Source organism: Theropithecus gelada, chromosome 3 (genome assembly GCF_003255815.1).
Source record: "Theropithecus gelada isolate Dixy chromosome 3, Tgel_1.0, whole genome shotgun sequence".
Lineage (NCBI taxonomy): Eukaryota > Metazoa > Chordata > Mammalia > Primates > Cercopithecidae > Theropithecus > Theropithecus gelada.
Window position 1 is genome coordinate 91,985,060 of NC_037670.1, and position 72,089 is coordinate 92,057,148.

The 72,089-nt window shown below is 41.0% G+C and overlaps 2 protein-coding genes across 4 annotated transcripts in view; one reads left to right on the plus strand and one right to left on the minus strand.

The window, feature by feature from the left end:
* Nucleotides 1-14,741: 14,741 nt before the first annotated feature.
* SP8 (Sp8 transcription factor) lies at nt 14,742-20,169 on the plus strand. 3 transcript variants are annotated; one of them, XM_025380250.1, is made up of 3 exons: nt 14,742-14,853; nt 15,577-15,673; nt 15,823-20,169. In XM_025380250.1, exon 3 carries the CDS (start codon nt 15,856-15,858, stop codon nt 17,323-17,325), a length of 1,470 nt encoding a protein of 489 aa, XP_025236035.1. In that variant the 5' UTR covers nt 14,742-14,853; nt 15,577-15,673; nt 15,823-15,855; the 3' UTR covers nt 17,326-20,169. The 3 variants fall into 3 exon arrangements, with proteins under 3 accessions (XP_025236035.1, XP_025236033.1, XP_025236036.1); XM_025380251.1 differs by lacking the exon at nt 15,577-15,673 and having other exon boundaries at nt 14,751-14,853; nt 15,823-16,218; nt 16,315-17,513; XM_025380248.1 differs by lacking the exon at nt 15,577-15,673 and having other exon boundaries at nt 14,748-14,853.
* Nucleotides 20,170-45,571: 25,402 nt separating this feature from the next.
* The window catches only part of ABCB5 (ATP binding cassette subfamily B member 5), a 126,510-nt gene continuing 99,992 nt past the window's right edge, over nt 45,572-72,089 (minus strand). Inside the window, exons 21-27 of the mRNA XM_025379557.1 lie at nt 71,967-72,067; nt 70,646-70,786; nt 59,696-59,852; nt 55,908-56,105; nt 53,741-53,947; nt 48,069-48,215; nt 45,572-45,818 (exon numbers count right to left, since the gene is read on the minus strand). Coding sequence (XP_025235342.1) covers nt 45,621-45,818; nt 48,069-48,215; nt 53,741-53,947; nt 55,908-56,105; nt 59,696-59,852; nt 70,646-70,786; nt 71,967-72,067 — 1,149 coding nt within the window. The 3' untranslated portion in view covers nt 45,572-45,620. The remainder of the gene's footprint in view (nt 45,819-48,068; nt 48,216-53,740; nt 53,948-55,907; nt 56,106-59,695; nt 59,853-70,645; nt 70,787-71,966; nt 72,068-72,089) is intronic.

The following is a 72,089-nucleotide window of genomic DNA, read 5'->3' on the forward strand; positions in this document are numbered from 1 at the left end:
GGAATTTCATGAGGTTAGAAGTTGGCTTTCTATAGAAGATAGAAAAATGCTAATGAGTGAATATTAAGTATAAGACACTAACACTGCAGAGGTAAATATATAATTATATACATTTCCAAAAGTGGGACAAATCACACATTAAGTTATGTAATAATTCAAGGACTTGTAAGAGACTAGTAGATGTACTTCATAGTCTTTGGCTAATTACTTTCAATTAATATGTCTATATTATTGAAACATATGAGAATATTTTAAAATTAAGCATGCAAAAATATTCAATCGAGGAAAAATATGGATCATTAAAGCTAGTAGAAAGCTACCATTGGAAAGACGAGAGGTTTTACTTTTTTAACCTACCCATAAAAGCTAAGTCTAGACATTCATAATTATACCAATTAATTGGCCATTTTGGCGAAATTATATAAATCGTCAACACACACTTCTCAGAGTACATAACTGCCAATGCTATTTTCACTTTGGTCAAATCTACACTAGCTAGCAAAATGAAGTGGATAATTAAGACCGTTATTCTGATAACTTAGACCAAATATTAAGGTAAAAATAGAATTTTTTGTTTGCTTGGATTGAAATGTAAATATTCTGTTTGTGTTCTGTAAGCATGTGCAAATGGTTTTGTTTCTTCAATTGTTTTTGAAATCAGGTTATACAGCAATTTCTTAATTAGAATCTCAGGTTCTAAAATTCCCAAGATGCCTAGGTAACACAACAGTATTTTAGAATTTTGTATACCAGTACTGGCTTAAATCTCATTTCCTAAGTTTGTAGACAACATTAATAAAACTTATGGATATTCTGAATACAAAAATAAAATAAAACCATTGGAATGCATTTAAAAACTCAACAACAAGAATGTATTCTTTACGGTTATGTAGAATACCCTTTTATCAGGAGAAGCATGCTTTAGTACTTAGGAATAAAGTTCAGTGATGTTTATAACTTACTTGAAATAGATAAAAGAGGTAAGTTTATACATGTGTATGAACAATCACATCCTACATCTACCTATCTATTCAGACATAGTAGATCCGTATATGTCTGTCTGTCTAGCTACCTATCTACTTAGAGAGAAAACCTAAGCAATTGTCACAAAATGTTAAAAGCTGATGAACCTAAGTGAAGGGAATATGGGTGTTCTTTGAAATTAAATGTTTCATTGTACCATTATTTCAACTTTTCTGTAGGTTTAAATTTTTTGAAAATAAAAAGTTGGAGAAAATGTACATTTTAACCTTCACATAAAATAACTAATAAATGTTCAGTAACCACCAAATCCCCATGAATACGATACCCCCGAGACTGAAAATTCTGCAATACCTCATTTCTTAAAATCATACTGTGAAATCTATACTAAAAGATTCCTTCCAATAGGCCTTAAGTGAGCACTTTAAAATATTCCCAAGGTTTCCCATGCAGGGTATAGTTAAAGAGCATTCCACTTGAGATCCTTGCCTGAAAGGCCCTATAGAATTGCAAAGTATCATTATTAAGCAAATGTTCCTGGGCCCTTGGGTGGTTCACTTAAAACACATTTCCCTGTATTGAATATTCAATGCCAAAAGCACACTGTTCAGTGTTAAGATTTGCAATTTAAACCCAGTTGGGAGAAGTAAAATGTTCTTGTAATTTGCCTATACTGTATTGCATTGATGTGGTAGCTTTCATTGATAATTAAGTTCCAAAAATATGAGTTAGATTGTGTGAACAATGGAGGAAAGCTAACCTTTCTATTATAGCTTTAGCTCTTGACTTCTCGTATTTAAGATTACAGATGCTCCATTAAATCGATTTTGTGTTTAATCTCCTCTTGAAAAACAGTGAATGCAAGTCCCCAACGTTCTTCCCTTTGAGAGAACCCAAGTATTCAACAATGAAAACTACAAGGCTCAAACTAGATGATTAACACCGCCCACTGGGGATAAGAAAAGTTTAGTGTGCCTCTTTTTGGGTAGTTTTCCCTCAACTAATTCACTGGATTGGAATGTCAAAATATATTTCACATTAGATTTTCAAAAAATTTTTGAAAAAAACAGATTTGAAAGAACAAGTGCATTTTCAGTGATTCAATTCCTTATATTCCCTTTAAATACACAGATATGCTTTTTTAAAACAATTGTAAATTTGTGGCTTTTTAAAGTTTTATTTAAATCTCCTCTCTGCCTATCACTTAGCTATTTTGCTCTGCTTTAAAATAGTTTAGGTCCTTCAGTAAAATATAAAACAACGGAAATATGTAGAACATAGGATAGAATATTTCGATCGAAATATCAAAAAATTTATAAAGAGAAGGTGGGAAGTTGTCATTATGTCGGAATGAAATTGTTTGGTTCTCTTTTGAATTTGTGCTGGGGTGGTGAGACCCATCATCGCCCTGGTTCCCGCTCTTTAGGGGAAATGGAAACTGGACTGTGGCTTTCTCTGCCTGGCATCTATCTAAACAGACTTGCTTTCTCCAGCACCAGCAGCATGAGGGTTCCACTCTAGCATCTGGTCAAACTTCTATCGAGAAGATCCAGTCCGTATTCAATGCAGAGCATACCTTCAAAAGAGATAAAACTACTTTGGCAACGAGAGCACTAGCAGTGTCTTTGGGATCCCTACGGGAGATCCTCTCCCCACTTCTACAATTATCGGGCAGTGGGGAATGAATGACATAGCAGTGATTCTCCCAGTATGGTACCCGGTTCAGCAGCAGCAGCATCACCTGAGAATTTAGAAATACAAATGACTGGGCCCCACCCCTGGCCTATTGAAGCAGAAACTGCGGACGAGTCCAGCCATCTGCGTTTTAACTAGCCCTTTGGGTGATTCTGATATATAGTCGTTGACATAAAAACTAGAATATAAATTTTCTAAAGGATCTTTAAAGTCCAGTCAAGACCTGAAAGGGGACGCTAGCGAAGTAGTAGGTCACTATTGCCCTGGTGGTGGGTCCCAAGCCGCCTGACCTGTCCGCGACCCCCTCCCGAACATACGCCCCAGCGCTGGCACTTCCCATCCCGCCGCCCGCTGGCCTCCGACTCAGGCCGCGCAGGCTGCCCAGCAGGTGTCAGGTCGGCGGCCCGGGGCGAGGCGGGCCCCTCCCGCGGCCGCGCGTGCCGGCTACAGCCCCTCCTGCCCGGCCTGCCCCTTTGTCCGCCCCGAGGGCGGCACCTTCCCGCCCGCGGGGTGTGCGAGCCCTCGGGGGGTGGGAGAGGAGGAGGGACGGGGAGGGAAGGAGGAGGAGCGGGGCGGGCGGCTGAGTGCTGGGGTGGGGAGCCGCCGCGCACCCGACTCCAGGCCCGCCGGGTCAACGGAGAGGGGCTTTGTGACCAGCCCAGGAGTCCCAGCAAGACAACCGCCCCGGGGCGGGGTGGCGCCTCCCCCTTGGCGGGAGCCGGCGCAGCCTTCCCGGCCGGGGAGCCGCGGTGGCCAGCGGTTTGCGGGCCGGGCAGAGCGCGGAGCCGGCGGCGGAGCTCGGCGGGAGAGCGCGGCTAAGCGGAGGGGAGGGCCAGAGGGTGGGGTGGGGCGGGGCTGGGCTGGGCTGCGGCGGAGCCCGGCGCCCGCGCCTCCGCCTCTTGCGCCGGCGGCCGCAGCAGCCCGGGCCTTGCGGGCGGGTGAGCAGGCGGGGACGCGTGTGCGCCCCGGCGGGCGGCCTGCGCCGGGGACCGGAAGATGCGCAGAGGCGCAGGCTGGACCTGGGATGGCAGGCTGTCCCTCGGGTGCGGGGTGGGAGGGTTGAGGAGGAAGGAAAGGGAGGGGTTGGCAAGCCAGGAAGAAAGGGGAGTGCAAATATTGTGACTGCTGGGGACGGAGACTATCTGTGGCGCAGTCGGTGGAGATCTGCACTCCAAGCTGGCGGTAGACTGCTGAGAAGTCCGACTGCCCCTCGTCTGGAACTGTCACTCTTCCCTCTGACTGCTGCACAGACAACCGTCACTCATTGCTTTTAGATCCTGCAACTGGTGGGGAAAGCTAACCACTACTCGCCGTTTATTCTAGATTCCCCAGGGGCAGGATGTTAATTAAGCTGACTGTTTTCTGAAGAAGCTTCAGCTCCGAGAATCCCTGAGCCGTTGCCAACACTGGGGGTGAAGGTGAAGGGGGAGCCTGTCCTCTTCCTACTGTGTTCCCCGCCCTACCCCTCGGCCATTGCCTTTCATTTACTTCTCCAGTCTCCTGTCCTCGTATCTTAGATGGGTCAAAGCATTAAAACGGGACAAACCTGTATGGCAACGCACCCGGGTATACGCGAAACCGGAAGCGGGAGCACTTCCGAAGTTCCTTGGACCACCGCGGGAAAGCACGGCTCCTCAAGGCTCCGTGGGTTGGTGGCAGCCTCGGGGGCCCTGCCCATGAGCCAAGCGTGGTGGATGCCGATGCATTAAGTGATCTGGAGACACCCGGTCCTCAAGGTTCTTCCTCTAACTGAGTAATTATATAAACTGGGACGTGCCAGGCCTTTTAAAAGTCAATCAGCATCGGCTTGTAATTTCCTTCCTCAGACTTCTAAACCTACAATCTTCCCACCCATTTCTAAGCATTTTGGAATTTCTGTTCCCAAATCTTGACTGAGGAAGCTAAAGGGAAGGAAATTCAGATCACCGTAGCTTAAGTTAGAAAAAAAGAATAGATGTTTTTACTTAAATGGTAAATCAACAGCAAATCACCTAATAAAAAATATTTGTGAACATCTGCAGCTTATTTTTGAAGTTTTAAATACTATATATCAATTAACCTGTCTTCAGTTAACTTTGTTAAAGTTGATTAAAACACTGAAATCGAGTCAGTCAATAAAATCAACAGTGCAGGTTTCTTTTAGTAAAAAAAAAAAAAAAAATCCTTCTTTTGGTTTGACTATGGCTTGTATTAATTTGCTGCACACCTCTTAGAGTTTCATTTGGTAAGTATGTTAAAATTTTTGAAATCACTTTTGTTATCTAAGCTTAGAAGACGTCTTGAACCTAAGCAGAAAAGTAATCAAAGTGGATTTATTAGTTTTTCCCTTTTTATCTATAGTTTCAAATAAACTGACATTGGGTATTACTAGTCAAATCGTTTCACTTTGCAAATGGGTTTCCCCAGCTTCACCAGAAGAGAGGAAGTTATGCCTAGGTTAGAATACTACTAGAAAACTACTGAAAACCTCAAGAACTTTCTGTCGTTAATGGCTGCCCTTTTGAAGGTAATGGGCATTCCATTTCAGGGCTGTAAATGCCAAGTGTAGACTCCAAAGTAGTGGGTTTTGGTTTTCCAATGTTTGCTTTCTTCAGTGTTGATCAAAGACCAACATGTTTGCCCTATGAGGCCCCACTGGAAAATGTTTTTAGAGCAATTACAGACATGACAATAATGAATCTGTTCAGCTTATTTCTTTTACCTTAAGAAACCTTGCCCCCTTCCCCCCACACAAAAAAAAGAATGAAAGAAACATTTTAATATAGGAGAGAGAAAGAGGTACTATATTGGCGATTGAGGGTTAAGTGCAAGCACTTCAAGAGAAAAAAAGGTTGATCTTCACTCCTCAGCTCTTTCTAAGACCAGCACTCGTGGCCCTTGTTTTGAATTAAAATGGGCAGCCTCCTTTAGTAGCCAGCAGGGTCCTTGTTATTTAAGATGCAGAATCTTCAGGGCCATGTTGAGGGGAGGGAGCGATGCAAAATGTTTAGGGGAAACTAAGCTGCAAGGAAAAAAAATCAGCAAGTGGGAAGGTTCAGATGAAGATCTTGTGGAAAATTATCCGAACAACCTTTATGACTTTTCCAGAATTCATAAGCAGGAATCAAGATCTTATTTCCTCTTAAAAAATAATCTCTGCTCAGAACAAGAGTTGCTACTTGTCAAGTCTTAAATAAAAACATGCTCTCTGTTCCGTCTAGAAGGGCATTTCTGTCTGGGATTGGAAGTGGGGACTTCACACCTAGTAACGTAGACACCCTTGAACCGAGTGATTAGCGCATCAAGTCAAGTTTCCGACAGCTGTTATAGATATTTTATTTCCAGCACCTTCTAAAGTGGAGCCGGTTTCTGCTTAGTGGGTCCCCCTCCCTGTAGGCCTACACTCAACAGCCCTAAACTCAGGGCAGGGGGAGCCTAAGGCGGCCAATGCCTCTCTATTTAAAGGGGGTGAGGGGCTGCATGGACTTGACACCATAAGCAGGAGTAACCCCATTTGTAGCCAAGGTTGATGAAATAATATTTTGGGTTCCCAGGCCAGGCGTGGTGGCTCACGCCTCTAATCCCAGCACTTTCGGAGGTTGAGGTGGGTGGATCACCTGAGGTCAGGAGTTCAAGACCTGTCTGGCCAACATGGTGAAACCCCGTCTCTACTAAAAACACAAACAATTAGCCAGGCATGGTGGCGGGCACCTGTAATCCCAGCTACTCAGGAGGCTGGAGCAGGAGAATCTCTTGAACCCAGGAGGCCGAGGTTGCAGTGAGCCGAGATCACGCCATTGCACTCCAGCCTGGGCAACGGGAGCAAAACTCTGTCTCAAAAATAATAATGATAATAATAATAATTAGGGTTCCCTCAGTTTTCATCTAGAACTCTCCAGTCACCAGCAAAACTGTTCATGTTTTCTTAGCAGGAGAAAACTGGGAATGTGCGGCCCACTGGGACAAGATCTTTATGAAGTCCTGCAAAACACTGAACTCAGTAGTGAAAAATGTTTCAGAAATGACGGGGGCCAAAGCTTTCCATGGGTAGGGATGAGCTGGCAGAGGTGGTGGGAGAGTGGCACCCCATGACTCAGACCTCTGTGGGGGACGGGATTCACCCTGACAGTTGTGATGCACCAAGTAAAATCTGGATTCACAAGGCACCCTTTGCTGTGACCAATACAGACGTCCAGTTTAATTACCACGGAAGCTGTCCTGGCTGATTCAATTTGACATAAACGTATGACCCACCTGGTTTACTACAGAAAAAGGGGCTCAAGTGAGACCCATTTCCCTTGGGCGGCACAGGAAGGTGGTGGAGTTGTGGGCAGGCGACAACTTCAAGTGCGTGTGTGTGTGTGTGTGTGTAGGTGTTGGTGCATATATTCTTTTTCCAAACATCTTTGGAAGTTATTTTCGCACTTGTAATTTACAAGCCAAGTAAATTTCAAAGAGCTTATGGTGCTTTCAGACACCTAAATGCACCTTTATCTTTCCTCCCAAATTAGGTTGTAGCTTTACTTTTATTTTTCTTTGTTAAGAAATGTGTGAACTCACCATCTGAACCCCCAAATAGGACACAATCACTCAAAAGAAGTTAGTTAGAAAATATAATTAAGGTAGATTTTAAATAAAAAAGTTCAAGTGTAGCATACACAAAAATATCCCAACGTACTTTGCAAACGCATTCAGGAACTCAAATATCTGCTGGCACTAACAGGTCCTCACAAGAATTCTTTGCTCTAGTATCCTTCAAAATGGCTCCTGATATCCCCACTTCTTAAGAAAATAAAAGTCAGCAAAAGCCTGCACCCAAATTTTGGTTGGGATTCAATATTCTAAGCAAAATACGCTCAACAGATGATAGTAGAGATGAAGCCAGAAAACAACTCCAGCTATTTAAACTGCCAAATGAGACATAAAGCTGCATTGTAAAAATCATCTGGAAAACAGGTTTTCCCATTGAAGTCGCTATGTGTTAATTACTGTGAGCTGGAAGGCTGGAGATCGAACGCCTGGAAGCCGACTTTCACCCCGCATACGTAAACGGAAAAAGTGCTGAACCGCAGCCAGAGGGCTCCTGCTCGGACTCATTGCCATGCATGCCTAGACATTAATATGTGTTCATGGAGGGCTCGTACAGTACGAGGTGTTATTTCCTTATAAAGAAACACCAGGTCTCGCTTTCCATTCTTCTTACAAAATTATTCGCATTATTTATGCTACATTGAGCGATCTAATTTCTTCGTGATAGTCAGCTAATTGCTCTGGCAGGTAATTAGAAGCGGTTTACAACGCAAAGGGCTTTTGCATTGCCCCTCGGATTATTAAGTTGCGCTGTAAATTATACCATTTTTGCTGGGGAAAAATTCTTTTGAGCAAGTTATCTTCCTGCGATCCGAGATGAAATCGGCTCCCCTACTCATATGCACCCCTCCCTAGCCACCCCCACTGCCACCACACCCCCTGCTTTTCCTGGACTCAGAGTCGAATGATTCTAAAGCACGCGATTTTGTTCGTGTTCACTGGGCCGAAATAACGTGGCCATTATGGCCTGAAATGGGCCAGGTTTGAAGCGAGCTTCCTGCGCGCCTGCAATATCCAGCAGGCATGTGGGAAAAGAACGGCTTAAATGGGGACATCTGTTCAGTGCTGCTCATCTTACTCTTAGAGCCAGGTCAGGTTAAGAGAATAACCTGTTCGCCACCTTTTTTCTTGTTAATAAGACTATTAGAAAAAACCGAGCACACACACACAAACAACGCTAATTGAGCTGCCATATAAGCAAAGAATCACACACACACAAAGGTAGCAGCTGAGTTACAAGAGGAACAGCAAAAAATAACCATTGAGCTATTTCAGGGGACATCCACAAAACTTCTGTCAAAATAAAATAAACAAACAAAAAAACCTATGTGAACTCAAAAATATTCTCTACACAAATGGACTTGTGCAAGAGAATTTGAGAACTCAAGAAAGCATGGCTAATATTCAGATTTTCATTTTAATAAAATCGACCTGAAAGTAAACTCCAATGAACAATTTTTTTAGGCTTTCAAGTGCTCTAAGACACCACACTTTTTGGTCATTGGTGTTATTTTGGGTCGTGTCATCTCTAAGAATCAGTTGACAAACTCCAAGTGGGAGCATGCTACTTTGTCCCCTGGTTTTAGAAAGTGAATTGTATCCCCTTTCACAAATATCAACCATTTGTAAACCTTATACAGTGATTTGAACACAATGTGTGGTTAAACCCAGAGACCCGGAGCAGCTCCTAGATTATTTGTAATTAAACACAATTCCCAGAGTAACATTTATCTTCCCAAAACTGCGATTGCAATTGTCAACCGTCTGGAGGAGACCCCGGGGTAATCTGGGAGCATTACCTCCTCTAGTAACAGAACAGAATGAAAAGAAATCAATAGCGTTGAGGATAAGAATTTAGTAGTTTTTAACTCTGCATGTTAGCTGTAAGAAAGTGATATATAATACCAAAATAGAAAATAGCAGAAACAAATCCATTCTAGGACAAAAATCAGAGACACACTCATCTGAATGTCTAAGCTTCTCTTTTGCTCTCTTGCCTTGAACGACAATCACACACAAACACACACCATTCACCCCAAATGAGCAAACTCTTTTCCCTACATGTGTTCCCTTCATTTACATGATGAAGGAGAAATACAAAGTGCTGTAGAATTAATTATCAATTTTATCTATGGGCTGGCAGAGATGAATATAAAAAGTACTGTAGAGTACAAGCCTGCATGTAGAAGTAACGCGAGGCCACATTAACATAGCATGAAGATATGAACATTATATATGTTGACAATAAATAGGGAAAGGTGTTTTGTTTTCTTCCTTTAATACAGGCTGTACATAGAGATGGAGATTTCGAACGTCAATTTTGGTAAATATCTTTACACTTTTCCTATCTATGAACTTACCTACTACTAAGATGATTGTTTGATACATAGGGAAAGTCCTCCTTGTCTTCTGGCTTATACAATTTGAATATCCAGCTAAAATAAATCAAAGCTGGTAATATACTAAGTCAGATGAGTAAATCTCTTTTAATTAAACTGTTCCTAACTTTTGAACATTTTGAAGTGGCAGAGAAGAAAAAGTAAAATTAAGGATAAATGGAAGAAAAATATCAAGTCAAGAAAAAATATGAAATGCTCTCTCAAGCGGTCTCATTTATTTATAGTCATCAAGGCAACGCTTTTCATCACCAAGAAGCTACTGTGCCAGTAGATCAAGAGTCACTATTGCTTCACTGTGGTCAACAAATGCATCCAATTAGGCAGTACCAGAAAAGTAAGGACTCGGCTATAAATGTGGCCGGACAGTTTGAAACCGAATAACCTCACTAATAGAGGCTTTTGTTTAGCGTGGAAGTTTCCATTTTCCAATCAGGAAAATACAGCCCTCTCTGGGCTCTGGCCGACTGATCTCTTCCCACCTACGGCTCAACAATCTGCCACCAGCGAGGGGCTTTTATTACCTCCCTTCCCAGGAAATGTTAGGTAACTTCTTAGTAAAACCACACGAAAGAGAAATGGACTGCTGAGGGGCACCCCTCAGGAATTTACAGGTCCACGCCTGGCCAGGTTTTTTTGTTTGTTTTGGTTTTGGTTTGTTTTTTGTTTTTGTTTTTGTTTTCCAGCGGGAAAGAAACTTTGACCAGAGAGCTCTCGACGAGGAAGCACCCCCAACCTGGCTCAGCTCTCTGCTCCCGGCGGCCGCCGGCGGCGCTCAGCTCCCCAGCGATCCCTCTTCACGCTTTATTTAGTAGCCAACACGTCCGCGTGCTAGGACCCCGCACACTGGCCAAGGGGTTGGGGGTCGTCTTCCCATTCTGGGAGAGGCGCAGGCCAGGGACGCAGTGCCAGCACCGCGTTTGCTCTGTCTCCCGCGGGCACCCGCCGGTTAGCTTCCATAGCTGCCTGTCCCTGCCAACGCTTTGGAAACGGAGATGCTAAGAGCCGGGTTTAAACGTACCCAGCAGAGGTACGCGCTAGAGTTCGTGTGCATTTTTTTTTTTTTTTTCCATTAGGCTTTTTTTTTTCTTTCCTTTTATTTTCTCTCTCTCTCTATTTTTTTATTATTATTATTATTTGTCACTCTTTCTATAGTGGTCCACACTTAACAAGTTCAAAAACCATATTTGGTGTAGATGAGCTGCCGGACACTTGAAAGCCTGGATAACTTTGATGTTTTCCACTATAAATCCCTAATTGTACTTAATGGTTACAAATTACTTTATTTACTTGTCGCTGTAGCTACACATTTTACTCTATTAATCAAACAGCAGAGGCATATTTCACTTCCTACTCCCGCAAAAGGAAAAGCAGGAATTGAGGCCTCTAATTTGCTTTTAGGACCTTCTGTTTCTTTGGTTGTGAAAGCTAAGAGCTCCAGATCTGAGCATTGATTAGTCTTCAAACCTGCCTGCAAAAAAGCTTCCTTTTTCTGTTCCATCTAAGGAGATGTTGATGTATATTGTAGCTGCAAGGTGTTAGATGTACTTGAGCAAGTTGTTCCCAGGATGTAAATTAGGTCCCAAAAGCTGTTGTCCAAATCGAAGAAACAGAGAAATTAATCTGGGAGACTATCCATCATCACCGGTAATAAAGAGAGCGACATGGATGAGACAGATGATATGATTAAGGGGCTGTGGTCGTTTTAATTAACTTTTTGCTGTCCTGTAATGATCAAACTGGTCACCAGACCCGGTCAATAAGCATGTTAATATCAAACAAATAAAACCAGGGATGATTAAAAACCTCCTGGTTTATTAAATTTGAAATTCAAATGAAATTTATGCTGCAGATGCATACAGAATGCTAATAGATTTTAGCTTTATTGATAGTGGATCCCACAGGTTTGCAAGAAACAGCAGAATATCCATCTACCCCTCTTCCTGCCAGCACATTAAACTTCATATGGGGTGGGGAAACTTTTAATTAATGTTAGAAAGCCTGTACTTCCTATTTTTCTTCCCCCTCTTTTTCAAACATCTATATTATCACAATATAATACTCAAGAGTAATAATCAATATCATAAAAGTTAAACCAAAGTATATGCACCCTGAAATGCTTTACCAGGCAGGCTATATCAACAATGGATTACAGATGTTCTCTCCTATGGGACAGGATTTAAGAATGATCGGGTCACTTCTCCAAAGTGGAGAAAGAGCTGTCATTAAGTCTAGTTTCAAGCATGTTTAGACACAAAATTATGACTGCTGAAATTTTTGGTCAATTATATAATTCTCTTTGTCTTTTCCTTTTAACACTGCTGCCTTCTGCCTCATGTCACAAACACTAACCATTTCTTTTGGGGAGGGAGTGAAAGAAGGGTAGTACAAGAAAAAAATGCCCTTTGACCAATGCTACTATGAAAGAAATCACTCACTTTTTAAATGAAAGTAAATAGAATATACACACATTTCTAATAAAAATATATATACATATATATAATGAAGAAAGTTGCACATACAAACCTTTGTGGAAATCCCCAAATGCTGCAAGCCAATCTTACACAAATTGAAGAATCCAGTATTTTCATTAAATCCAGACCAACATTATGACTTATGTTATAGGAAGAATAACATATGATTCTAAAGTGAATTTATACACATTAAAAATCTTAGAATTAGGTAGCTCAAAACTGCAGTCACATGACGCTGTATTTTTCTAATTCCTAGCATTTTTGAGGAAACAGTGTTAACGCCTCTGTTTACTCTCAGTATCAGCATTTAACTTTTTAATAGTCCTGCCTCACTTCCTTCTAGAAGATAGGAGGATAAAAAGATAAAATAAATAACTATTCATAGATGGGAGCCTCCCCTCAAAGCTGTTTTTCTTCACCTTTGAGGATGATGGTATTGATTAGAATTAAACCCCAAATCTGAACAACTGTATATTAGGCCCTTAAAATGAATATCATTACGGAAGGAGACCAAAGCAATGAAGTTAATTCTCTTTTATTTGTTAAACGGAGTACCCTCCTTCCCCCACCCCTTCCTCCTTCTGGGCTGGCCTGTCACGCCTTCTCAACACGCTAAAATCATTCAGAGCGGCTTGCAGGGAGAAACACGACATTTATGGTAAGCGTCAGCCTTCAGAGAAAGAAAGCAGTTCATTAATTTACTTCACACTTACATCAAAGTATGAGAGTATACCTTACCCCCTTAATCAATAGATATGATGTACAGTCAATATCCCCACAGCGTTTAAAAAAGGGTCAGAAATGTACACTCTCACACCACAAACATCAGTTCAACTCTGCTCAATGAAATTTACACGATACAACCTGACTTCGGAATTCTGTAAACCATAGGAGGATATTTTGACATCCCTAGAAGCTGTGAAACCCTTGAGGGGGGTTCAAACACAACAATAAAATAAAAATGTTTCCCCAGTCAAAACAAAACAGTTCTCCCAGCTAGTCACATTTTAGTTGATTCCATCTTAAACTTAGACTTCTGAGAGCATTTGTAACTGGTTAAAAATATGAACTGTTTTTATAACTTATGAATATTCAATAGGGCTGTAAAGACTGGACTTTTTGCTACACTGGTGTTGTGCTTTCTGTGGTTTAAGTTCCCTTGTGGTGGCAGTGAAATTGTAATGGCATTTCTGAAGGCAACTAATAACACAAATGGCAAGCAAATGACTAAACCCCACCGAATTTGAACTAAGTGTATCTATTAACATGCACACACACTCATAGATAGATCTCTGGACCAATCGCCATTAGACACTGACGCCTGGATAAATGTGGTCCAAGATTTGTCAAAAGCTCCTCTCTATTCTTAGATAAATATAACCCATATATTTCAATCAAAGTACTGATTCTTTTCTCAGAAAGAGGCAGTGGGATTTTCTGCGAAAATTTCTGAATTCCGTAAAACGCTCTTCAACTTCTCACTCAAAGAAAAAACAACCCTCGCTTACTCCCTTCTCTAATCCTTTTGTATTGAAATTTACTCAACACCACGGGACAAACGCACCTCCTCCCCTAGAGTGAGACGTGCACTTCTAAAGCAGAATTCCACCTCAGGAAAAAAAAAAAAAAAAAAAAAAAAAAAGCCACGGCATCAAAGAAACAACTCACGGGCGCGCAGGCGCGCATCCACGTCCCAACGCATCCCTAAAAATACCCCTTAGACTCTCAACCTTTCTACTGTTTCGCTGGAGAGCCGGGAAAGAAAAGGTGGGTATCAAGATCTTCTTCAAAAATGTAGTGACGGTGTTTACCCAGATAAGAAGAAAAAAAAAAATCACTCAATATTTTAGGTACAAGGAGCCAAAGGAAGTTGGCGATGGGGGCAGCGTTTGTGAATATTTATTCACCCAGCCTCCATCAACTTAGTCGGTTTCCCTCTTCAGCTCGACAGTCTCTCTCTTACAAACACACTTTATTGCATTGTTCCCATTCCCCACTACCAGCTTCGGTGCGCGCACACAACACAAGCGCCCACACACACCCTCTCTTTTCTCTGTCGCACAAACACACATATTCACAGCCCTCCTTCTTCCCCAACACCAAACACACTCACCCCCCACCCACTTTAGTCCCTCTTTCCTCCCTAGGTTTGCCAGACTCACAGTTACACTCCCGTACACTCACACCCTTCCCCTCAACACTTAATTGCTCTGTCTCTCTACCCCGCTTTGTCGCACACTCAGTTATCCTATCACACAACCCTCCCTTTTCTGCACTCTCTCCACTCCCCCATTTACCACACTGTCACAGTTACAGTGTCACACCCACATCCCCCCCCTCCCGTCTCCGCACTGTCCTCTCCTCGGCCTGGTCACACTCGCACACGGTTACATTGTTACACACACTCACACCCGCGCGCGCGCGCTTTGCGCTTGGTAACACACGCAGCCGCCCCCGCCCCCTCCGCTCCCACTCCCCCATCCACCACGGCGGCAGGCGGCGGCGCCGATGACCTCACGGCGCGCGCGCCGCGCGGCCCTGCGAGGCCGCAGATTGGCTGGCCGCGCCTCCGCGGCACTTCAAAGCCGGAGAGGGAGCTACAATTGTGGTGGAATGGGCGGAACTGATCATTGTATTGCACACCTCTAAAAAAAACACTGCCTCTGATTTATCAATATAAAAAAGATCCTCTGAGAGGAGGAGGGCACTTTTGTGTGATGGCAACTTCACTTCTAGGGGTGAGTCTCAGGATTTTCTCTTGCTGGTTTAGTTTCCTTTTATTGCCGATTGGAGGGGGTTAAAGTCGCCCCGGCCAGGCCACGGGCTATCAGTCTCTCTATTGAGAGCTTTTTTTTTTTTTTTTTTCCTTTAAATACAAGTGAGTTTGGAGAAAAGAAAAAGGGGGAGAAGGGGGCAGAGTCACTTTTTTTCAGCGCAGGAAAAGGTTCGAAGGGTATTTAGACAAGCCACTGCGCAGCGCCTGACTGCTCCCTGCCCGGGAGACCTGCGCCCAGCCCATTTTACAGGCACCGATTTCGGGGGTAAAGAGAGCAAGTTTTTCCTACTGGGCAAAGTGCAGATCTTCCCCTAACCCTTAAAAAAAATTCTGCAGCCCGCCTTGTCTCGCAGGTACGTTGAACTCGTCTCGTTTTTACTATTGTAGATATGCTTTTAAAAAAAGAAAGAAAGAAAGAGTGAGCGCTACAGTTTGACCTCTTTTGGCCTGGGAGAAACAACCCAAGATGGGTTTCTGGGGACCGGAACAGGTTTTTCAAAGCTCTCAGGATTACAGGGGAAGCGCTCCTGAAAGCAATCCAATGGTTTTCCCCCAGGCTTCTCGGCAAAGAAAACTTCCTTCCTTTCCAATCTGGACTTTTTGCTTGTTTGTTACGAAGTGTCTGGGGCCTTGTGTGCAAGAGAGTGTTGTTTTAGGTGAGAATACTTGTCAAACTCTTCTTTAGCGTGGTGCTTTGCTCCCGAATCAGACGCCGGCAGCCAAACTTGTCCCCTCCTGTAGAGTAGGAAGCGGCCGGGCACCGGGGCTGTTGGGGGTGCCAGGTGAGTTGGTGGCGGCGCGCCGCAGCGAGAGATGGGGTGCAGTGGGGCGCTTTGGAGACTACCGGGAGACTGATGCACATTTCTTCCTTTCCTCCCCCACCGGTCCTTTGCCTACCTCCCCTCCCCCACTCCTCTCCTCCTTCTCGCAGGAAGAACCGAGGTTGGGATCGACTCCTCTGGCCATGCTTGCTGCTACCTGTAATAAGATCGGTAGCCCCAGCCCATCTCCCTCCTCCCTCTCGGACAGCTCTTCTTCCTTCGGCAAAGGCTTCCACCCCTGGAAACGCTCCTCGTCCTCTTCTTCCTCCAGCTGCAACGTAGTGGGTTCCAGTCTCTCAAGCTTCGGCGTGTCCGGGGCCTCCAGGAACGGCGGTTCGTCCTCAGCGGCTGCGGCGGCCGCTGCAGCAGCCGCGGCTGCCGCGGCCCTGGTGTCCGACTCTTTCAGCTGCGGCGGCTCGCCTGGCTCCAGCGCCTTCTCCCTCACCTCCAGCAGCGCCGCAGCCGCCGCCGCCGCCGCCGCAGCTGCCGCCTCCAGTTCGCCCTTCGCCAACGACTACTCTGTTTTCCAGGCCCCCGGAGTCTCTGGCGGCAGCGGCGGCGGCGGCGGGGGCGGCGGCGGCGGCTCCTCCGCGCACTCGCAGGACGGCTCCCACCAGCCGGTGTTCATCTCCAAGGTGCACACCTCTGTGGACGGGCTGCAGGGCATCTACCCGCGGGTGGGCATGGCGCACCCGTACGAGTCGTGGTTCAAGCCCTCGCACCCGGGCCTGGGTGCTGCGGGAGAGGTGGGCTCGGCCGGCGCCTCCAGCTGGTGGGACGTGGGGGCCGGCTGGATCGACGTGCAGAACCCGAACGGCGCGGCTGCGCTGCCCGGCTCGCTGCACCCTGCCGCCGGGGGGCTCCAAACCTCGCTGCACTCGCCGCTCGGAGGCTACAACTCGGATTACTCGGGCCTGAGTCACTCAGCCTTCAGCAGCGGCGCCTCCTCGCACCTGCTCAGCCCTGCCGGGCAGCATCTCATGGACGGCTTCAAGCCAGTGCTGCCCGGCTCCTACCCGGACTCGGCCCCGTCGCCGCTGGCCGGCGCGGGGGGCTCCATGTTGAGCGCTGGGCCTTCGGCGCCGCTGGGGGGCTCCCCGCGCTCCTCAGCTCGACGCTACTCTGGCCGCGCCACCTGCGACTGCCCCAACTGCCAGGAGGCAGAGCGGCTGGGCCCTGCCGGGGCGAGCTTGCGGCGCAAGGGCCTGCACAGCTGCCACATCCCGGGCTGCGGCAAGGTGTATGGCAAGACTTCGCACCTCAAGGCGCACCTGCGCTGGCACACGGGCGAGCGGCCCTTCGTGTGCAACTGGCTCTTCTGCGGCAAGCGCTTCACGCGCTCCGACGAGCTGCAGCGGCACCTGCGGACCCACACCGGCGAGAAACGCTTCGCCTGTCCAGTTTGCAATAAGCGCTTCATGCGCAGCGACCACCTCAGCAAGCACGTGAAGACGCACAGCGGCGGCGGCGGCGGCGGCTCGGCGGGCTCAGGCAGCGGCGGCAAGAAGGGCAGCGACACCGACAGCGAGCACAGCGCAGCGGGCAGCCCGCCCTGCCACTCCCCAGAGCTGCTGCAGCCCCCCGAGCCCGGGCACCGCAACGGCCTAGAGTGACGCCCACCCTGCGCCCGCCTCTCTCCCCGACCTCCTCCCACCGAGTCCTCTTGGGCCCTGTCTGTCCCGGCTTCAACTCCAGCCTCTCCCTATTGCATCCGACTCGCTCTCTGTCTCTTTCTGTTTCTGCCCCTCCTCTTCCTTCTGTGACTTAACTTTGTAAAGGGGATATGGACATGTAAGTAAAACTCATCCTGTCCCAGGCCCTGGCTTTCCCTTTCCGCGGGTAACGCTGTCTGAACCCTGTGCAGCTGGAACCCGCGCCTTGCCGGGCCTTTATTTCTCGTTCTTCCCTCCTTGTCCTCCCTTCTCCACCCCCAGGTTGTGATGGGCGTAACTTTTAGAGGGAAGCGGCCACTGGAGGTAGAGCTGGACTAATCCAGTGCCTGGTAGACTGCGGGCCTCGGCACGGGCAGGAGCGGCCCGGTTGAGCAAGCCGGAGCCAGAGCAGTGGGGAGGGCGAGGCTGGAGGCCTGGGCAGAACAGCGCCACCCGGGCTGTCGCCGACTTGGTTCCAGAGCCGCTGACCTAGGCACCTCGACTTTGGAGCACCCTGCCAGGCCCCTGGGCATCGCCGGACGCCCTGCGCAGGCTGTCGGGGCTTGGTGGGGTGTCCTTTTGGCAGCACCGAGACCCAGAGTTTGCAGAGTTTAGATCTCCCAATATCAGCTCTGCCTCTTTTTCTTTGTTCCCTGAGGTGGAACCGATGCAAGTTTCAGCAAAGGGCAGTCTTGTCGAATAGCTGCAGCAGCTTTCTTTCATCTTTATAGCATATATTTTATTTTTAACTAAAAAACTGAGGGGAAAATAGCAACCTTCCACTTGGTTTCCCTTCTATGATAGTTTTTTCCTCTAACGGAGAGCAAGCCTTTCTCTCGAAACTGCTAGTATTGATCCCAAAGTTATTTTGACCGCATTAACTTAACTTATGGGGTGGGGGCGGGGGTGAGGGTAGGTGTTTTTTTCTTATGCAAAAATACTCCTTTCCGGTGAGACCAGATTAACTATCTCCATGTTTGTCCTTTTCTACCTCGTTTTTTCACCACTCCCAAACATAACCTCCCAATCTTTTTTTGTTAGTCCGGCCGTCAATTTGTATAGTACCCATTTCTGTAAATTCTCGCAATTCATTGAAGATCGTAGGGTTACACTTTTTTTGTGTGGTTTAAACTTACAAACAATTGAAGAAGCTATCATTTATTTCAGACGAGGCTGTAGTTTAAATGCCAAAAAAGGGAAAATAGGAAAATAAAAAAGAACCTTTGTAAAATATATCTGAACCTAATGGTTTGTACAACTGGAGAGTCGTTCTAGATTAGTTACCAATTAACTATAACTCCACCAGTGTAAGGGTGTGAGGTGCAGTTGTCCAGGAGATGATTTTGTATAGTATTTTTCTTGTACATTACTTCCAGTAAATATTTGAAAATATATTGAAGTAAACTTGATTTTTTTTTTTTTTTGTCACAAGAAAATTAAGAGTTATTGTTGCAGTTCTGATGAGCTGCAGGTTTTTTGAACTCACTTCTGGAGGTGCAGAGCCACAAACGCACTTTCGGGGCCTAGTTTTGCTCAAATATGAATTTAGATAGGTATCAAGCTGTAACTAAGACAATATTTGATAAATGTTGGATGACATTTAATTTAATGGAGCATGTACTTATTTGCATTTGCTGGCAGTTCAGGCATAGTTAAAGTGAGAGTTCTCCTATATTTCATAATAAGTGGGTCTGCCAAAACCCATGTATTAAATAAATTGTCCAAGTGAAACTCGACTAACTTTGGCCTTTGTGTATTTCCTGAAGGTAATATTGTTAACTGTTAATAAATACTTCTGACACTACATTTAAATGTTTGCAGATTCTGCAAACTAATTGCTCATTGTAATGTTGAAATAATTTGGATATTTCACATTGAAATGAAAAGCCTTTCTCTGGAGCATTTTAGATTTGCATTTTAAATGCATGAAATGTAATTGATTTATTTGTAATATTTTAAATGGTATTAATAAACTCAGATAAAAGACTAGGCTAGTTAATCTGTATTTTTTCCCCTTTTTAAACTATGGACATGTGCATTTTATCTTCAGTTAATTTCTAATTTAAACAAAATATAACCCTGTTGTGGTAATATTTAAATAATTACCTTTAAGATGTTAGATGGAAAGATCTATTTGGCAAAGCTGTGTTTTCTCTGTTTACCAAGATAAAGATTATAGTGTCTAAGGAATGTAATTGATTATTTACCAGTAGATTTAGCTCATAGCATCAGGATTTACTGACCTCTTAAAATTTGTACTAAGTCACAATTCAAAGAAATTTCACCATTCTCTTTCCTTCTCAGTCTCCAGAAGGAGTCAGGTTGTTGGCCATTGATTGCATTTAGTATTTAAAAGGCCAAGCCTTACATTGGAAGATCAGTACATCTAAAATAAAAACATGGGTTTGGGGACAACTTTTGTTGTTAAGAGGTGGAGGAGGTCAAGCTAACAAAAGCTTGTTTTTGGCATTCCAAGTCTTAGCTAAAGATTATGTAGAGGTAAATATCAGTAGTAGATTCCTGTTGAAATGAGTTATCTGTTCTTTAAAAGTCTCTAAACAGCCACCAAAGAAAGGGAAGGTTAAACCTTAATCTATTTACTAGGCTATTGTTCATAGGTGTCAATGATGCCAATAAAAAATATTGTCTTGTTATGTCTAAGTGCATTTAAGCAATGCGTGTTCCTTGAGCCATACTTTGAAACATAAAATACTTTAAATGTTGATTGATGTTATATCACTATTTCACTATTAGATTAATATTATTATTTTGAATCAAATTGAATAAAAAGTTAGCGTGTTCGGATTCCTACAAGTTTAGCTTCTTTCTTTCTGTTTGCAATCTCCCTACCCTAAGTATAGTCTTGGTATACATCTTGAACTGAACATTTTCCATTGAAATCTATATATGGTAATTATAATACATAGAAACAAGTGAAATACAAAGTGATATGATCATTGTAAATTGAGAGGAAAAAGCAATTAGGGATAAAAGATGTTTTGGAATAATGTAGCTCGTGTCTAAGTAGGTGACACCTTTAGTCCTGCTATCTATACAGGTATTTGAGGCCTCCAGTCTCTATGGTTTCAGACAAACAAGTTAACTCTGATTCTTTGGTATACTGTAGTTCTAAATAATGGATTTTAAAAGTAAAATAGTTTCTTTCTGTCACTTTCTTCCTAGGAATAACAAGCAGAACACAGTTTAAGTGTTGTTTCTTTTTTATTGAAAGTTGCAGTGCTGAGGGATTCGGAAAGAGCCGTTCTGAAGGAGTTAAATGTAGTGGCAGGTAAGAGGAAAGCTGCTTGGTACATTTATAATATCAGTTGCATTACATGCAGAATCAACATTGATTTAAGAGGTGGGTTATGACAATGAGAAATATTGTCTGGAAGATTTCTTTGGGGTGATTGAAGGGAGACATTTTTTCTGCTGTACAGATGTGCAAACTTTCACTTTCTTCCTTCTGGCTCCTCACCCTTCTAGTTTTACTTGGTTTGTTTTGGTGGTTATTGAACAGTATTTCTAGCTTAATTTTCTGCAGGGGGGGCAGGGTTCTCCTTTTAGGGATGAGCATCCTCTTTTGGGAAAACAGATGAAGTACCAAATTGTGATTTTTTTTTTTTCCTGCTTTGTCCCTGATAAAGCACCTCCTAGCAGTAGCTGGAGGCTCACTCAAGTGAAGTCAAAGGCCAGGTCTCACTTTGAACCAAGGGACAAGCTTCCAGTCTGGCAGATCAAGATAGAGTTAAACTAGTTGTTGACCCAGAGGTCAGGCCAGCATATATCAGCGCACCCTCCAGAGTCTGGAAAGGGCTGCCAATCCCACCATTTCCATTTCCTACCTCATCTCTTCTACACACTTGAATGTTTCTTCCTATCCTGCTTTCTCCTTTTTTGGCTCCTTCACCTTCTCTCTCTGTGGATGATCTCTTTCACTGAGAAATGTGACCATGATTTGTTGAGGCTGGATTATCAACTGAAATTTTATGTCAGAAACTTAATTTAAACCAATGTGATGACTTCCTCTCAGAACAACTGGTGCTGGAAAAAGCTCCTGAATGAGTTTGCCTTCCTTCCGCCCTGCTCCTACCCCAATCTTGGCATAACTTCTCAACTGGGCTTCCTTTGGTTAGAGAATGCTGAAATCAAAATTTAAAGACAAGCAGGTGATGAGATTGGATTCCTGAGTAGGCAGATCAATAATTTTGCTATCATTTTCATCTCTTTCATGGATCTTTTGGTGAGATTGTTAAATGGAATGCTACAGAAGGCTTGTAGAGGAATTTTTTAAAAAATATTTTATTGTAGAGGATTAGCTCAAAGGTCAGATGATCTTTTTGGCTGGTAAATTAAGGCAGAAAAAGGAGGGAAAAAAGTGTGGATTTGATTATTATCTGGTTACCTAAGATGGTAAAGACAAATATTATCATCAAAGAATTTTAAAAAAAGCATTTTGTACGAACAACCTCAAAAAGGGATTGATTTGATGCAGGTATTTTGAATAAACTGTGGTTGTTCATTTTACTACTGATTTTTGCTGCTTCTGTCCAAACAGGCATTATTTCTCTTTACACTCCTAAGAAAAACCCAGATTACCAACGTCTTTATCCTTCTCTCTGTTTTTAAAAGTACGGTTTCTACAGCTCCTTCCTTCCTTCCTCCCTTCCTTCCTTCCCTCCTTCTTTCATTCCTTCCCTTCTTCCCTCCCTCCCAATTTCCCTCTCTCCTTTTTAAAAAATGGCACAGAAGATCAATTCTGTGCCTGTATTTCAAGAAAATGGTGTTAAAGTAAGGAATTGAAATAGAGTAATGCTGTACCCATTTTAAAGTCAGCGCTTTGGTTCTGGGTGGCGTCTTTTGAAGACTGCTCAATATACAATAGTTGATGTTATTTTAAAAATAAGATTCGGAATTTTCTCCCTATTTATTGCCTGCTTCCGGATTAAAGGAAAGCCGCTAATTCCTTGCCATCCTGGACCCTAGCCGCTGCGGTTTAAGGGGATGCGTGTCAGTGGCCATGTCTTTAGATTCGCTGCTCTCCCTGTGAGCAGAAATGTTGATTTGCTTACAGCGGCGGCAGGGAGGGGGGAATCTATTTTTCTCTGGTCCCTCGGCGCATGTTTAATTTAATTTAATTTTCTGCGGAGTCTCTTGGCGGTGAGGAAAGCAGCCTTATACATTTTGCTTTGGTTCCTAACGAACAGTCGGGGCTTCAAGAGCTCTAGGGACAGTGGGGAGGGCTTGAGGTGACCTCGAACTCGGAATAAAGCTCCGCTACAAGCAGCCGCTTTTTCCTGGTGTTCTAGTGTCGTTTTTGAAAGTCCATCTACCGGAGCTGCTGCCTTTTTTTTTTTTTAGATGGGGTTTCGCTCTTGTCTAGGCTAGAGTGCAACGGCGCAATTTCGGCTCACTGCAACTCTGCCTTCCGGGTTCAAGCGATTCTCCTGCCTCAGCCTCCCCTGTAGCTGGGATTACAGGCGCCCGCCACCACGCTCGGCTAATTGTTGTATTTTCAGTAGAGACGGGGTTTCACCATGTTGGTTAGGCTGATCTCGAACTCCTGACCTCAGGTGATCCGCCCGCCTCGACCTCCCAAAGTGCTGAGATTACCGGCATGAGCCACTGCGCCCGGCCTGGGGCTGCTGCTTTTAAAAAGCCCATTCCTCAAGTTTGCTTCTCAGGCACCAGCTTCTTGCTGCGCGGGAGGAAACGTTGGTAGCGACCTCTGCTTCTCTCGCAGGGTGCTGAGCCGAGGTCTGGCCTGCCCAAAGTTCCCTTCGTTCTCTTTTCGAATGAATTCTGCGGGAGGTTTTGAGCCCGGGAGGATTTCCCAGCCATTCTAAACGCTACCCTCTACTTTCTTCTTCCCAGCTCCTCTATGTGCCGGGTGCTTTAAGAAAGACCCCCAGGCCCTCCCGGGGAGGGTTCCGAGCTGGCGAGCCGCAAGGTCCGCCCGCGGGTAGCAGCGAAGAGTGGGGTGGTGTTCTGAGGTCTCCCCGCGAGCCCAGGCCCCTGTCCGGGCCCGCCGCTCCCTCGGGCTGCCGACCGGAGCAGCCCCACACCGCGCCCACCGCACACAAAGGCGCCGCGGCCGCCTCCACTCGCTGCACGGACAGCGAGCGCCACCCTGTGCCCTGCTCCCGTTCTGCAGCGCGCCCCGCGCGGGTAAGGCCGGCCAGACCCGCGCCCGCCAGTCCCGGGCCTCTGACCTTGGGCAAACCCACTGTGGGAATCGCCACGGGGAGCCTTCCCCCGCCCGGCTCTGGTCTCTGGGCTCCCAAAAGACGCTCGGGCCGGACAGAGTGAGGGATTCCCCTGCCTTTACTTCCCTCCCTCGCTTGCTCTGCAGTTTTCCCGCACCCTCCCGCTGCCCTGCGCCATCCTAGCGCCTCGGAGCCCGGGGCCTCTGTCCCACCCTGTCCCGGGGTGCCGTGCTTTGATCTGCCTGCCCGTGCCACCGGAGCCTGCTGCAGCGTGGACAGACTCAGATTCTTCTTCCTGAACTTTTTCAGATTTCTCTCTGTCCTGGCCCACGGCTGCCTGCCTTTCTTCACCTCCTGTGCTCTTTTCTTGGCCAAACTGCTTTGTGTTCACTCGCACCAGCCTTCTCTTCCCAGTGGCGTCAAAGTGCAGCGTCCTCCATAGGTGGCAAGATTTATTCTTGTCATTTTACCATGCGGTTGCCAGATTCGAGTGAAGGAATTTCACCACCTTCCCCACACTGTTTTCATAAAGAAGGCACACTTAAATGTGACTGGCTGTGAAAATTCTTTGCTGTTTTTAGTTTCAGGATATCAAAAAAGTTTAGCTACCTTGGTGACTAACAGAAAATGTGATGGATAGATAGGTGGATGGATACAGAAATAGAATCACTGAACCTGTTGAACAGAACTCTACTTTACTGCATTGCACCCAAAACCCAACAACCTTTCTTGGGCTTCCTTCCCAACGCTCTTCTCTCCTGACTCTGGGTCACTGGGTCTTTGGGGAGTGCTAGCAACATTCTGAAGGCCTCTATTCTGGTGACATCTGAAAGGAGATCAAGATAGATCAACCCTTCGGAGAAGAGTGTCATGCCCCCCTTAAAGGTCTTTATTTGGAGAATGTACCTGCCTCTCCCCAGGCTGCCTGAAAGGAACCGGCTCCCGGTAAACCTTTCCCCACCCCCACCCCCTGACTCTTTTAGGCGCCTCTTGGTCTTAGGCCTTCTGGCCTTGGAAGCTCATCGCACAGGTTCGGATCTGTGGGTTCCACTTTGTATTCTCGAGATACACCAAGGATTAAAATTGGCTTTTATGGGTGGTTAGACACGCACTATGTACATGCATTTAAGGCATCGTGTGATGAGGCTGCAGCATGAATCTTCTCCCGCACTTATATTGAAAGAGCTCTCAGAGCCGCACACCTGCGCGTGACAGGGCTCTAGTCATGTCCCCTCGTGGCTAAATCCACGGGCTCCACTGACCCCAATCCCCTATAGTGGGGAATGAAGGGGGGTCGCCTGTCTTAGCTTGTGAAGCCCATGTAGCCGCCGGTAGAAGCAATCTGGCCTCCCGGAGCTTAAGGATACAATTGACAAGTCCACCTCCGGAGCCGCCACCACTCTCCTCCCTCAGGCCAGCCGGCGATGTGAGCCCCCACCCCCACCCCTTCTCTCCGGGGTCCGGAAAGCCGGGAAGCGCTGGAATGCTGCGTTCTCTCACCCTATTGTGCCTAGGTGTTGCAAACCACTGGAGGACAGAGCTTCGCGCTTTGATCTCATGTCCCAGTCATTCTTTAGCACAGAGGGGTGAGTTTAAATTAAATTTCTTTCTCTGCTGATAAGTCGTAATGGGCCTCAGAAGGTGAATAATTATGCAGTAACATTTCATGGGTTGTTGGAGTGGGAATTCCCACTGCGCTGTCATCAGGAACAGAATTTCCCTCGTACGCTCAACGCTAAATGAAGCTTTGCAAGTAAGCCACAAGTGTCTTTCAAATCTCGATGCAGATGATCTAGTCCTTGCCAACTCACCTTTCTTGCCCCTACAAATCTGTGCCGTCATTTATTTTTTTATTCGTAGTTTATAACTAATTTATGAATACTTTAAAAATCAGTACTAAAGGATTTTATTTTTGAGGTAAAAAAATACTTAGCTTTGATGATTAAATATGCATTTCTATCAAGACAAAGCACACACTGATGAAAGCTGGGGCCGCATTTTCCTGGAAAAAGACAGATGAGCCACCTGAGATTTATGTCCAAATACCTGGATTTAGTCTGGCCAACTATCTTCACTTCTTTTAGTGAAATAGTGCTTTTTGGCTTGATTCCTGAGAAGAGTCTGGACCCGAAGTTGCTGCAGGCATAAGATTTGATCATTAGTGTTCTGAAGGTATCTAGTTTGCAGTTCAGAAATTGACTTTCCATGCAGGAAGGTTAAAAGGAAAAATGCCTTGGCTGCTTCACTCAAAATAGCCACCTGCCTATTACAAAATGTGGACTTAATTCTTGGAGATATCAATTTATATTTATATTTAATTTTCCTCCAAACTAGATAAACAGCATCAACAGTTTGGATATTGTAAATGGGTCATGACATTTTGACACTCAAAAGAAAATCAGACCCTTAACTTAAAGAACTCTCTAAAATTGTAATTTAAAGCACAATGGAACTCTTTATTGTTTTGTTTTTAAAAGAAAATCCTCTATACCCCCATTCATTTTAGTGCTTCATTGTATAGCATTTTCGTTGTTTACTTTTTGTCTCTTTACATTTCTTCCTTTAAATGAATTGAGCTCCCTCAAGCTTTAAGATTTCTAAATCAACACACAGAAACTGGAGCCTGCTTATCAAGTTTTCACTCTTCTCTTGGCAACTAATTTGAAAGGGCTCAAACAATAAGTTGATTTACATTATGCTCATTTTACCCTGAAATCTGTGTGAATGTTGAAAAACCCTTAATCATTCACCTTGGGTTATCTTTACATCTTTGGGGGAACAAATCCTTCCAGCTTTAAGTTTTTTAGCTACTCCATTTTAAGTGCTGAAATAGAAGAAAGTAGATATTTTTCTTTTTTCCCCTAAAGTTCAAGTGATTGTTTAGTTCAACTGAAAATAAAGGATTTGTACTGTCCAATTTTGCACCCAATTTAATGTCCCTAATTATGTAGGCACCCTATCATCAGGTTTCCCATCATTTCAGGAAGTTTTGTGCTCATTCTTGTACACTGATCAATGCTTCATTTTTTCTCTTACATGCCTATCTCTTATGATTATTATTTTTTTTCTAAGCAGGTTCTTTCCCCTTTCAATGTAACAAACAATGGCCTTATTGCGGGGAGGTGGGGAGGGGAGCTAGTGTCAGGTGGAAATGTGTTTAAAAGACATTCACATTATTTAGCTTTAAAAATATTATTGAGTTATATATCCTTTTTAAGAGAATTTACACAGACTTTTCCTATAGATAAATGAAGTTTTTATTTAGGGCAAAATATTTTTTATAACATTAAATTATATTTCTCCCCAAACTTTAAGAAAAGAAAGTTCTTATAGAGGACAATTCAGTGGCTTTTTACTATGAGGCAAAGTAAGTTTTACTCTTTCTCCCAGTAAATAACTATTTGACTTAAAACTGCAGTGGTTAAGTTTAAGGTGCATATACATTATACTTCCTGTGTCCTCAGTATTGACATATTTTAGTGAGTATCACAATTGAATGTTGTCATAGCAATGATCAGAGAGCATTAAAACAAGCTTGTAAATATTTTGGCTACAGAATACTGTATAGTTTCCAGCTACATACACTTTGTAGAAAGTATATATTAATAATTCATTTCATATGTAATTATTAAATTTGAAATACATTGCTTAGTGATGTGTTCACTTAAGTGTTTCAGTAAAATCAGGAAAATCAGATTTGGTTAACTTTTCATTATTGAAATTCTGCTCGTTGTTTTGTAGAGAAAATATTACTTTCACAATAGAGGTAAAATAGATCCCTACTGTAAAGAAATGGTAGTAATATTTATGTCCGTGAAGTTGTTTGGAACTACTTTTATTATTTTATGCTGCAAAAGCAGTGGCATGTTCTTTTTTTCCCTTCACTTTTTAAGTAAACTTTTTATTTTGGAATAATTTTAGATTTACAGAAAAGTTGTAAAAATAATATAGACAGTTCTTGTGGTTTTCCCTACTGTTAACACCTTACATTATGATGGTATACTTGTCAAATGTAAGAAATCAATATTGATATAGTTGAGTTTTTTTTAATGAAGAAATAAAGGCCAAAAAAACCCCCCCAAAACAAAAAACGCATCGCCTATCAGTCAGTGGTAGGTTGTAGCTTAGAAAACTGCCGACCTTTTTTTTTTTCAGCTTCTTATGATCAGCTGGGATTTGCCTCCAAGACAGACTATGTACTAAATTATTAAGTAGAAAGCTATTCCTCATGGATATGTCTTTAAGATATGGTTTCTTATAACACAGTTTTGTTTCTTTCATGGTTAACTAAAATCTAAGAAAACATACTTAGTTCCATTTTGCATTTTTATTTTATCTATGGAAGCATCAGATTAAATTTTAAATGGTCAATATTTTCACTTCAATTTATCCAAAATTGTAATATTCTATTGGTTACTTATACCTATTTTTATCCTATAATTTCAAATGACTTATTTAATCATTATTATTTAATGTAGTTACTACAAAAATATAAATAATTAAATTAGTTTCCCCCCCGTATTTCAAAACTTAAACTTTAGGATCACTTTTGCTAAGAAACTGAGTTTGTCGGAGTATAGAAACCTTTAAAACTTGCCAGGTGCAGTGGCTCACACCTGTAATCCCAGCACTCTGGGAGGCTGAGGTGGGTGGATGGTTTGAGGTCAGGAGTTCAAGACCAGCCTGGCCAACATGGTGAAACCCTCTATCTACTAAAAATACAAAACAATTAGCCGGGCATGGTGACGCACACCTGTAGTCCTAGCTACTCGGGAGACCGAGGCAGGAGAATCCCTTGAACCCAGGAGGCGGAGGTTGCAGTGAGCTGAGATCACACCACAGAACTCCAGCCTAAGCGACAGAGTGAGACTCTTTTAAAACTCAATAGTTTTGTTGTCAAGTTTAGATAAATGCATCTTTATACTCCATGGCGTAATACATTTGCATATATTTTTGTTTCATTTAAGTAAGATTGTAAGGCATTTCATCAAAAAGAAAATATTCTTTATTTAAAATACATTCTCACTATACCTAGCATTGCCAGATAAAATACAGGATATTCAGTAAAATTTGAATTTCAAATAAACAATAAATCATATTTTAATATAAATATGCTTCATGCAATATTTAAGTCATATTTATTCTAAAAATGACTTGTTGGTTTTTTGAAATCCAAATTTAACTAAATATGCTGATTTTTCATTTTTGTTTTTTTTTAAATAAATTTTACATATCTATAAGGACAAACCTAAAAAAAAAAGGATTATGTAAAAACAAAGTAGCCTGTGACTGTTCACGAAAGCTTGTAGTAGCATTCTGTACTATTTTAAAAGGGGCATACGGGACATAAAGAGGGTTTACTTATTTTAATACAGGACATTAGGATTTGCTTGTTACCTGGAGGGTGAAAATATAAGTTTTATTTTCCTATTATTCTTTTGCTTTTCTTTTTTTTTTTCAGCTCATCTGGCTTCATCCTGAACTATCCTTGTACATTTAGAACACTAGTCCTACTCTACCTTATGAAAAACCTGCATTTACCTAGCTTCCAAGAAAAAAATATTATGCTGATGATTGCTGGTCAACATCTCCATCTTCTTTCTAATATTAATGCTGTATAAAAGGAAATATCTTTTTTTTTTTTTTTTTTTGAGACAGAGTCTCGCTCTGTCGCCCAGGCTGGAGTGCAGTGGCGCGATCTCGGCTCACTGCAAGCTCCGCCTCCCGGGTTCACGCCATTCTCCTGCCTCAGCCTCCCGAGTAGCTGGGACTACAGGCGCCCACAACCGCGCCCGGCTAATTTTTTGTATTTTTAGTAGAGACGGGGTTTCACCGTGGTCTCGATCTCCTGACCTTGTGATCCGCCCCCCTCGGCCTCCCAAAGTGCTGGGATTACAGGCGTGAGCCACCGCGCCCGGCATAAAAGGAAATATCTAAAAAATCTCATTTCTATTTATTATATTTTTGCAATTGAGACTCTATAATTAAGTTTTGGTCTTACAAATTCTATTCCTTAGGTACTTTACATCCACCCCCTTGTTGAATTGCTCTCACTTCACTTGTACAAACTGTGGAATCCTGTATTTCTAGAAGTCATATATAAGTTGTAGCACTAGTACTTATGTATCAAATTTACTTACTAAGTATTCCATAAATTGTAGCCAAATAATCAGAAGCTAAGAAGTTCTCTGTTGCAGGAGGGTTTCTTTTTTTTTTTTTTCCTGTTGAAGTATTGCTTTAGGAAATAAAGGTAATAACACTCATTTATTCATGCCATTTTCTGAAGGAACAAGCTGTTATATTTATGTAACAGTTTTCTGGTTCATTTATGCTATTAATTTAATTTTTATAGTAGTTTTCTATCTTTTGATAATTATTGTGCTTATGCCCAGAAATAATGAGTAAAAGTCTGTATAGCTTATACACAATACAGGCTAGTAAGGATGAGAGGGAGAATGACCCTGGCATCTAAGATTCCTCTATCTTGCCTTCATATACCTTATACAGAGTAAGTGAAAACAATATTAACAGCCCATGTATACCAATCAGATAAATCCTTAAGAACAATACAGGGAATTTTTTACTCATAAACAGAAGATGTATCAAGGATCCAGGCTCAAAGGACAGCTACTCTTTAGATTTTGCTTTTACCAAGTAATATAGCTATTACCATGAGGGTTCAAGAGAAATTGGAAAGTGGAAAACTTAGGAAATCTTATTTTGGAGGCTGGTTTAATAATAGCACTCCCTGGGAAGTTAAATAGTGTACAGGCTCCCACAAATTACCCGACTTATCTTTCCATTTTACTTTGTTTTATCAAACCAATTAGATACTCATTGGATTAATAAATATTTCTTTAAAAAATATAATTGCTTCTGTGAATTATAAGAGAAGCATTCATATATAAGTACAAATTTGTCTAATCGTATTGCCTTCATCCTAATCCATAGATTTTCCATTTCAGTAAGATTTTTTGGAGACAACTGGATGCTCACTGAAAAATATAAGAAATTGTGAAGAAGCAGGGAAAACAAATTACCTTAATCCTACTTCTCAGGCACAACAATTGTGTTGTTACCTATAATCTTTTTTCTGTGTGATTTTTTTTCTTACATATATGTGCAAGATTCTAACCTGCTTTCCCCTCCCCACCATAATATTAAAATAAATTTTCCTTACTATTAAAAATTATCAGCCAGGTGTAGTGGCTTATGCCTGTAATCCTAGCACTTTGGGAGGGCAAGGCGGGCAGATCACTTGAGGTCAGGAGTTCGAGACCAGCCTGGGCAACATGGTGAAACCCATCTCTACTAAAGATACAAAAATTAGCTGGGCATGCCGGGCGCGATGGCTCATGCCTGTAATCCCAGCACTTTAGGAGGCCGAGGCAGGCGGATCATGAGGTCAGGGGATCAAGACCATCCTGGCTAACACAGTGAAACCCTGTCTCTACTAAAAATACAAAAAAAGTTAGCCGGGCCTGGTGGTGGGCGCCTGTAGTCCCAGCTACTTGGGAAACTGAGGCAGGAGAATCTCTTGAACCCAGGAGGCAGAGGTGGCAGTGAGCCAAGATTGTGCCACTGCACTTCAGTCTGGGTGACAGAGTGAAAATCTGTCTTAAAAATAAATAAATAAATAAAAATTCTCTGCAAGCTTTATCTTAAATGGCTAAAAATACTGTATGGGATGCATATATTAAATATGCATGTATTAAAATTTTACCTACTCCTGTAATACTGAATATTTAGTTTTTTCCCCACATGATCAATATTATATACAATGCTGCATCGCACATCCTTGTGCATGACTTCTTGTTTTAATTTCTGATTGTTTCCTTAAGATACCGAAAAAGGAAGGAATTCCTGAGGAATAAGAACATTTTAAAGGCTCTAGATAGAGATTAGATCTAGATCTAGATTACTCCCCAAGAAGTATGTAACAGTTTATATTCCAACAAACAGTGGTTTAGAGATTCAGCCCTGAATTCTTAATCTTTTTTCCTTTTTTAAAAAATAAATGAATCTCATTATTGTCTAATAAATTTTAGATCCCTAAACTTTTTTTCATATGTTATTTGCCATTTTAATATCCTCTTTCATGAATTGTTTCTCTGTGGCTATCCTGCTTTGAGAAAGACAGTCCACTTGATCACAAAATGAGGCAGAAGATCTGGCCAAGGAGTATGTTCTCGGGGAAAAGAGTGCTGATTCTGGAAGCAGAAACTCACTCCAAGCCTTTGCAACGCATAGTTCCTTTAAACTGGGACTGGAAAGGCATTTTCCCTTTATTAGTCCTAGATTGACTACAGTAAGTAGGCAAAATGCAACTTTATGTTATTATTTCACAAAGGAATTTTGGGGGAACAACCTATTGTTTCCGTGAAGAGTGGACATTATTTTGCATTGTCATATGATACTAAAATATAGATTCAATTGAACATATCCGAATCTTAAATTCTACTAAGTGTTTTTTTCCGGGCAGCCTCTACAAAAGCTGTAACTTTGTGACCAGTTGTAGAAACAAACAAAAAAAGAGAAAAAGGCTTTTAACTGATTAAAAAAGCAAAGAAAGAAAAATTCAATCAATCAATGAGTCTACAGAATGCCAAAAAAATTACTTAAGATTTTTATATTTCACTTTGTTAACTGATTTAGGTAGATATTTTGGTCTCTGGCTGCATGAAGCTACAAAATTGACCTTTAAATCAAATTCATTCATTTATGTCCACCATAGATAATAACTTTGATTTGAATAAACTATCATAGCTAGACGAAAAGATCTACTTAAAAATTCTGGTCTGGGCACAGTGGCTCATGCCTATAATCCCTGCACTTTGGAAGGCCCAGTCAGGAGGATCACTTGAGGTCACGAGTTCAAGACCAGCCTGGCCAACATGATGAAACCCTGTCTCTACTACAAAAATTAGCCAGGTGTGGTGGTGTGTGCCTGTAATCCCAGCTACTAGAAAGGGGTGGGGGGGCTGAGGCAGGAGAATCACTTGAACCCAGGAGGTAGAGGTTGTAGTGAGCTGAGATCGTGTCTGCACTCCAGCCTAGGCAATAAGCGAGACTCTGTCTCACAAAATAAAAATAAAAATGGAAATTCTGGTATTTTATGGCCATTGGAGAAATAGCATACAACAGTTAAATCAGATCTAGTTAATCATTAATTATTTCTAAGTCAAGTTTCTTGTATAATGCTATATAATTGAAAGAGTTATTCTTCTGCAAATATGAAGTTCTGTAATACCAAAATGACATCTTCATTAGCACTTGGAAGAAATGTTTACATATCAACACCAAAAAGTCTTGAACCTTTGAGTTGTTGAGGGGAGAGAAGGGAAAAAGGATTATGAGCTTGAACAACACGATTTCCCTAATACAGCCTCAGCTTGTAGTAGACAGAAGTTTATCTTATAGTGATATTTTAAATAATATTTTTGCTTTTGTTTAAAAATAAAAATTAAATCAACAAATACTGAATGCTTACTTATTGTTCAGTAATGTATTTGGGGTAAAAATCAGCCTTGCACGTGATCATGAATCATAGTCATAATCTGAGAACTTACTTATAATTGTAAAACAAAAGTAAAATATTTCTTGTGTTATTTCTCTAAGAAAAAAGTCATCATCTGAAAAAAAAATCACCCCATCATCCTACCCTGACTCTAAAATTAACTGTTTAAAAATTTAACAATATGTAGGCTTTATAGTTTTATAATTTTAAAATGTTCAAAGTGTGTTAAAATAACTTAAGCTTTGGTCTGTATGTGTACATGTATTTACCCAGAATTAAATCTTATCTATTTTTGTCTAAAACTATTACAAGGGGGCAGAGGTTAGTTTGGTTTTTCCTTCAAATAGAGTTACTTGATTTTTAAGTAAATTTAAATGTTGCATTTTGTATAGCATTCTAAAAGGGTTCACTGATTGTGCTAGATAGACTTTTTAAAAAGTAACAGCTCTTTCTTTTAACTATACATAAGAAATTCAGAACACACTGAAAAGAGACTAAAAAATGGAGGCAAGAACCTATGTCTTTTTTTTTTCAAGACAGGGCTTTCCTCGTTCACCCAGGCTGAAGTGCAGTGGCATGATTGTGGCTCACTGCAGCCTTGACCTGCCAGGCTCAAGTGATCCTCCCACTTCAGTTTCTCAAGTAGCTGGGACTACAAGCACCTGCCACCATGCCTGGCTAATTTTGTTTATGTTTTGTAGAGATGAGGTCTCGCTATGTTGCCCAGGCTGGTCTCAACTCCCAGGTTCAAGTGATGCTCCTGCCTGGGCCTCCCAAAATGCTGGGATTATAGATGTGAGCCACCGCACCTCCTATGTCTTTTTAAAACTATTGTATATTACAAGAGAGAAAATAAGTTAGCATTTTGAACTTCATTAATTGTTCCATCCATACTCAAGTTTAAAACTCCTCCTCATGAATTCTGTATATAAAGTGACTGATTTTGGAGACAGGTTTTTGTTTTGTCTAGAACAGTGCTTCTCATCCTTTTTTGGATTAACAAACTCTTTTGAGATTCTGACACCAGCTATGGACATTCTCTTAAAAGTTTGCCCATCACTGTACCTCTTTGATGCCACTCAGTGGACCCCAGACCTGGAGCTAGAGGTGAGCTGTTGGGTCCTTAGTTTATATATTCTACTAAGATGTTAGACATTTTAGAAGAATTTACTTGATTACATCTAACTAACTATTTTTTATATTTGGCTCTATAATCCACATCAAAAAAATAATATGGAAAAAGGCTAACTCTTGTCTGATAGACTGGATTTTCTGCAAAGATCCCAATTTTCACTGAAGGAGCAACCTGAAATACAATAGATATAAGAGAAAAACCATGGTGTATTGTCTTTCCATTTCAGAAGTGTATGATCAAAATTTCATGATGTTTGCACTTCTCTTGCTGGTTGTGTCTATGCTAGGTTTGTGATATAATTTATTAGTGGTCTCTCCAAATGGTTTTATTTTGTTTAGGCTAATGTCATAAGAACTTCTGGTAATACATGAAAATATATAAAATTTTATAGCCCATCACCAAACATCCCAATTTTAAAACAATGTCATTACTTGTAAATGACAAGAGGAAAACTCTGTCTCAAAAAATAAATAAATAAATAAATAAAATAGTAAATTAAATAAATAAATGTGTATCACTTTTTTTTTAAGTTTGCTGAGGATTTGAAGGTGGAGTATTTTATACTTACAGTCCTAAGCTGTATTTATTTTATAGTATTTAGAAAGTCATTTATATGATTAGGAGCCTCAGTATTTGTAAGCAAACTGGAACCACTTTTTTTTCTTTTTGAGATGGAGTCTCACTATGTTGCCCAGGCTGGCCTTGAACTCCTGTGCTCAAGCAATCCTCTTGCCTCAGCCTCCTGAGTAGCTGGGACGATAGGTGCTTACTGCTGTGCACATTTCCAAACCACTTTGATGACTCCACCTTAGCCAACACTTCACCCAATGCATGTGTTACTACTTTTTTTTTTTTTTTCAGTTTCAACATTTGTAAGTCTGTCTTGGTTTTAGCAGGATACAGCTATCAAGATTTTTTAAAATCTTAACTAAAGAGAGGAATGATACATCAGCAAGTGGGTTGCAAATGCAACAAAAGAATTTCGATAAACACCCTGAAAATAAAGATAGCAGGGATGGTTCAACAGTGATAGATAATCTCTGTAGAAACCAGGGTCTAATCTCCCCATACACTTGGGAGTATGCTTTTTGGAAGGTAGAGAAAAATGAAGAGTCACAGGGAAAATGTGTTATTCCTGTAGCAGCTGTATTTCTCAGCCTTCCAAGCTGCAATTGGGTTATGTACAAGATTTTTTTTCAGAGTGTGGGTGAGCAGAAAAAAAATCTAGTTTCATGTTAAAATAACCAAAGAAGAACTGTGTACCTTTGTGTTTTTGCAATGTAAGGAGGAGGCAAACAGCAAGTTACTTCTATATGTACAACTCAAAAGTACCTTATTGTTTCCAATTCCATCTTAGCGGGACAATGAATTAACTGAGTGTGGCCTATACAGTCAGATTTTTCCGCATTGAATCCTCATTCTGTCGCTTCCTTGCTATTTGACCTTGGTAAGGTTCCTTAACTACCCAGTGCCTCAGACAGAGTTTCTCCATTTGGTAAAATCTGATAACAATAGAGTGTATCTTCTTGTCAGTAAGTTAATGCCTATAAGGCTCAACCACTTATTAAGCCTGATATATGTGTGTTCAATAAATATGAATTTATTTTAATAGTTTTAGCTTATTTCTTCTTCTTCTTCTTCTTCTTCTTCTTCTTCTTCTTCTTCTTCTTATTATTATTANTTCTTCTTCTTCTTCTTCTTCTTCTTCTTCTTCTTCTTCTTCTTCTTATTATTATTATTATTATTTTGAGATGGAGTCTCGCTCTGTGGCCCAGGCTGGAGTGCAGTGCTGTGATCTCAACTCACTGCAACCTCTGCCTCCTGGGTTCAAGTGATTCCCTTGCCTCAGCCTCCTGAGTACCTGGGACTACAGGTGTCCACCACCATGCCCAGCTAATTTTTGTATTTTTAGTAGAGATGGAGTTTCACTATGTTGGCCAGACTGGTCTTGAACTCCTGACTTCAAGTGATCAGCCCACCTCGGCCTCCCAAAGTGCTGGAATTACAGGTGTGAGCCACCTCACCTGGCATTTCACATTATCTTATTGTTACCACTACTAAGTGACAGAAACATTCCATTTGACAATTCTCTCTGCATTTCTCAATGTCCACATGGATTTCCCAGAGTTATTAATTGAACACATTTATCTTCTCTTTGTTACTTTGGAGGTTTCTTTTTCGCCATCTTTGGGAACCATGTTTACCATGCTCTGATTCTCGATGACCACCTTCCACTTCTCCTCTTTTCCTTTGGCCTCTTATGAGAGCCAGGCTCCCTGCCTTCCCCTTTTTTTTGGCTAATTTGTTACTCACTGACCCATCTCTTCTCAGGGGGACATAGCTCTAGGAAATTGGAGATTAAAGGAATTTATGAAACTAATGTAGACTAGGTGTAATTCGGCCTGAACTGGGGCTGTAGGACTAGGGATTTAAATTTAAGTGTGTAGACCAGGTGCAGTGGCTCATGCCTGTAATCCCAGCACTTTGGGAGGCTGAGGCAGGCAGATCACCTGAAGTCAGGAGTTCGAGACCAGCCTGACCAATATGATGAAACCCCGTCTCTACCAAAAATGCAAAAATTAGCCGGTGTGTTGGCATGCACCTGTAATCCCAGCTACTTGGGAGGCTGAGACAGGAGAATTGCTTGAACCTGGGAGGCGGAGGTTGCTGTGAGCCGAGATCGCACCATTGCACTCCATCCTGGGCAACAAGAGCGAAACTCCATCTCAAAAGATAAATAAATAAATAAATAAATAAATAAATAAATAAATAAATAAATTTAAACGTGTATCACTTTTTTTTTTTTTTAGGTTTTCTGAGGATTTGAAGGTAGAGTATTTTATACTTCCAGTCCTAAGCTGATTACTAGTATGTATTACATTTTAAAAAATTGTTTGAGTGTATTCAAATATTCAGTCTGTCTCCCTTCCTTCCTTCCTGACTGCCTGTCTTCCTGCCTTCCATCCTTCTTTTTGCTTCATTTGTCCAGAATACTCTGGTAATGTAATGATTTCAACCATTTTCCTAAAATCTCTTGACTTTGAACTGGGTAGAAAATATTTCAGCCACGCATTGTTTTACTGTGATGTAGTAAAGTTGATTAGATGAAATACCCCCATTCAATAGCAAATTTTACGTGGTTCATAAATAATGGCATTCCATCATTTAAATCTAAAAAACACAGGCTGGCTTATTAGACTTCCCCTAAGTCTAACAATGCAGCAGTGAATGCATGAATTTACAGTTTTAAAAACCCAATTGTTTGTCTAACTTTGGCTTTTCTGAAATCTCAGTAAACTAACATCTTTAAGCAGATACTCACACAGTTTAAAAATCAAAACATTTTAGTAGGATTAAACTGAACCTTGATAATTAAGTATAAGTGACTAAGAAAACATGCCCAGCAAGCTCAATTGCATTGGCGATGCTTTTCAGAATATTTCCACAGACATTATGGTCAAAGTACTATGCTTTTTTCTAAGAAGTGTGCTTCTTTCTCCATTTTTCTTGGCTTGAAATTCTCATAGTTCTGCAGTTTTCTCCATATAAAAAGAATTGGAATCCCCAAGAATTATATGTGTAAGTGAACACTAAAGGAAAAACAGATCTACCTTGAGCTGAGTTCAATCTTGTTTTAGTGATGTGTATATAAAGAGTATTTTCTGGGTGTGCCTGGTTAAGTTAATTAGACCATGCAGCTGCTGCCAAAATTTTGGTTTGACCCTCACATTGACCCACTGCACTCTGTGAGCCATGACTGCATCAGCTATCTTGCCTGAATAAATTGTGGACAGAAGACCTTGGTGCCACAGTCAAGACTCTAGGCTCTGGTGTCAGAAAGAAAAGGTTCTGAATCAGATTCTGACTCTCAACAAGTTACTTAATTTCCTTAAGCTTTTGTTTTCTTTAAAAATAGATAGTATTAATAATATCTACCATTATAGAGTCAATGTGAGGACTAAATGAGATAATGTACCGAAAGTGACATGCCATATGAAACATTTCATTAAAAAAAAAATAGGTCATCATTAGAAGCAGTAGTCTGAAATAGTTTTAGGAAAATTCAAAAGTGTACTGGCTCAGTAGTGTGTGAAAGCTCATATACTTACAGTATTAACGATGCCATTTTAACTTGCTGGCAAATAAAATTATTTAGTAGAAAGAATAATGATGTTAAGACAGTAGAATTTAGTGCCAGGTGTAGGGGCTCCCACCCATAATCCCTGCACTTCGGGAGGCCAAGGCAGGCGGATCACGTGAGGTCAGGGATTCGAGACCAGCCTGGCCAATGTGGTGAAATCCCATCTCTACTAAAAATACAAAAATTAGCTGGATGTGGTGGCAGGCACCTGTAATCCCAGCTTCTCAGGAGGCTGAGGCAGGAGAATTGATTGAACCTGGGAGGTGGAGGTTGCAAGGAGCCAAGATCACGCCACTGCACTCCAGCCTGGGTGACAAACCAAAAGTTCGTCTTAAATAAATAAATAAATAAATAAAAGTAGAATTTACTATAAGCTTTTATTAAATAAATCTAGTCTAGGACAAAAGGAAATAGTAGCAATAGAGGAATTTGGTAGCACAAGTGAAGAGAGAAAGACAAACACCTTCCAAGTCCTCCAAGTCCTGACCCAGCATCAGTGTAGGAGAAGCATGTTGCAGTGGGAAAAAGCACAGGACTTGAAGGCCAGCTATGTGAGTTTTTGCTCTTTCTGTGTATAATGATGACATTGGATTGAACTTTTACTCAATGCAAAGCTGTGCAAAATTTGGCTTGCCTTCTCCATAGAATAAAAATTCAAATAGATAGGCTTTGTGGAAGGCTAATAGCCTTCTGCAAATGTCTGCATCCTCTTTCCTGGAATCTGTGAACATGGGACATTACATGGCAAAAGGGACTTTGCAGATATGATTAAGTTTAAGGATCTTGAGATGGGAAAATTATATTGGAATATACATGAGGGCCCAGTGTGATCACAAGGGTCCTTATAAGAGTAAGAGGAGGGGCAGAGGCAGAGAGAGTTGGAGGTTTGGTGAAGGAAGCAGAGGTCCAAGGAATGCAGAATATCTAGAAGCTTCTGGAACTAGGAAAAAGAACAACGAACAGATTATTCTCCAGAGACTGTAGAAAGAAGGACACCTTTGATTTTACCCCAAAGAGACTGATTTTAAACTTTTGACCTCCAGAGCTGTAAGATAATAAATTTATATTCTTTCATCATTATGTTTGTGATAATTTGTTACAGCAGCATTAGGAAGGTAATACAGGCTTCATCAGTGTGGTTTTGCTAAAAGGGGGCAAGTTGGGGTACTATTTATAGACTTGTACTATTTATAGACATTTGGTTGATCCATGCATTTTTTATAATTATGGTTTTTAAATGAGCTTTAAATTTTGTGGTAATTATTACAAATAGCAGAGAAATTAATCAAGGCTTAAAAGCTACTGTATACCCCAAACCCTCTACCCTCATTCCTCCATTTCCAATCTTCCCAGTTTCCTCTCTGGACTATTTCCTATCAATTTATGATTCCACTTCACAAACGCTCTTGGAATAAGAGCTCAGAACCAAAGCAATGAATACATAAGTTGACACTAACCTAGGAAATATTTTCATAGAGTAGGTCATATGTAACGCTATGATATACTCTGCATGCTATGAAACTGACACATTGAGTAGGCTGCAAATCAGTTTATTAGCTATGACCTAAGTTGATTTAGCATGAGAACATACCATAACTTGTTTTAAGGAGTGGTAATATATAAAATAGGTTGGCTGGGTTAGTTTTAAAACAGGTGTGATGTTATTTTGTTTCTTTTCACTGACATCTGTGTCATACCTTATCCTTGTTAAATTGTTTTTATTCCACTGGTATCCTCATTGGTGTTTCAATTATTTTAAGACTCACTGAGCAGCCATCCCTCTTACAAAGGAAGGGCAGTTTAAAGGATAAGATTTGATGGCTGAGAGCTACTGTAACAGCAGTCCCCAACCTTTTTGGCACTAGGGACCAGTTTCCTGGAAGACAGTTTCTCCATGGACCCGGGAAGGGGGGCAGTGGTTTTGGGATGATTCAAGTGCATTTTTACATTTACTGAGTACTTTATTTCTATTATAGTTACATTGTAGCATATAATAAAATAATTATACAAATCGCCATAATGCAGTATCAGTGGGAGCCCTGAGCTTGTTTTCCTGCAACTAGGTGGTCCCATCTGGGGATAATGGGAGACAGTGACAGATCATCAGGCATTAGATTCTCATAAGAAGCATGCAACCCAGATCTCCCACATGTGCTGTTCACAATTGGGTTCACGCTCTTTTGAGAATCTAATGCCACCACTGATTTAACAGGAGGCAGAGCTTAGGCAGTAATGCCAGCCATGGAGAATGGCTGCAGCTGTAAATACTGAAGCTTCACTTGCCTACCCACTGCTCACCTCCTGCTGTGCAGCCCGGTTCCCAACAGGTCACGGATTAGTACAGGTCCATGGTCTGGGGGTTGGGAACCCCTGCTGTAACACACTGATATTTACAGATGACTCTGACAGATCTTGATCTCTCTGGACAGCTGCCTTCATTGTATTTAGGATTTTCTAGGCCGGGTGTTTTTTTTGTTTTTTGTTTTTTTTTTGAGGTAGAGTCTTACTGCGATACCCAGGCTGGAGTGCAATGGCACAATCTCGGCTCACTGCAACCTCTGCCTCCCGGGTTCAAGTGATTCTCCTGCCTCAGCCTCCTGAGTAGCTGAGATTATAGGCACACACCATCATGCCCGGCTGATTTTTGTATTTTTAGTAGAGACGGGGTTTCACCACATTGGTAAGGCTGGTCTTGAACTCCTGACTTTGGGTGATCCACCCACCTTGGCCTCCCAAAGTTCTGAGATTACAGTTGTGAGCCACTGCATCTGGCCTTGTTATATTGTTTTAAACTGGTGTTTCATTCTTTCTTCTAGTCTCTTGTTTTATAACTATATCCAAGCCCAGAGGTAGAGGAGAAGCAAAGGACAAGGATGCTCAGACAGTTTGGATTGAGGTCAATCCAAATAAGGAGTAGGCTATGAGTCATGACTGGCAGAAATCAGTGTTTGCCTTAGACCAGAAGTCCTTGAACTAGGGAATATGCCTCAATCTAGACAAAAGCCTTGAGGGAAATTAGACTCACAATGTTCTAAAAGAAATCAGGCAATGTACGCTCAAATACCAAATTATTTCAAAATTAAATAAATCAAACCAATTTATAAACTATGATAAAAGGCTAAAATTAATTAAAATAAAATTAAAACGTATTTAACTAAAATTAAAATTGCCATCTGAATGGAAAGAAAAAGTTTGTATGGACTTGAACGAGCCTAGCCTAGAAGTAAACTATCGAAGGTGTCACCCATGACTGATAATACCCATGTCGAGGAGATTCTAATACACGATTGTTGAGGCAAAACAACTGAAGCCCTCCAGGTCATCTTTTCAGTAAATGTGTGCTCATTTTAGTATCAGTAATGCATACCTGCTATGATTTTTGACTTTTCAAATGGAGTCACCTAGTATTTATTGAATATCTACCATATCCAAGGCACTATAAGAAGACTACATGTCTTATATTCACTGATTTCATGCCCTGAATAATCTGGCATTCATTGCTTAAAGCCCTTTTGTAAATACCAACTTGTAAGCTATACACCTAAGGTATTATTTAATAATTAATTTATAAAAGATTTAATGAGTGATTTAACATGTAAAACTTACATTTACATCTGCTGAAGTATGGATGTAAAGATGGCAACAATAGACACCAAGGACTACTAGAGTGCGGAGCGAGGGGGCCAAAGGCTGAAAAACTATTTATTGAGTACTGTGCTCACTACGTGGGTGATGGGATCAATTATACGCCAAACCTCAGCATCATGCAATATACCCATGTAAAAGGAACCTCCACATGTACCCACGAATCTAAAATGAAAGTTAAAATTATAAAAATAAATAAATACATTTGCTAAAGTACCATTTTGTTTGTTTAGATAAAAATATCAATTCCTAATTTAGGTTTTTTTTGGGCTGGGAATGGGGGTGGGAAGTAGGGGTGATAGAATCTCCCTCTGTCACCCAGGCTGGAGTGCAGTGCACCGTCTCTGCTCACTGCAACCTCTGATTCCCGGGTTCAAACGATTCTCCTGCCTCAGCCTCCTGAGTAGCTGGGACTATAGGCAGGCATCACCACACCCCACTAATTTTTGTATGTTTAGCAGAGACAGGGTTTCACCATTTTGGCCAGTCTGGTCTCAAACTCATGGCCTCAAGTGATTCACCCACCTCGGATTCCCAAAGTGATGGGATTACAGGAGTGAGCCACCACACCTGGCCTAATTTAGCTTATTTTTTGGCTACAGAATACCTTGCTTTAAGAAAAGTGTAGGGGCCAGACCTGGTGGCTCACGCCTATAATTCCAGCACTTTGGGAGGCTGAGGTGGGTGGATCATGAGGTCAGGAGTTCGAGACCAGCCTAACATAGTGAAACCCCATCTCTACTAAAAATACAAAAATTGGCCAGGCATGGTGGCATGTGTCTGTAGTTCCAGCTACTTGGGAGGCTGAGGCAGGAGAATCACTTGAACCCAGGAGGTGGAGATTGCAGTGAGCCGAGATCATGTCACTGCACTCTAGCCTGGGCAATGGCGTGAGACTCCATCTCAAAAAAAAAAAAAAGTGTAGGACACAGGGCGAGGTGGCTCACACCTGTAATCCTAGTATGTTGGGGGCCAGGTGGGGTGGATCCCTTGAGCCCAGGAGTTCGAGACCAGCCTAAGCAACATGCTGAAACCCTGTGTCTAAAAAAACAAAAACAAAAATTAGCCGGGTGTGGTAGTACAGGCCTGTAGTCCCAGCTACTTGGGAGGCTGAGGTAGGAGGATCTCTTGATCCCGGGAGGTCAAGGATGCAGTGAACTGAGATTGCACCTCTGCACTTCAGCCTGGGCAACAGAGCTGGAGTCTGTATCAAAAAAAAAAAAAAAAAAAAAAAAAAGGAAAGGAAATGTGCAAGAATTAAGAATTAAAAAGTCATAAAAAGTCATGCCTATAAAACTGATAACTATTGTTCTATTGTTTTAGTGAAAATGATACATTTTAAACACAACTTTAAGAATAGTATAGCAATTTTAAATCTTTAAATTGTTGGCTGGGCACGGTGGCTCATGCCTATAATACTAGCATTTTGGGAGGCCAAGGCGGGCAGATCACCTGAGGTCGGGAGTTTGAGACCAGCCTGACCAACATGGAGAAACTCTGTCTCTACTAAAAATACAAAATTAGCTGGGCCTGGTGTTGCATGCTTGTAATCCCAGCTACTCAGGAGGCTGAGGCAGGAGAATCACTTGAACCTGGGAGGCAGAGGTTGTGATGAGCCGAGATAGCACTGTTGCACTCCAGCCTGGGCAACAAGAGCGAAACTCCGTCTGAAATAAAAATAAACCTTTAAATTGTGGCAACCCCTAAAAAGTAGTTGATCTCTACCTACTTTCTGCCTTCACCAGCTGATAGCCTTACAAATCCTTATAAACTCTCTGGGACCCCAATTCTCAGCATGGTTGCTTGGTCTAGTGCAGGCAGTAGCTTTATTGATGAGAATTCTGCCTGTGAAGCTTTCTTTAAACTCATTAGAAATAAAATGGAAATAAAAACTAGCAGGGTTATACATTAGAAAGGAATGTGTTTTACTGATATCTGTAGGCATGGGACAGATGTTGATAGGTTCAAGGGGTAAGCAGACATTTCAGGTACTGTCTTTGCCCCTCTAGGAGGAATTACAGAATTGGAACCTGAGGTGCTCCTGCTATGAGGTTCTGAGCATGTCCATACTATATTTCTCTTTTCCTCTTGTCTACCCTACTCTGAGAAAAGAAACTACCAAGAGCTCTATATTCATGCATAGCAAAATAACCACGTGGCAGTCAGTGCCGATGCGTCTAAACAATGCATCTGATTCTCAAGTCCCCAATCTTATTTTCATTTTGCATTTTAAAGAAAGTGGCATAATATATAAATGGTTTAAATTTTTTAAATAAGATTTCAATTATTGGTAGAGTATACTTCAGAGAGGCTAGCTAAATGTGTAAATGGAAGAAAATACACTGAAGAATAAAGATAAATCACCAAGTGACATAACATATTTAAGTAAGTTGAAAAGGTAACTCATTTTACCAATATTGTTATTTACACAGAACTTTAAAATCATTTACACATTATATATGATAAAGTACATATAAAATTTAAGCAAATTATTTTATTATAGAGAAAGACATTTAAACATTTTCACCCACAATAAAAGCAACCCTTATCTTTATTATTATTATTTTTTGAGATGGAATCTTGCTCTGTTGCCCAGGCTGGAGTGCAGTGGTACTTTCTTGGCTCACTGCAACCTCTGCCTCCTAGGTTCAAACAATTCTCCTGCCTTAGCCTTACACGTAGCTGGGATTACAGGTGCCCGCCACCAAGATTGGCTAATTTTTGTATTTTTACTAGAGATAGGGTTTCACTATGTTGGCCAGGCTGGTCTTGAACTCCTGACTTCAAGTGATCCGCCCTCCTTGGCCTCCCAAAATTCTGGGATTACAGGCGTGAGCCACTGCACCTGGCCCAAAAGTAGCTCTTATTTTAAGTAAGTAAGTGTTCAGAAACAGGCAGGCCTGTGATTTATTCTGCCAAACCCAAAGTTTGGAATAATGAATCTTTGGGATGGCTCATGTGAGGCACTTCACTTACTGGTGAATTAGGAGATAGCTACCTAATCCTCCCAGAAATTTTACATCATAATCCTTTCTATTCCCTGCACAACAACAACAAAATAGAATAAAATTTTGAGAAATAGTGAACACTTATTGAGAGAAATATTGAGAGACATATTATGAGAAAAATCCATATGGTCTGGAGAAAAGGGACTAGCAAAAGTACTGTAATATATGCTGCAAAACAAAATTCCAAGTTAAAGACACTCCCTGCAATGCCACAGGCCCCACTCTATCTTACACTCCCTTTGCTAAAACCTTCAACATGGTTAACTGGATAATATTCCCCCTGGAAACATATTTCTGATTTTATAGCAGAAGTTGATGGGAAATAAATTCACTTTGTAGAAAATTGCTTTACAAGCAAATGTGCTAGAATATTTTTATAAAGTGAAGGATATAAGCACTATTTCACTTACATGAAATAAGCAAATTTTTGCTTCTTTTTAAGTCTGAAGGGCAGATGGTGTGTGAACAGAACATGTATGTACTTGAGTAGCATGATTCTAGGTATTGATATATGCAATAAAAGAGATCAAAGCTTGCCAAATAATTACTAAGTACTCCTTCTTTGCATTACACAAACATCAAAATATGTGCTACCTCAACAGCATCACTGCACTGACTGTGCATTTACTAATTTAAAGTATATGTCTCGATTTCTCAGGAGCTCTTGATGAGTTCCTTGTTCCTTTATCTTTCCATTGTGCAGAACCACTATCAAATCTGCGTTCTGAATTGCAGAAAGTCTGTGAGTGACCACTAGGCATGTCCTTCCCGTCTTGGCTTTATCAAGGGCATGCTGAACCACCTGGAAAAGAGAAAGACCTGTGATCACCAGTTTAAGTTAGATGTTAGTAAACTTACCTAAGTCAAATCAATTAAGGTAATCTAATAACATTCTTTGCTTTATTTGCTTGTCCCCAAAGGAACTGCCCTACTTGTAAAATATTCACCCTACTCAATAGAAATCTAGAAAGATTAACTACAGCTGGGCACGGTGGCTCACGCCTGTAATCCCAGCACTTTGGGAGGCCAAGGCAGGGAGATAACCTGAGGTCAGGAGTTCGAGACCAGCCTGATCAACATGGAGAAATCCTATCTCTACCAAAAATACAACATTAGCCAGGTGTGGTGGTGGGCACCTGTAATCCCAGCTACTCGGGAGGCTGAGGCAGGAGAATTGCTTGAGCCTGGGAGGTGGAGGTTGCTGTGAGCCAAGAGTGTGCCATTGCACTCCAGCCTAGGTGACATGAGTGAAACTCCATATCAAAAAAAAAAAAAAGAAAGATTAATTACAGATACATTATGTAAGACTTTCAGCTGGAAAAGCATTTGTGAGAATGAATAAAAATGAAATAGTTGTTTATATGTTAGTGGTTCTAAACTTACAGTGAGGAAGTAGTATTTCTAAGTAGAATTATAGTAGTATTTCTACTACAATTTCTTTGTGTAGTTCTAATACTACCCAAATTTCTACTATTATTTCTTTGAGTAGTTCTAAACTCAAAGTCAGAAAGGAGTACTTCTAAGCAGTATACCTAAGTAGAATTGTCTAATTTATTTCCCTAATTTTCTCTCATATATTTTGTTTTGTTTTTGGTAGGATTTAGCTGTAGAACTATCCTGTTAGCATAGGATTTCAGCCAAGAGTGAGGTTATGATGCTATATAGAGAAAGTGGGAGAGGAGGGTGAAAACCCATATTTGTTGAATGTATAAAATGTTCCTAATATGGACATCTCATTTAAATTATTTCAATAACCTCATAAAATGAGAGTATTTTTATTTTTCTGATAACCGAACTGAGGTTAGGCCAAGGTCATACTGCTAGTAACTGATGAAGTGAGGATTACAGCCCAGATATGTCTGATCCCAAAAGTTAGTCATTGTTTATTTTTCATAACACACTGGCACTTTGGGAATCAAGAATAATAATCATCTACAAGTAGCAATCATGGGTGGATTAACTGCCTGGGTTCTTAGGTCAGACACCCTCCATTAGAATTTAGAGAAGTTGGCCGGGCGCGGTGGCTCAAGCCTGTAATCCCTGCACTTTGGGAGGCCGAGACGGGCGGATCACGAGGTCAGGAGATCGAGACCATCCTGGCTAACATGGTGAAACCCCGTCTCTACTAAAAAATACAAAAAAACTAGCCGGGCGCGGTGGCGGGCGCCTGTAGTCCCGGCTACTCGGGAGGCTGGGGCAGGAGAATGGTGTAAACGTGGGAGGCAGAGCTTGCAGTGAGCTGAGATCTGGCCACTGCACTCCAGCCTGGGCGACAGAGCGAGACTCCGTCTAAAAAAAGAAAAAAAAGAAAAAAAAAAATTTAGAGAAGTTACTTAATCTTTCTAAACCTTAGTGTGCTAATCTGTAAAATGGGCATGCTAATACAAGAAGCTCATTTGTCATGTTGTTGTGAAGACTGACATAATAGCATGTAATGCATACTCTATAAATGTTAATGATTATCATTCATTTAACCAATGTTCGTTTACTAAATAAGTGCCTACATGTGCAAGAAACTCCTAGGGGATAAAGGACATAGCAAAATCAAACAGCCAGAGAAGCTTGCTGTGTAAGTATATTCTCATGTGTCCCTTTGCCTCCTTGTTTCCTGCTCAAACTAGGCTGAGTCTGTAGAAGGTAGAATAACTCTCAGGCTCTGATACTGCAGTGTAGATTACTCTTTTACCCATACAAATTACCTTATTAGTTTGTTTGGCATCACTGGAATAATAATAAAATTGAAAAGTTATTTTTCTTGGGCTCTTTCCTTGAATGAAAAAACATTTCAAAAATTGGTCCACTTTTGATAATGAGACAAATTTGAGTGAGAAAACCTTTCTGCAACATGAGATTCCCTCTGTCTCAACTCTCTGCCACCTTCCCACCCCCTACTGACCTTTCTGTAAAGGTCCAAAGCCTTAATGGGAACTGGTGACCTTTGAACTACAATTTTTTCCAGGCCTTTGTTTTTCCAAACTTACCTTGGTTTCTTCCATGTCATTGGATGCTTATATTTGGTATTATATTCTGAGATTAAAGAAAATGATGTTACCTTCTCACTCTCATTATCAAGGGCTGAAGTGGCCTCATCCAACAATAAAATTTTGGGTTTCTGGAGAAGAGCCCTTGCAATAGCTAGTCTTTGTTTCTGGCCGCCAGAAAGCTGTGTTCCTTTCAGTCCAACTTGTGTGTTGTATTTCTATTGTAGGAGGATGCAATTAAGAAAGCAAGTCTTGGTTATTTAAATTAGCATGGCAACTGTGGGCGAGAACCATCTAAATATTCAAATTTTACTACTCTTGAAAATTTGTGTCCCAACAAATGTTGAAATCTATTCTTGGGCTTTGTTGCAAATAAATGCTAAAGCCGCAGTAAACACTACCATCTCATTTACATATCCAATCTGATCACAGACAGCAGACCTCTGCCATTATGCTTCCACAAAGAAATTTTTCAAATTAAAGCATAAGAAAAAAATTATCAGCAAGAAACAAGTTCATAGTAAACACAAATACTTTTCCATTAAGTTATATTACCTACTATTTTCAGGTTAAAATGATTCACAGTAGTAAAACAACAGGAAATTATGAGGTTTCTTCACTGTGGCTCTTGCTAAGCCTCTATGGGCACCTCCTTACAGATGCTGGGATGGGAGTCTCAGTGGTACATGCATCTTTCTGGAAATAAGTTAGGTTGGCATCTTTTTTGTTTTTTGAGACAGAGTCTTGCTCTGTCACCCAGTCTAGAGTGCAGTGGCGCAGTCTCGGCTCACTACAACCTCCACCTCCCGGGTTCAAGCGATTCTCTGCCTCAGCCTCCCAAGTAGTTGGGATTACAGGCGCCCACCACCACACCTGGCTAATTTTTGTATTTTTAGTAGAGACAGGGTTTCACCATGTTGGCCAGGCTGGTCTTGAACTCCTGATCTCATGATCCACCTGCCTTGGCCTTCCAAAGTGTTGAGATTACAGGCGTGAGCCACCACGCCCAGCCAGGTTGGCATCTTGAAACAGTCTATTCACCTTTTCAGGCCACTACGTAGTAATGGTGACATTTAGCACTTCACAGTGTTTCATAGTTCCACTACTTACTAATAACCCAATTTCTCCAGTGTTTCCCTTCATGGAAGGGTAAAGAAAATTTCACACAAATCTTGAAACCATCATGGTCCTCTGAATCACAATTGGTCAGTACAGTTGGGGTAAGCAGGTTCTTGCCTGCTTTTTAGATTGTCCCATTGACTTTGCTTCCTTTCAAGGCTTCACATTGCTTTCTAGTGGCCCTTGGCACTTTTGTAAGAAACATAAACCCTTGGTACCTAGACAAGAATGTGTAGATGGATTAGCTCCATTGAGAAAGCTGGTCCAAGGGTAGAGCGGGAAAGAGTAATCCTGTAGCAGCATTTCACATGCAGCATGTGATTCCTAGCTGTTCATTTTGTGTTGGTAACCTAGAGAAGCTTGAGGGAATTGCCTTTCTCTCCACATCTGACTGCGTCAGGAAGTGCATTTTGGACAGAGTGGGTGTCGCGAACCTGTAGTATAACCTTATAACAAAATGTGTCTACATCATCTCAAAGCTTACTTTTCAATGTAATATGCATAGGTGCATGTTTTATAGCAAACAACAGGTGTCTGAATTACTAAAGCCCAGTAAAAATATCTTCTCTGAAGTGAATGCTCTACAAAGAACACAGACATTCACTGTTTTCTCTTTGATTTATCTGGGACTACTAGCAGGGCTTGGGCCCCTTCCTCCTAAAATGCATTTTGTTAAATTTGGAACCACAGGTAAAACTGTCTGCTATTCATTTCCAAACACTGCAAAGTTCATATTTAAATGAGGGGATTCAATTTTTTTTTTTTTTAATTATACTTTAAGTTCTAGGGTACATATGCACAACGTGCAGGTTTGTTACATATGTATACCTGTGCCATGTTGGTGTGCTGCACCCACCAACTCGTCAGCACCCATCAACTTGTCATTTAAATCTTAAACTAAACATTGGGAAGGGAGGTGGGAATGATAATGAGCTCGTAGCCCTTTCTGCAGCCTCACTTAAACTGTACGTGAATTCTTCTAGGGCAGCTGAAGAAGATTCAAAACTACTTTAGGAATCACTTTGCAGTTTTTGGTCTTCTCTGGATTGTAGGAGAGTGTAAGTTTAAAGAACATATTGGATGAAAACTAAATTCAGATGTTTTGCCCACTGTTAAGCAGAACAGATTACAAATGTAGATATACACATTGTCTCAATAGCTACCTAAAAACATTTGCATATATTTAAACTGAAGGTTTTTTATTTGTTTTTTTGTTCGTTTGTTTGTTTGTTTTGTTTTGTTTTTTAAACAAAGAACCACAGAGTTTCTCTTTAGCCAAAAATCTGAATCCATTTTCTGGCAATCACTGGGATGGTGAGTGCCCCAAAATCACCTCTTTTATGAGAAACTCAAGGGGTAATGGCTCCTTAATATGAGCCTGGAGCTAAAAGTCAGTTGCGTCCTAGGGGAACACCAGAGTCGAATCCTGAAGCAACTGCATTGTGGAGAATCCCTGCAGGCACTGGGTTGGATTTTCAGGGTGGTTCCAGAGGTCAAAGTCCTACTTAAGGATGTGGCTTGACTGGGAGCTGCCACTGGGTGATATTGTGAAGATTAAGACAGAATCATACCTGGTGTGTGTCTCAGAGGATCCCTGAGATCAAGGTGGTGTTGCTTCCACTTCTCTCTTATGCCCCAGGCCTGTATTTCCAAATGCCTGTGGGATATTTCTATGAGATATGTGGTAGATGCATTATATTACTCTCAGCATGTTCTAAGTTGACTGCTTGCTCTGCACCCTTCTGGTTTGAGCTGTTACACAGATCCACACTTCCTTACCGAAACCCTTAGAGTTATATATATTTAATAATTCTGATTTTTTTCAACCTTAGAAGAAAAAATTCTATATATTATACATATGCGATATATTAACTATATTTAATAGATAATATATTATTTAACACCCCCAGAAGGATCTGGGGAAGCAACTGGTAATCAAATACATGAATTTTGTGCAGATGTATTTGATTATTTATTCTAAGTGGGATAAATATAAATAAAGGACTATATTATATCCTCACATCGTTTTGCCACCAAGCGAATTTTCATCAGCGCAGTTCTTGGTTCCCAGAAGGGCTGGGGAATGAGTGGCTGGCTTCCTCTCTTCCTTTTTCCCAGCCAACTGAGCATAAGAGGGCAGCCTTGTTCTACCCAGGGTACTAACCGAAGCCATTTAGTAATATGTAGTTTTTCTAGGAATTATCTGATTTGATTTTTTTAAACAATTTTATTTTGGTATCAGGTTTCCTTATGGTTCTACATGTTTTTGGGGGAACAAAGACATGAAGGTAAATTAAAGTTAAAATTTGAAACACTGAAAAATAAGCTACTCTTTTAAAAAAAAGTTAAAGGAAATAACATCTTAGTTTTCAAAGCCTGTTGTAAAAAGTTTGCACAATGGATCTTTGCAGCATGTAGTTTTGAGTAAATGTGAGAACTGGTACAATAAAAAGAATAGAAGACAATAAACAATTTAAGAATAAAAGTTAGACCAGGTGTGGTGGCTTATGCCTGTAATTCCAGAACTTTGGGAGGCCGAGGTGGGTGAAATTGCTTGAACCCAGGAGCCTGAGTCCAGCCTAAGCAACATGATGAAACCCCATCTCTACAAAAAATACAAAAATTGGCCAGGCGTGGTGGCATGTGCCTGTGATCCCAGGGAGACTCAGGTGAGCCTGGGAGGTCGAGGCTGCAGTGAACCAAGAACACATCACTGCACTCCAGCCTGGGTGACAGAGTGAGACCTTGTCTCAAAGGAAACAAAAGAATAAAAGTTAAATAGTACAAATATCAATTGGGCAGCATTTCACAATACATAAAACAAATTATCGAGATTACGCAGATAATAATCTGACCACAAATTAACAATGCAGTGTCATGGTTAAAAAGGAAGTTGCCACTGAAAGACATTCACAGTGTCACTATATTTATTAAAAAAAAGTGAATCCTTCCAATATATTTAGTACTGCAAACTCTTACCAGAGTAAGGGAAATTGCATTAATGGCCTGTTTCTAGATGTAGGCACCATGTAGTATAGAGAGGAGCTGGTGAGGGAAGGAGTATAAAATAGAGTATGGTGACTATTGGCCTCCACCAAAGAACAGGGCTCTAGATTATTAGTTGTTTGATCTATTGGTTGTTAAACTTAACTATCTCCCTTTAAAGTGAGATAGAAACTTAGTTTATAAAAATCACATGTAAAAATTTGCCTCTACATGAAAGTATCTCTTTTTATTTTATTTATTTTGTGTGTGTGTGCATGTATGTGTGTGTGTGTTGCAAACACTCAGATATTATAAACACTTGAAGTTATAATTATCCCTCTCTGTGCATTGTTTTTGGATTTGTATCAATGCTTGCACTACCTAAGGCTTCTCTACAGTTAGCCAAGATTTTTGACTTTTCTGAGACTTTGTGCCAATTGTCACAGCCAATATAGACATCAAGGTGATAAAAATGGCAGGCAAGGATCTTATACTCTAGTGTGGAGGGGAAACACTAAACAAATAACTAAGTACTCAGGGTAATTTTCAGACTGTGATACATGCCCTGAAGACAAAGTGATAGGGGATAGGACTGGTGGGGACTTTTAAAAATAGGATGTTTAGGGAAAGCCTCTGCAAAGGTAACATTTGAAAGGGCTTGAGAGTTAAGCCACTTCTTCCTGGGCGCAATGGCTCACGCCTGTAATCCCAGCACTTTGGGAGGCCGAGGCGGGTGGATCACGTGAGGTCGGGAGTTCGAGACCAGCCTGTCCAACATGGAGAAACCCCATCTCTACTAAAAACACAAAAAATTAGCCAGGCGTGGTGACACATGCCTGTAATCCCAGCTACTTGGAAGGCTGAGGCAGGAGAATCGCTTGAACCTGGGAGGTGGAGCCGAGTGAGCCTAGATTGCTCCATGGAACTCTAGCCTGGGCAACAAGAGTGAAACTCCGTCAAAAAAAAAAAAAAAAAGAAAGAAAGTTAAGGCATTACTATACCAAAAGTCAACCTAAGGGAGGTCTAGGCTGGAGCAACAGCAAATGTAAATGTCCTAAGGTGGGGAGCAAGTTGGCGTGTTCATGAGACAGGAGAGACCAGCTCGCTGGAGCAAAGTGACTGTGTGGTGAGGTTGTTGCTGGGGAAACAGTGGGGCCAGATCACAGAGGCTTCAGCAGCCCCTGCCCATGGGGTGTCTGGGCTTTACTCTGAGTGCACAGGGGAGCCATGAGGCAGTCGTAAGGATTGGGATCTAATTGGTTTTTAAAAGATCCCTCTGATTGCTGTGAGGAAGAAAAATGATAGAGGAACAAGACTGGAAGGCGGATGAAGAGGCTGCTGCAGTGGTGGGGCAGGTCATAGTGTGGACCAGCCATAGCGTAGATGGGCAGAAGGCAAATAACAAAATGTGAAAATTAATCCAGTGAATATTAACACATTTTGGTCTTGGGAAAATAGTCACGCAAAAATCTCAAACTTGGTTTTTCACATCTGACTTCATGTTTTACATCTAACTTTAGATTCTGGCAATAAATAAATTGTATAATCCAAGGAATACATAAAAACAACTGCGTAGGCCCAATAGCTTCTTAGGCTTACTTGGCAGCTTTGTAATTCAAGATTTCAGAAATTTTCTTACCTCAGGGAGACCTTCAATAAAAGAATGGATATTTGCTGCATTTGCTGCTTCTTTGATCTCATCTAATGGCACCACACGGCTGTTGTCACCATAGGCAATGTTCTCAGCGATGCTGCAGTTGAAGAGCACAGGCTCTTGAGATACGATTGCTATTTGGGAACGGAGCCACTGTACATTCAATTCTTTTGCGTCCACGCCATCAAACAGCTGCCAAAAGCAGAATGGAGAATGGTGTGTGAAGATCACACAACTGTATCGTGTTACAGTTCACTGTATTCAAACACACACAAATCATAACAAGAAGGATAGGAATTCAAGCTATTTCAAAGTATAAGGTTACCCAAGGAAGGCTCATAAATCATATGTTGTATAGAAGCAAACAGCATATAACTCACTACTGCCCCCTCCACTGTAACAGGACCTGACTTTCAGAAAACCCTGTGAAAAGTATGTGGAAATGATAGAGTACTCCACATGTAAAGTGGTGTCATTTTGCACACAGCCATGGTTATTCACATAAATAGATAACAACACTTAACTCATATTTGATGAGCATGCTCACTACGTGAGGGGGACTCTTCCAGTACCAGGCAAATAGTGGTCAATAAGAGAAAGCTCTTTCCCTTTTGTAGCTTATATTTTAGCAGAGAAGGATGCAATAAACACATGAACAAATGACTCAATAAACTCAGGAGAGGAAAGTACCTCTCCTGGTAACAGGGTAGAGCAACTGAGGCAGTGGGGAGGGTATGGAGAGGCATGAGAAGGGGGTTGTCCAAGAAGGCCTTAAGGAAAGGATGTTCAGACTAAGACCTGAACAGTGAGAAGGAGCCTGCAAAGGGGACATTCTGGGCAGGGCAATAGCTAAAAAAAAGGTTCATAGGTGTGTTTAAAAAACATGAGGAGACTTTGGGAGGCTGAGGTGGGCAGATCACTTGAGGCTGGGAGTTGAAGACCAGCCTGGTTAACATGGCGAAACCCCGTTTCTACAAAAAAATACAAAAATTAACTGGGCATGGTGGTGCACGCCATATATCTCAGCTACTACTCAGGAGGCTGAGGCATGAGAATCACATGAAGTCTAGAAGCGGGGGTTGTAGTGAGCTGAGATGGTGCCACTGCACTCCATCCTGGGCCACAGAGCGAGACTCTGTCTCAAAAACAAAACAAAACAAGAAACGCACAAAAAACCCCCCCCAAAAAACAGGAAAAGCACAGTGCATGATGAGGTGGGGAGTGATAAGAGAGGAGCTTGGAGTGGGAGGCAGGGGCCAGGGCATCAACGACCTGATTGATGGCATAGACTCTGGTATATTCTAACTGTGGAAGGTTCAGAGGAGGGAGTGTGCTATGCTATGTGTGAACAGATGAGTGTCGCCTAGTTCAAGGGCGCCCTTTAGGATTCCCTTGAGTCCCTAAACTCTGTTTTGCAAACACTCACTAAGAATCTGTAAGGGCGAAAGACTGTACATTGCAGGAGAATGAGGACTAACATGGCAGTCTGAGTTTTGGGAACCTTTTTGTAGGGGCAGGAGGCAGGACAGGAAGCTTAGTGTGGGTGTGCTGATGTGATGGTGGGTGGTGGCGGGAGGACAAGATAATGGAAAAACCACAATATAAGGTATAGTAAGACAAGTGCCAGGTAACAAAAACAATCCTTAGGTTCAAAGGATGGAGAGATTACATTATTTTAGATATTAGAGGCATGACTTCATGGAGCTGATTCCAATAAGCCTTAACCATGCATAAGGTTTCGACGGTTGGGAGGTGGGGATGAGTGGTGGGAAAGCAGAAGCCTGAACTAAGGAGGTGGAGGACAGTGTTCTCTCTGTCTTAAACCAGAACAGAATATGGAGCCATGATGTGAACATTACACCTGACCTCCAGCACCCATGTTCTAAAGTAATTCCATGGCTAAGATCAACCTTTCTGCTGCCAGAATTGTTGAAGAATCTTTGGACCTTTGTACTTCACTTCAAAGTCCTAACCATCATTTTTGTGATGGTTTGCTTGTCCTCTTAGTTAAAGGTTGAGATAGAGATTTTTTTTCTTTTTAACTTCTGCATTGTTTGCCCCACCCAAACCAGTGGGGATGCTTAAGCCCTAGTGAATGTTTAAGAATAAGACTGCTAACCCCCAGATTAGGTGTGTTTCAATTCAGTCTTACCACTTGTCCTTGCATGGGGTCATAAAACCTTTGCAGAAGTTGAAGAGAAGTGCTTTTCCCACAACCGCTGCTTCCCACAAAAGCTACTGTCTTTCCTTGCTCAATACTGAGGGATAAGCCGCGGAGGATGAAAACATCTGGGCGACATGGATAGAAGAAAGAGACTTCTCGAAACTCTAAATTCCCTTCACATGTGTCCTGTGAAAGGAAGTTGACAGAGTTGAGAAGAGTGACTTGGGAAGGTTGTAACACACTGTAGCATACTGACTAAGTGCTTTTTGAAAATTGTGCATGTTTCCATTGCCCTTTTAATTCTAAACATGTATGCATCTCTGTAGAGCTGTTGACTGCAAGTGGGTTTCTGTTACTTTTTTTTTTTTTTTTTTTGAGACGGAGTCTCACTCTGTTGCCCAGGCTGGAGTGCAGTGGTCCGATCTCGGCTCACTGCAAGCTCCGCCTCCAGGATTCATGCCATTCTCCTGGGACTACAGGTGCCCGCCACCACACCTGGCTAATTTTTTGTATTTTTAGTAGACACAGGGTTCCACCGTGTTAGACAGGATGGTCTCGATCTCCTGACCTCGTGAATCTGCCCGCATTGGCCTCCCAAAGTGCTGGCATTACAGGCGTGAGCCACTGCGCCCGGCCTTCTGTCACTTTTGTTTATATTTTTTTATGTCTGTGTTTCTTGTTATCTTCACTACTGACTTCACTGAATTTCTAAAAACCACTTGCTTCCTTCAGCTTTGCTGCACAGACAGTTCCATTCCGCAGTTAGTTGTTTGACCAGCTTATCTGAGTAATACATTTTTTCTTTTTAATTTGGTTTGTGCTTTACAAACCTTTATTACTTAATTCAGAAAAGCTGGGGTTCTCATAAACTATATATATAAGTGTAATTTTTGTAAATTGGGCCATGTTTTATAGTGAAGGTATAGTATGTTTTGAATTCTGATTTATCTTTCTTATTTTATTTAATTTTAATTTTAATTTTATTTTATTTGAGACAAGGTCTAGCTCTGTCACCCAGGTTGGAAGGCAGTGGTGCGATCTCGGCTCACTTTAACCTCCACTTCCCAGGCTCAAGCCATCCTCCCACCTGGGCCTCCTGAGTAGGTGGGACCATCAGCATGTGCCACCATACCCAGCCAATTTTTGTGTTTTTAGTAGAGATGGGGTTTCACTATGTTGCCCAGGCTGGTTCCAAACTCCTGGACTCAAGCAATCTGCCCACCTCAGCCTCCCAAAGTGCTGGGATTATAGGCGTGAGCCACCACGCCTGGCCCTATCTCTATTTTCAATTGACCATTATTTGGCAGTGACAGTTGCCTAAATGTTTAGTTTTCTCTCTATGCATCAATCTCTTTACTGGTTAATGATTTCTAAACCGATACTCATCTACACCCAGGATGTTTAAAAAAGGCTTTCCAGAACTATCACTAAATGATTAACTTTCCCTTTATATATTTGGTTCGTAAGATTTTAAGTTCTTTTGATCTTTGTGTTCGTCTCAATTGCATTTTAAGTCTTATTAATTTTTGTTGTTAAACAACTAATGAGTAAGTGGATTTGTGTGTGTGTGTGTGTTCGTGTGTGTGTGGTGGTAGTGATGGCTGGACTTTAAAACACAACCTTACAGTCAGGTTTACTAGTCATGTTCGACCCATTCTGAGCCCATCATATATAGGTAAGAAGCAAGGGCAGGTAGGGGTGAGGAGCAACAAAAAAAAAAAAAATTGATGATATTATTTTATCGTTAAAGGAATTCGATGTTAAGATGTGGTTAAGAGATCTGGAAATAGAAAAAAAAATCTGGAAAGATATTTGCCAAAATTTAAGAGTAGTGTAGTAGTTGTTTATTTTAGCTTAGTCAGTATTTTCCATTTGCCCCCTACAACCTGTGAATATTATTTGCATAAACAGTTTCTTTTTGTTTTATTTATTTTTAAAAATTGTTTTGGTGTACTTCTCTCTCTGCATTTGTATAAAAAAGGTTTCAAAACACCAGAATACGGCCAGGTGTGGTGGCTCACGCCTGTAATCCCAGCACTTTGGGAGGCCGAGGAGGGCGGATCACGAGGTCAGGAGATCGAGACCATCCTGGCTAATATGGTGGAACCCCGTCTCTACTAAAAATACAAAAAATTAGCCGGGCGCGGTGGCGGGCGCCTGTAGTCCCAGCTACTCTGGAAGCTGAAGCAGGAGAATGGCGTGAACCCGGGAGGCGGAGCTTGCAGTGAGCCGAGATCACGCCACTGCATTCCAGCCTCTCCAGCCTGGGCGACAGAGCCAGACTCTGTCTGGAAACACGAGGAATTCAATTAGTTTTGTGTATGCTGTAGTATATATTTTGTATAACAGCTCGTAGAGGTATTCTAGAAAACTTCTAAACTTTAATATATTTATTCTTACTATTTTTAATTGTAAATTAAAATATGCCCTGCCCAGATTTTAATTTTTAAAAGCATAGAGGGATATTCAGAAACATTTACATACTAAATTAAATAAAGATTAGATACATTAATTTTATAGCCTTTGTAAGAAATACTTCCATAGTCTATGCCATGCCTATGGTTCTGTAAGGACATAGATCAGTGAGATACTCAATTCCTCTATTATAATCTGCAGAAAGAAATAAGAGTAGCAATACTGTTATACATATAAATCTTAAATTAAAAAAATAGCTTCTTACATCCTTGACTTTCCAACAGACAAGAACAAAATCTTATTTGGACTGTGACGTATCTTTGAAGCATTCTATTTTGAGCATTTCCAGATATTCTTTCTGTCACTAACAGGCACTCTTCTTAATAATTGTGTAGCTCTAGCAATGCTGTATTATTTTAAGCTATCATACATATATATCTACTATTAAAATTCTAGAGGGAAATAATTATAAATTAAAAACATTTAAGTATATACCTAATGACTATTTTTATTTTAAAAATCAAAATGTCTAGAAATGTCCTAAAATTGAATATATATTTAATGTATAAGACTATTATTGAGAGACTTATTTTGAAACTATATACCTTACCTATTATTTCTCTTTTAATATTCACAGTCTTTTAGAGTTTGAGGCTAAATTTGTTTGTGTGTGTCAATTTAATAGGTATGCTTTCCTTTTTCCCCCTTTATGTTTATAAATATATTTCCCATGAAAAATGGTGTCTGAAGCAGCAGAATATTATTTACTTTTCATGTATTATCAGAGAAAAAAAAAACAATCTCCTTCCAAGATCAAAACTTTTGTTTCTAAATAGAATTCAGTATAAGAATCAACGTTTTTTTCCAAGAACATTCTCATAGCATCAGGCATATAAATTAAAAGCCTATATTTTAAAGTATGAAATATACATTTTAGTAGTAGAGGTAAAAATTTGATTAAGACAAGACTCCTTTTCCCCATTTGCAGCCGTAAAATTATTTTATACAAACTTATAACTCTTTATGTTACTATGACATTATCTTTTGCAGAGTTTTCCAAAGAATGCCTTCATTTAATAAGTGGACATTTGTTTTTTATTTTTTTCATTTATATTTTCATTTTATTTTTTCGACTGTTATTTCAGATCCAGGGGGTACATGTGCAGGTTTGTTATCTGGGTATATTGCATAATGCTGAGGTTTGGGGTATGAATGATCTTGTCACACAGGTACTGAGCATAGTACCCAATGGCTACTTTTGCAGCCCCTGCCCCCTCTCTCCCTCCCTCCCATCTTTAGCAGCCCCCAGTTCCTACTGTTGCCATCTATATTTGGACATTTAAGATCATAGTTGTGCTTACTGGCTTTTTCCCTTCTTGGCTGTGGCTGTCTATAGTTGGTTTCTTTTCCAACAAGGCAAACAGATGTGCAGCCCCCGATTTGGCTTTGGAATATTCAGGAGCCAAAACAAGCGTTTCTCCGATGGCCATAGCTCCATATGCAATTGCAGTACAAACTCTATCAAAAGATAAAGCATTTGAATCTTACGTCCATCGATCCATTGTAAAACAGTAGAATTCTAAAAGTAAAGAAAAAAGCAGGCACAGGAATACAATCTTTTGATGTAGACAGCATCCCTTACACTGAAGTCCCAACAACAGTTATCTCTTTAAAAAAATTCTGCCATGTGGTAATCATTCCTTGCTCTGTACACCAAAATGACCTTTGGAGCTTGGGTAATCTTAAAAATGTCTCTTCCAATTAGAGCCACAGATCAAAGTTCCCAACTAGTGAATATAAAACTTCTTAGCCATCTTGATATGAGGCTTGCTTGCTTGGAGATTTGACAGATAATTCAGCTGATAATAGGAAGAATGAATCTCCAGTAGTGAGATCTGAATTTACACAGTAGATATGATTTTTTGTTTGTTTGTTTGTTTTGCATATAATGTAGTTAGGACAGATAACTGAAGCTAAATGACTGGTTATCTGCCTGATATGCTACATGATTTCGAGAGCAAATCATGGGGATCGTATTTTCCTCGGGTTCCCAAATCAAAATCTGACTAAAAAGACTGAAAGAAGAACTTTGATCTTTTAGGTTTGTTACTGATTATGATCTCCATTTCAAAACATGTTAATTATAAAATGGTAAGTATGCAAATGATGTTTGGAAGCACACAGAATATTTACTCGATTGTGGCACAGGACCTGACCATGGTTAAATATTTTCCCCTCATTTTCTATTTCATTTTAGATATGAAAGTACTGTACTGGAATGCAAAACAATGCATCTTAGTAACAAAGCTAAAGGCACAATTAGGCTAAAACTGGACCGGTGTCACTGGCAATATTTAAACATTAGGCAGTAAAAGGACATCACAGAACCCAGTTGCTTGTTTGCAGTGCTGGATAACAGCAAAGTAAACACGTCTGGGCTCCTTGTGAATTTCTCCCTCGATGGGGCCTACCAAAGGGTAGATGTTGATGCTGATGCAATCTCTTCAGTGACCTAGACCTCAGATCCTGAATTTTGTTGACTTTACAAAGATCAAACACAGTATAAAATATAAAAACAAAAATAACACTAAAATAATTGTTACTTAGTTCTGTGATGTCAAGACATTTTTAGTACTGATATTTACAGAAAGTGTTTAAAGCTCAAAATGCCATTTAAATTATTTGATACCCAGCTATAAACATCAGAAATGGTTATGGAGTTTAGATAACCCAATCGGAAGTTTTTTTTCTTGTTTGTTTGTTTGTTTTAAATGTGGTTTTAATGCAAGGAAAAATCAGACTGAGTCAGACTTAAGCCTCAGTCTGATCCAAGAATCAGCAGATGAGCTGGGAAGATAATTGGATTATGAGTTAGGAGACCTGGTTTCTAGTCCCACACGAGTAGAGCCTTCTCTGAAATCAACAACTGAGAAAATAGCTTCTTCCCATGATTTGAGATACGCCAAAATCTCTACCTGTCCTAACATTTCCACTATAAAAGTAATGGTAAGCATTAGACATAAATGTCCAGAGGCGGACGTCCTTGTTAGGTTGCTCTGAAAATGGAAATATTCATGAGAAAGGGAGAAGGGCCTTCAACTCAGAACTTGTGTTTGTGGGAGGTAAATGACCCAAAGGATGGAGAATGGAGCAGGAAGAAAGGGTTCAGTAGAGAAGGGAGAGTACGAGCAAAAGCCCTGATACTGTCTTTATTGAGTGAGTGCTGAGAGAAAGGTAAGTGGGATGGGGGCTGATGCTGATGAGAGTTATGTTGAAGACCCTGGTGGGGAAGTGTGGACTTTGAGGTGATGGACTATCTGGGGTTCAGTCAGGGACACTAATCTTCTTCATCTTTTTTTTTTTTTCTTTTTTTTCTTTTTTTGAGAAGGAGCCTTGCTTTGTCATTCAGGCTGGAGTGCAGTGGCATGATGTCAGCTCACTGCAACCTCCACCTCCTGGGTTCAAACAATTCTGTTGCCTCCACCTCCTGTAGCTGGGATTATAGGTGTGCACCACCACGCCTAGCTAATTTTTGTGTTGGCCAGGCTGGTCTCGAACTTCTGACCTCGTGATCCGCCTGCCTCAGCCTCCCAAAGTGAGGGATTACTGCCCAGGGACAGTAATCTTTATGCTTTTTCTGCAGGTGGATTCTGTATAAAGGTAGGCCAAGGCCCACACATGGAAAAAACTGGTCTGCTACAGAATTTGTCCTTACCTAATCAGACCCAATTAGCTAGGGTGAGCTAAACTGAAATTCAGTTCCACTCAACAAGTACTTATTGTAGAACAACCCGTGCTGTAACTCCATAACATAGTTAAACCAGATCCTTGAAATCTGGTTTAAACTCCTGGAGGCATTTGAACTGAATGCCTAACTGGGAGAAATGTACAGGGCGACCTCTCACACCACTGTTGGTCTTGAGGAGTTTCACCCATTTGGGATATATAAAGAGGAATAATTTAGTATCATGACAAATATTTTAAAGTCACTAACGGGGCTGGGTGCGGTGGTTCATGCTTGTAATCCTAGCACTTTGGGAGGCTGAGGTGGGTGGATCACGAGGTCAGGAGTTTGAGACCAGCCTGGCCAACATGGTGAACTCCATCTCTACTAAAAATACAAAAATTAGCTGGGTGTGTTGGCACATGCCTGTAATCCTTGCTAATCAGGAGACTTAGGCAGGAGAACTGCTTGAACCTGGGAGGTGGAGGTTGCAGAGAGCCGAGGTCATGCCACTGCACTACAACAAAACAGCAAAAAAAAAAAAAAAAAAAAAGCTCTCACACTTCTGTAGACATTAGCATGGCAGTCAAATCACAACTTTCCAAGTCCTTACTCACTAAGTTTCTTTCTTTGATTAGAAAGCAGAGTATCTTTCCCCATAGAGGTAGTCATTAAAATTATTCCCATGCTCATCTATGTATCATCCATATACAACCCAGAGACTGCTTCCCACCCTAAATCCTTTTCTCAACAGATAGGAGAGAGAAAATAAGCAACTAACATTTATTTGGTTCTTTGGATCCTAGAATGTTTTCATATACAAGATACCATCTAATCACCTAGGAGATAAGTAGAATGGAAACTTATCAGTCAATGAATGAGGAGGCTCCAGCTCAGAAAAATTATGCAATTTGCCCAGAAGCACATGAAACTGTAGGGTTGGAACGTGAGCTGCCTTCCTCTCTGTATTTTCTCCTACATGGTCTTACTTGCAGTGGAAAGCTGGCTGGAATGGTCTTTTCCTACAGGTTGGAGTTCGTTACCACTTGTTTCCCATTTTAGAATCTTCACAAGGCCCTAGATATCAACTGTCTTTTGATTTCTCTCCTTTAGGTCCCTTCAGTGGTTGATTTAGCCTTCTTACCTTGTCCTTGTCTGTCTCTTCCGGATAATCTCTGGGGAGGAGCCAGGCAAGAGCTGGGTGGCTGCCATGGCACCAATATGGAAAGAAGTCTTTCTTGTTTTCTTTGTTTTGTCTAACCAGTGTTGCTTTCCTAATCATAACAATGACACAGTTCTTCCCCAGCTGCCCAGCCTCCTAGGGCAAAAATGATGGTGCAGGCCTAGCTCACTTCTGTCCATCCTTTATTATTTCAAGGTATCGACCAACTGTTAATATTCATTGAAAACCCATCTATGTTGCTCTTTTGGCCAATAACCACATTATTATTGGAAATACAATATGGTTTCTTGTCAAGAACTGCATTTGGTGTTTAAGAGAACTAGGACATACACCCATAAACTGCCTGGTTCTGCTTCTCAGGCAGTTTTCAAAGCTGTGACTTTCATTATTACTGCACTGAAGGCTGCCATGTCCTGATTCTTTCTTACCTATATACTCTGCTTAGCTTCTTGATAATATAGATAGAAAATACGGAAGAAACTCACAGAGATAGAGAAAGCTTTGCAGTGGGAAAAGGAAGGTTACAGAAACCTCTCCTGATTAGGAATGGTTCTTGGTCTGTATTGCAAAAGGCAAGTCAGCTGGAAACTAGCCTAAAGGGACTAACACAAAGAGACAGGAGAAAATAAACTTATTTTGTACTTCTAAATCTGCATATTTATAGTGAAATAACAAATAGAATATGTTACCAGGACTAACAAAGGGAGAGGTGAGTGTTTTACTATACATGTGTGCATGAGAACCTAAACAAGAGATTTTTTAAATGCCATTATACCTTGTCTGTAAGGCAGCAGAATGAAAACGTTATCACCTTTTTTTAAATGCTCATTTCAGATAAACTTCTACAAGAATAGAGATAGAGAGATAGAGACAGCTTCTACCATAAGACATGCATGTTGTCTTTTTTTTCTTTTAGAGGCTTTTTTCCTCTAAAAAGCCTTGCTGACAAATTAATATTATGAGCACATTAAAGAATTTTGCTGTTAAAACTCCCTTTTGTATCTCCCTTTCTGAGACACAATGTCATTTTTGAAAGAGACACAGATAACCCATCTTTGTAGCTATAAATTATGCCTTGGAGTAATCTGGAATGTTTGATAAAATGAAGATTCCTGCCCCATACTAGATCTACAAATCAGATTTTGCAGGACGAAATCTACATATCTACAGTTTTAACCAGTTCCTAGATTGATGAGTTGGAAAACCGTTGGTTTAGAGAATGGTGCAAAGTGCTTTCTACCTAAGGATAATTCTAGTAAGAGGGAGTTTTCTTTGTAAATTCCTTTGGTTTAGCTAGTTGATGAGATTGAAAGCTGTCTGTCATCCTAGATTCTGGAAGATACAGAGTCTTCTGGACCAGATATAATTTAGTGTGTCTAAAGGGACCTTGTGACACATTCATGGTAGTTGGGGTCACATTTGGTCTGTAGGACCAAATCCTCTTTGGTGTTGAAGACAAATCTCATCTATTGACATTATGCATAGTGCTATGTTTCTCTTTTGGCCAATAACCACATTTAATACTGGAAGAGAATTCCTAGAGAATCATTTGTCCATACTCCAAAAGTATGGGTACCCTTATTCTGTCTGTATTCTGATTGAATGGGACTCAAAAAGTGAGGCTGGGTATGGTGGCTTACACCTGTAATCCTAGCATTTTGGGAGGCTAAGGCAGGTGGATCACTTGAGATCCGGAGTTCGAGACCAGCCTGGCCAACATGGTGAAATATGGTCTCCACCAAAACATACAAAAATTAGCCTGGTGTGGTGACATGTGCCTGCAGTCCCAACTATTCAGGAGACTGAGGGCGGGAGAATTGCTTGAACTCAGGAAGCGGAGGTTGCAGTGAGCTGAGATTGTGCCGCTGCACTTCAGCCTGGGTGACACAGCGAGACTCCAACTCAAAAAAAAAAAAAAAAAGAAAAGTAATACCAGTGATCTAGCTCAGACAGCTCTCTATTTCTTCCTTCCCCTGGGGCACTGGGAAATACCAAGGTGGTACTATTCTTTAATTATTACTCTTATGTTCTGAGAGTTAAAATGCTTATGTATCTAGAAGAGACCGCCTTTTAATGAATTTAATTAAAAGAAATTCAGGAAGCATGGTAGGCCAGCTCAGGGAAGAAATTTTTTATTGGGGACTTTTCATTCTTCTATTTTAGGGCTATAACATAACACTAAGCAAGTCACTTGTTCCATTTATATGTGAGGAATCAGCCCAACTTTGAATATTCAAATGTTTGAAAAACTAAGCCAGACTTATTTAAAAAATAATTTCACAGAAATATTCTATGAATATTTGGCTACAGAATTTATAATAATTTTATATATATATATATAGTAAGCCTAACCTCTGGCATCTGGAACCATGAACTTGAATCTGTGCTCTGCTACTTACTGATTACGTAACTTTGAGCAAGTTAGGTAACGTCTTTGAGTCTTAATTGTTCTCATCTGTAAAATGGGAACCATAGTATTTCACAGGGTAGTTTAGAGCATTAAACAGATAATACACGGCAAATTCTTAAAACTGAGTAAAGATTCAATCAAGGTTTGCCGTTATAGCAATTTTCATAAGTAACGGAATGGTTAGCAGTCCTGGGAAGCCCCTTAAAGGAAACATCCTGACTGGTGTCATTTGCTGGCATGATAGTACTGGCATGATTTTGAGGTTGTATCATTCTTCAACTGAGACATTTTTTGCTTAGTTTTAATCTAAACAAATCTCAGTAGGTAGAGGTAAATTCTCAATTCCACACATCGTATTTTATATCAATGGTTGCCCTCGATTTAGATCCAGTCCTCCTGCCAAAGCACCTGGTATTAGACATATGGGTGTAGAAAAGAAGAAAATTAGAAGAATTTGTGAAAAACAGACTCCTATTTTCAAAGTGTGAAGGTGACTCCGAGGCACATTTCCAGAAATGACTGGACTGCCTAATTATGTACCATTCCAAATCTCCCCCTTAATTTTGATTCAGTCATTCATTCAGTAAATATTTATTGTGTATCTATTATGTTCCACCCACTTATTTTTGGCTTTTGGGAAACATCAGTGAATAAGATAGGTTACAACTTGCTCTCAGTCTATGCACTCATAAATATGGAAACACAAAATATAATTTAATAGAATCATAAGTGTCATAAGTGTTATAAACAAAACATGGTGATGGGAAAGAGAGTGATGAGGAGGGAGGGTTAGAGGAACTACTTTGGACCCTCAGTGACAGTCCCTCTGAGGAGTGGACTTAGCCTGGGTGCCTGGGTATTCCAGGCAGAGAATAGCAAGTGCAAAGACCCTGCAATGGGGAGGTCCAGGGACAGACATAGCAAGTGTGGGACTGACGAGTAGTTCACATGGGAGGCAGAAGTGGATGAAATTGGAAAGAAATGCAGCAGCCCCATCATGAAGGTCTTTCAGGTCATGGTAAGGACTTTGGCTTTATTCAAATTTCAATGGGAAGATCTAGATCTTGCAGAATTTTAATAAACTGGTGCTATTAGATTTGTGCGTTAAATGATCAGTCTGGCTGCCGTATGGAGAATGGATTATAGGGAAGCAAGAGTGGACACAAGGACATTGGTGAGGTTGTTGCAGTGGTCCAGTCAAGACAGGGAGGACTTGGATGAGGGTGGAAAGGATGAGAAGAATTTTGGAATTAGGGTCATGAGGAATCAGTGATTTATGTGGTGGACAATGACAAGAGAAGCAACACGGATGACTCCAACATTTTTGAGCTGAGCAACTGTGTGGATGGTGGTTGGTGTTATTAGTTAAGATGGGAAAGTTTTGGGGAAGAGAACCTTTGGGGAGAAAAAACTTAAATTCTGTTTTGAACACATTGAGATATTAGTCATCCAAGTGGAGGTGTCTTGTAGGTAGTTGGATAAGGGTCTGGTGCTCAGGGCAGGGCCAGAGTTGGAAGTATACAGACGGAAGTTATCAGGACACAGGTGGTATTTAAAACTGACAGATTGGATGAGATCACTAATGAAAGTGTAATAAATGAAAGGTCTGAGAGCTCTAACGCTCTCCAACACACAGAGGCCTGGCTGAAAAACAGGATCCAGTAAAGAAAGTGGAGGAGGAGGGGCCAAGGACAAAGGAGAAAAGCCTAGAGAAGCCTGGAGAAGAAAATGTTTCAGGAAAGAGATGTCAAATGCTATTGAGAGGCCAAGTTAGAGGAGAACTGAGAACTGCGGGGGCTGAGTATGGATGGGCGGGATGGAGGTCAGTGGGACCCTGAGAACCAGTCCTTCTAGTGGAGTGTTGGGGAACTAAGGCTTCACTGGAGTGAATTTGAGATAGAAGCAGTGTAGAGAGCAAGAATAGGGAACGCTTTGGAATTTGCTTTGCTTCAAAGGAGAGCAGAGACATTGGAAATAGGCAGAAGGGGACTTATGGTCCTGGGAGACATTTCTTTTTCATATTATATATAAGTGTGTGTGTGTGTATATATATATATATATATACTTTTTTTTTTCCCCTTGAGATGGAGTCTTGCTCTGTTGCCCAGGCTACAGTGCAGTGGTGCGATCTCGGCTCACTGCAATGCAACCTCTGCTTCCTGAGTTGAAGCAATTCTCCTCCTTCAGCCTCTCAAGTAGATAGGATTACAGGCGCCCATCACCTCACCCAGCTAATTTTTGTAGTTTTTAGTAGAGACGGGGTTTCACCATGTTTGCCAGGCTGGTCTTGAACTCCTGACCCCGTGATCCACCCGCCTCGGCCTCCCAAAGTGTTGGGATTACAGGCATGAGCCACCATGCCTGGCCTTCTTATATTTTTTATAGGTGTGATTACAAAGCAAAGAAAGACTGGTGACAGAGAAATTGATGAAAAGAGATGAAAATTCTTCTGTGAGATTTTAGAAAATCATCAAACATCCTACATTACTATGAATATGTTTAATTGGCTTGCTTTCTACTAATACTCAAAACTAGTTATACAGAAGGAATGGTGACCTGGGGATTGAAGAAGGCTGCAGAAAGTTTAGAGCAACATGAAGAAAACATATTTTGAGTTTCAACTATTGGCTTGCAAACAAACTTTTGGAATACAACCAATTTTCAAAATTGGGAGTGCCTGGATTATATTAGAACAAAGGAAAAACTGGCTAATGGGGACTGGTGAGCTGAATAATTTATGTGTTTCAGATTTTGTTTCTTGTTAATCTACCTAAGTAATTAGTTTTATGTAATGAGAATGAAGTCCAAGGCTAAATATAATTGTGGTTTATATAAGTTCACACAGGCAATAGTACACACTATTTTAGAGGCTAGGAGAACATAGGACAGGGAACTTGCAATTTCTGTTGAAATTTTATTTTAATTTTTTTGAGGCAGAGTCTAGCTCTGTCATCCAGGCTAGCTTGCAGTGGTGTGATCTCGGCTCATTGCAACCCCTGCCTCCTGGGGTCAAGTGATTCTCATGCGTCAGCCTTCTAAGTAGCTGGGATTACAGGCATGCACCACCATACACGGCTAATTTTTGTATTTTGACTACAGACAGGGTTTTACAGCATTGCCCAGGCTGGTCTTGAACTCTTGACCTTTGGTGATCCACCTGCCTTGGCCTCCCAAAGTGCTGGTATTACAGGCATGAGCCACCACCGACCGGCCCTTCTGTTGAAATTTTAAATGCAGATATTCCATTTGCATATTCCGTTTTATAAGGAAATCTGCTTCTAGGAAACTTCTAAGTGGCTTTGGTGTCAAGTAAGATTTAGGAATACTGGGTTGGTGAACTGTGGACTGTTTTCTCATCAGTGCCTAACAAAGAAACTTCCTGGGACTTCACTTAATGCTTAATAAATAAGTAAATAAATAAATAAATAAATACATTTTCATGTGAATAGAAATGAAAAATTATTCCAAGTTATTCTGAAATTACTCAGGTTTAAATGACTTTTGGCCATTTCCTCAAGTTGAACCTATCCTGAAAATACAAATACGCCAATAATAAGGATATTCAAAGGAATGTCCTGAGACTTGGGAAACAAAACCCAAAGAGAAGTGCCCAGTGTGTTCTGCCAAATGGCAGCGTCCTTGGAACAGGTGTAATCTCCCAATTCGTTATTGTGAAGAGGCTGATACTTGCATGGATATGCATTTTTTGGTGGGCTTGTTAAAAATAATATAATGTTACTTTTTTGAGTCAAGTGTTGTATGGATTTCTCTAGTTCTAAATGCTTAGCAATGCCATTTATGATAGATTAGCAATATTTCTGATATTTTAGGCTCCCAGCTCAGAATTAATACTGAAAATTAATTTTTCTAATTTAGCAGTTGCATTAGATGTTCCTATAAAACAAATAAATTCATAACTATGTGACCAGAACTTCAAAATAGGAGCTCCAAACTAATGCTTTGGGAAGAAGTAGCCTCACTGGGATACTGCGTTCAATTCCAAATGTGACATTTTTGAAGGGAAACACTCATTTGTATGTTTTGCTTCTGGATTATTTGCTTAGCAAAGAATTCAGCCTCACTGGTTACAGTCATACTTTAGAAAGCCATCTGCACATTGAGAGTTTCATAATGTGTCACAAATGTCCTAAGGAATGAATGACAAGAAGGCATATTTTGCCCCTACATTCCCATGTTCCAGTAAACTGAAGCAGAGAGCAATTCATCTGGGAATTTAATCCAGATTTCATGCCTTATATCAGTATCAGTATTTTGCCAGTTATGCTGTACTTCTTATAGAGACTAAATAACAAAAACAGTTAGCTCAATTTAATCATTTCACAATGTTAGCATATATCAGAACATCCCACTGTACCCCATATATATACATGTACAATTATTGTCTGTCAATTAAAAATAAAATTCATCCCAATTACCCTGATTTGATCATTAAACATTATATGCATATATCACGTGTACCCCTAAAATATGTATAACTATTATATATCAATACAAAATTTAAAAATATATGTATATTTAAAAAATTCCATCTTAACAAAAATTCAAGCATACCTTTTCCACATATGTGATTTAAATGATAATTCACTATAAACTAGACATCTTTCTGGTAAATAAGTACTTGACCCCCTTACAAGGTTTATATATTTGTACAACTTATTAATTAATTAATTAATTTTGAGACAGAGTCTCACTTTGTTGCCCAGGCTGGCATGCAATGGAGTGATCTCAGCTCACTGCAGCCTCCATTTCCTGGGTTGAATCAATTCTCCTGCCTCAGCCTCCCGAGTAGCTGGGATTACAGGTGCCAGCACCACACCCAGCTAATTTTTGTATTTTTAGTAGAGATGGGGTTTTCTTATGTTGGTCAGGCTGGTCTTGAACTCCTAACCTCAAGTTATCCACCTGCCTTGGCCTCCCAAAGTGTTGGAATTACAGGTGTGAGCCACCAGGTCCAGACTATTTCCACGACTTACATGAACATGCCCTCTGGGGTCATTCGTCCAGCTTGAATTAAATAGGCTCCAAATCGAAACCCTGCTGCATAGGCAAAATATATAAAGGCATGGCTGAATGCATAACAGCTTCCAATAATCTGTGCTTTCTTCGAGGTATGTCTGGAATGTACAAAATTTACCAAATAATAAGGCATGAATTACAGCAAGGTCAATTTAATAAATGTAGAATAATAAATAGAGAGGACTTTGAAATGTTATAATTTAGTAGAAAGGCATTTTTTGAATGATTAAAGAGAAAGTGATTTTTTTTTTTTTTTTACTACTGAGAAATCTTTGAGAAAAGACAGATAATATTATAATTCTTTTCTCTATAGTCATATACTCTCTAGTTCCGTGTAACAAATTTAACTTTACATACTGTTAAATGAATGGGCAAAGCCTGTGAAAGGATGGCTAGTGTAAGAATTAGAGATTTGGTTTAGCAGTATTTAGAAGGATTTTCTAATTGTCTATTATAATCTTTCATTCACAGAATAGAGGAAATTAAAGCGTGGTGCCAACTACAAGTATGAGTCCAAAACAGTACAAAGCTGTCTTTCTGATAAAGTAATATAAAAAGCATCACTAAGTCAATGTGATAAGGAGGACTAGTTTAAAATTAAAAGAGTAAGTGCATTTATTACGTATATATTCGTATTTAAAATGTAAACTATTTTAGGGATTTAGCGTAAAGGGCTGAGCTCTTTTCTCTTGCTCTGTCGCCCAGGCTGGAGGTGGAGTGTAATGGTGTGATCTCAGCTCACTGCAACCTCTGCCTCCCAGGTTCAGGTGATTCTCCTGCCTCAGCCTCCGAGTAGCTGGGACTACAAGTGTGCACCACCACACCCGGCTAATTTTTGCATTTTTAGTAGAGATGGGCTTTCACCATGTTGCCCAGGATGGTTTCTAACTGTTGACGTCAAGTGATCTGCCCACCTCAGCCTCCCAAAGTGCTGGGATTACAGGCGTGAGACACAGCGCCCAGCCCGCAATTTTATTTTCTTTCTTGCGTATGTTATTTCATTAATATTCTTTCAGGAAGATGAGACAAATGTGCATACTAAGTAACAGATAGTTAATGGTAATGTGAGAGGACCTAAAATACTTATTCTAATTGCGCTTGCCCTCAATTCCTCTTCTAGTTTCTCTTGGTGAAGTCATATGAGAAATTATGACATGGTCGTTATTAGGAAAGACTCAAGAGCAAATGAATTAGCAGGCAAACCACTGGAGTCATTCAAGAGTACTGCCTTTACAGAACAAAATTAAGTTTTTGAAGTCAGCATGAATCTACAATCACCTGTGTTGAGTCTCAAGCATCTCTTCATACATTTGCTCGAAGGCTTTTTCCCTTGTTAATGACACTATAGTACGTATATTCTCCACAGCTTCAGTTGCTATCTTATAAAATAGGACAATACAA

Excerpts from the sequence above, each read along its gene's own strand:
- SP8 (XM_025380248.1), top strand. The coding sequence starts at position 14,833 with ATGGCAACTTCACTTCTAGGG. Across the intron at positions 14,854-15,822 it reads TGGCAACTTCACTTCTAGGG|GAAGAACCGAGGTTGGGATC; the intron begins GTGAGTCTCAGG and ends TCCTTCTCGCAG.